Source organism: Notolabrus celidotus, chromosome 22 (genome assembly GCF_009762535.1).
Source record: "Notolabrus celidotus isolate fNotCel1 chromosome 22, fNotCel1.pri, whole genome shotgun sequence".
Taxonomy (NCBI): Eukaryota; Metazoa; Chordata; class Actinopteri; order Labriformes; family Labridae; genus Notolabrus; species Notolabrus celidotus.
The window spans coordinates 6947207-7008154 of NC_048293.1; the positions used below are offsets into that span (position 1 = coordinate 6947207).

Here is a 60948-nt window from a genome sequence, read left to right on the forward strand (position 1 = left end):
GGGAGTCATAGACAGCAAGACTCCCATAGAGACTCCAACTCTGCAGCTCATCAGAGACATCAAGGTTAGACACGCTAAAGACAAATCCTCATTTTCATACTCACCAACTAAAGCTCATCCTCATTCCTAAATTTGACCTAATTGTGCCCCCTCAGGAGAACAGTGTTAACCCAGATATTGTGGAGCAGATGTACAGGAGGAACCCTATCCTCAGATACACTCAGCATCCTCTACACTCCCCTCTGCTGCCCCTGCCCTACGGAGAGGTCACCAGCTGTGAGTAAAACCCAATTACACAAATACAGGAAGGAAAGACTTTGTCCTGAAATTCATGCTCGCAGTTTGAACGCCTGTTTAAGAATTCAAATGGCACCAGGTGATGGGCTAGTGTGCTCAGAACTTGTTTTTCTTTATAGGACTTCTTAATAGGAAGAATAATATTGCAAACCTGACACTGCACTGTAAACTGTACACTACACCTCCGCCTGCTCCCTCATTTTTTAAAGTGAAAGAGAGAGAAAACAGGGGGAAGAGTCTGTAGAGAGATGTTTGAAAGAGGACAGAGAAAGAACAAGAAGCCTGTTTGGGCTAATGCCAACACTTGCTTGGTTAGGCTGTACACTCTACCTCTCCCTACTCCCACAATTAAATGCCTATTTCATTTTAGTTACCAACATGCAGTATTTCTCCTCATACGTACTTAGCCAACGAGTCGCTCTTATGATATAAAAATATATTTCTTATATTACTTTGAATCTCACATTTGCATCATCCCTACTGTGTCATGGTTATAAATATTTTTTTCTCCATCCTTCCTCACATGTGTTTTGTCTTTGTTCATGTTCAGTACATAGGCAGCAGGGCTATGCAAGCCTGCAGGATGAGGCAGTGCGAGTTTTCAACTCACTGCAGGAGATGGAGACTCTGGCAGACACGGTACCCATCATTCAGGGGATCCTTCAGACCTGCCAGGACCTGCGCCCCCTCAGGGATGAGGTACATTACTTTACCTCAAGTACACTCAACACAGTAGGCCTTATTATAGCTTAGTTATTAGAAAAAAATGTTCCAGCCATACTTTTTTACATGCAGGGAAACATGAAAAAGGTTCAAATGTGTCTCTGGTAATTATAAGTATTTTCAGTATTTCTGAAATGTCCTCAATCCTAACATATTTAAAATCTTTAGATAGGTATTTCTGCGACTTTTCCACCCTCATGATCAAGACAAGACTATTCGTTTGCTCTCGAATGTTGAATAAAACCATCAATTAATCCCCTTCATATTTGTGTTTCCCAGGTATACTGTCAGGTGATCAAGCAGACCAATCATGTGCCTCAACCTAACAGCCCAGCCAATCGGGCACACTGGCATCTGCTCACCTGCATGAGCTGCACCTTTCTACCCAGTCGAGCCATTCTCAGATACCTCCGCTTCCACCTCAAGAGGTGTGTGTTCCTGTGATTCTATGTTTGATGCATAATTAATTAAATAAATGAATCATAAATGTTTAATGTGCTTTGATTCAGGGTACGTGAGCGCTTTCCTGGCACAGATATCGAGCGCTACGCTAGTTTCATCGGGGAGTCCCTGAAGAAGACCAAGACTCGTGAGTTTGTTCCCTCTCAGGAGGAGATCGCCGCCCTGCTGGTGAGACAAGAGATGAGCACCACTGTCTACTGCCATGGGGGAGGCTCCTGCAAGATCTCCATCAATTCACACACCACAGCTGGAGAGGTGATTGCAAATTATTCAAAGTGACACGTTATAGACAGCAAATGTTAATATTAAGAGCTGAACTGTAATGTGCCGTGATAAGTTGATCACTCTTTTATATGTTGCTGCTGCAGGTGGTAGAGAAGCTGATCAGAGGTTTGGCCATGGAGGAAAGCAAGAACCTGTTCTCTCTATTTGAGCACAACTCCTGCACAGATCGTGCTTTGGAGAGCAGAGTGATTGTGGCTGATGTTCTGGCCAAGTTTGAAAGGTATTCCCTTTACTTTATCATTTGTTCTTTTGCCTTGATTATTGAACACTCTGAATCAAGATTTTGATACATTTTAAATGCTTAGTTATGTTATTTTGTCACTGCCAACAGAGGCTGTAAAAAAAAGCTAATTATGTCCCAATCAACATCAAATTTAAGACCCTTACCTCTTTTTCCATTTGTGTTTCATTATTTCCTGTATTTTGTCGTACATTATGTAATGTTGCTGTCCTGTTTGTCTGGATGTTGTTTTTTTACACATCAACTTCCTAGTTAAATAAAGATTATAAATAACACTATATTGAGACTGTTCTGATGTATGTGTGCTCCATGTGTTTTTTCCAGACTGGCAGGCAGTGAAGAAGAAGAGGAGGAAGGAGAATGGAAACTCTACTTCAAGCTCTACTGCTTCCTGGACATGGAGAGCATGCCAAAAGAAGGAGTGGAGTTTGCATTCATGTTTGAGCAGGTAAGCTTTGCACGTCTGCAGGGGTAGTAATGCTCATGAAACTCTCCTGATGTGTGTGTGTGTGTGTGTGTGTGTGTGTGTGTGTGTGTGTGTGTGTGTGTGTGTGTGATTTGAAGTGGAATATTTTTGCTTTAATTATCTGATTTTGTAAGGCCATCATTTTTTGTCTATCCAGATTGATTATTAACTGTAGAGTATAAATACTGACTACAGGAACAAGCACATATTCTTATTTTATACACCTAGCCTACCTTCATATTTGGATTAAGTTTAATATATTTCAGAGAAAAGTCATTTTGAAAGTCTTCCGATCACAGATTTTCTGCCTCTCACTTTCACTTTTGATTGTCTCAGGCCCATGAGTCTCTGATAAGCGGTCACTTCCCGGCCTCAGAGGAAACTCTGCAGCACCTGGCCGCTTTACGTCTCCAGTATCTCCACATTGATGGAGCAGGTCGGGCTGGGTGGAGTCTGGGAACTGTTTATCCAATCAGCCGCCTCCGCAATCGCATCCTCCACTCCACAAAACCGGGCGTAGGGGCAGCAGGTGGAGCAGGAGGAGGAGGGGCAGGAGGAGCAGGTGAAGGGAAGGGTACAGTAGGGGGACAGGGAGGCATCCCAGTGGGGGTGGAGAAGCGAAAGACCCCAAGCTTCCTGGATGGCACCCTGAGGAGGAGCTTCAAGACTGGATCACTGAAGAAGCAGAAGGTTGGTGAAGTTTAGACAATAATGCACAACCTATAGTATTTATTTTGACTTTATCATGACTGTTCTTTGACACCTGGTCAAGGAGCTCTGTTCTTAGCTGTTTCAGATTGTTGTTATTGAGGGCACACATGATGGAGCTCTGAATCCGTCTGGATTCTTTAAACCTGTGTTGTAGTGTGTTTTACTAAAAAGACAGATTGACCATCAATCAAATAGTATCTCTGTCTGATTGGCTGACTGATTGATTGATTGAAAGCTTGACAGAGTGCTCCTCATTGATTGGCCTCTGTGTTGCTGCAGGTGGAGGAGGAGCAGATGCTGGAGATGTGGGTGAAGGAGGAGACGTCGGCCACACGGACCAGCGTTCTAGAGAAGTGGACCAGACTGCAGGGCATGCCTCAGCATCAGGCCATGCTGAAATATATGAGCATTATCAAAGAGTGGCCGGGATATGGATCCACTCTGTTTGATGTGGAGGTAACAAAAAAAAAAAGAAAGATAAAGGATCAGTGCAAAAAGAACAAAAGCTTCCCCATGTGAAAGCTGTGCTTCGTTCTCTGGTTTATATTGTCTCCTCTGTCTCTGCAGTGTAAAGAGGGAGGATTCCCTCACGATCTGTGGCTGAGTGTGAGTGCAGACAACTTGTCAGTGTACAAACGAGGTGAACCAAAGCCTCTGGAGACCTTCCAGTACGAACACATCACCTTTTTTGGTGCGTCACAGCCCTGCACCTACAAGATCAACGTGGATGAGAGGGAGATGTACTTTGAGACGCCACTGGTGAGGGCTCTAAAATCATTGTTCACCTTTTATTCCTTTTTTTCTTTAAGGATTTTGAAAATTAAGATAACTTTAACAAATTAGGTATCGTGACTCAAAGTGCAGCCATCACGATTTCAATACAAATTTGTAGAAAGTGTCCATTATCTTTTCCTTATTGCTTTTTTCTTTTTGTCTTCCTTTTCATGGTTAAAAGACACTTTGAATTTAAGATATTTTACAGATTAGGTAGGATATTAGGTGGCCTCCTTGTTGAAATGCATTTGTTCTTATAGGATTAATGTTGTTGAATTAAAGGGCAGCTCCGCCAATTTTACACATAAAGTTTAGGTCATTCATCAAATGCTGTGTTATCCTTTGAAGCCTGTTAAGACGGTTGTCAAATATATTTTGTTACTCTGGAGGGAGCTTTAAAAAGTTTGAGGAAAACTGTTGTCAGGGTTAAAAGATGGTGCTTTGTGCATTGTGGGAAATGTAGGAACCATAGCGGGTACTCTAGAAGTGCTTGCAAAATTGCTGAAAAGCCGTGGATAGCTTGAAAATGTCCATTAAGAAGGAGGGGGAGTGGTGAGAGCCAAAGTTTGAATTATTTCTTGCTTTTTCTAGCTTTTAAACACAAATATTACACAACTACTCCATCTTCCCAGGACAGACTTAAAATGATTATGCCCATATGAAAATGATAATGCACCCCCCCCCCCCTAAAATTATTTCTACAAACCTCCTCTTAAGTAAAAAAGACCCCAAGTCCAGACATTGTTACCTTTGATGGTTTCATTCTCTTTATCAAGTAACAACGGCTTGATTTTAAAAAAGCAGCCTTGCAGACACACTCAAATTCTAACTTCATCTCTGTCTTTAGGTTGGGGAGATCACAAAGATCATGAGGGCCTACATCAACATGATCGTGAAGAAGCGCTGCAGCATTATGTCAGTGACCAGTGTCGCCAGCGCCTGGGTCAGGTGATCGCCACCAACCGATCAGAGCCCTCAGTTAATCCGGCTATAACGGACACCTCAGCTCTCCTGCATCGGGTGGTTGGTTTGTTGGTATTGATGGAGGCAGCCACACCAACCAGCTAATCCTCAAGGCCGAATTGAAATGTGGTGGATGAGCGGAGATGGAAGTGAAAACAGAAGCCAACTGCACACTCTTCAGGCATGGGTTTCACTTCGGATAGGGGATCTATTTAAAAACAAGCATGAGAAAGAAAACTTGTATCTCTGGACGGTTCTTTCAAATACATACATAACCAGCTCTCCAGTTGTAGTCCTGCATGCAGATGTTCAAGCACACTCCAAACTTCTCTCTGCTTTCCTTTTCTGGACAAAACCGTGAAAACAAGCACAAAAAACGCCACCCAGTCCCGACCTATCCCCTCTTTTCAACCCAACGCACTGCCAAACAGAAGAAAGCCACACTCTCTCAGTTTAAATCTGTTTCTTTCTCACTCATCTAATCTCAGACTCTCTCTCTTTCTCTTCACATGTCCTCACTCCTGTTTGCATCTTAGTTTGGTATTAAGTTATAATGCTGAATTCTTGTTCTATGCTTGCTTTCTCTCGATCTCTCTGTCGTTGTTTATCTGTAACATCAGCTGTTTGTGACTGAGAAAAAGGACTCCTGATGATTCTTCTTCGGGGCTGACTGACTGGAAAAAGAAGATCAGTTGCCCGCTCGTCAGTGCCACTGTGTGGCCACAAGAAGAAAACACAGCCAAAGGAAGTGGCTTTAAATAATTCTGAAGAATATCAATTAGAATTTTTAAGTATAGTCTGTGCTTTGGAGACTCTTCTGTCATGTTTAGCTTGACGTGGAGAGTCTGTGCATGGCCTCAAAAGGAGAACTTTATCAACCAGAATAGTATAAAAAGAAAACATTTCCCTATATATGTCTACATGTAACACACACTACATATATCCACTGTATATTCACATACATGTACACTTGAACATGTATCGTTTTGTACTGTATATCACACATTATAAGAGTTATTACTGAACTTTTGGTGGCTATTGCACTGTACAGAATATAGATGCCAATGTGACACCTCTTGTGTAAAATACATTCAAGTGAATGGTGTTAATAATGTCTGAATATGATGCCAATATTGTACATCATCCACTGGCTGTGCCATCAGTGTGACTCACAGACAAATGAGGATTAATAGTAGAAACACACACCAGAATGAGACTGGATTTCACAGTGTTTTGATGGATTTATCATAGTTATGTGTGGGACTCACTCTGCAGGATTTATTGGAGCCACAAAAAACTCCCCATCTTTGTTTTCAAGCTATTCTTACTTTTTCTATTTATTTAAACTTGAACAATAAGTCATAAGAGCTCCATTTTGTCTGTGTTTCAATCCTGTTTAAGAACATGTGACTTTTAAAACTGATGATATTATAATAACTGTATGCCCCCTGCTATCTTAACCACCCTGAAGTGCTGTGTCAGGAATGCTGCTGTGTGTGTGTGTGTGTGTGTGTGTGTGTGTGTGTGTGTGTGTGTGTGTGTGTATGCGTATTAATGGTGTAACCTGCTGTTGGAAAAAGAAAAGGGAAATGAGAAAGAAGGGGTGATTTTAATGAGTGTATTCCTTGGAATTAAGACATATTTACATGACTAACCTTTGCAAAGAATGGTGTTGTGATCGTGTGATAAAGGGAAACGCATGGGATTTTAAAGGGGGGTTGTGGGTAATTTATTTCTCATTGTACTGTATGTATTGCAAGGCGGGTTCAGGAAGAAAAGATGTAAAATAATAATATACTGGATATTTTCAGTCTCAGTGTAAGAGGAACATATAAGACACTGTGAGGATATGGGCTCAGCAATGGTTTAATTGTGCACTGGGAATGCTGACAGTCATCACTGCTTTGTGTGTGTGTTTGTGTGTTTTTGAACTGAAAGTGAAGTCACTGTTATGCCAATATCACCAGAGTCTGTGGCACTGCAGGTAGATGGCAGCATCCCTCATGCATAAAACCTCAAGAGGATAAAAGACAAACAAAATGTTTCCCCACATCCACTAGCTGAAGGGGAAGACTAATAACTGAAACACTGTCTAACATGACAACACAGTCCAATTAATCTGAATGGTAGTACATTTTTATATCTTATTTTTTATTTTAGACAGTGGATACAGGAAGGATCTGGGACATAGTGTGGAATGATGTGGCAAAGGGCCAGTGGTTGGAATTAAACCAGCTGCCCACTTTGAGGACTATAGCCTTTGTATGTGGGGTGTGCTGTTTTAACCACTGAGATGATATGGCTAAGATACTTTAAATGAATGAATGCATTTTTTACCATTAACTACAGTTACATAAACGTTTCATATAGGCCATCATTAGGTAAGGGCCAGTGTCTAGTGACAAGGTGGTAATGCAAATTAGGATCATGACAGGGTGAGCAAGACTTCCAAACAAAGTTGACAGGTCTTGTCTCACCCTGAAGCCCTACAAATGTAGCATGCTAACACAAGCAAATGTTTTGCCACTGTGTCAATAGGCAATGGTGAAATGAGTCAGACTTCTTCCTGCATATTGACTTGATATGGTGTGTGTGATCTGGTTGAGTTGAGCATATTTTTTGTTTTTCAGGATAAAATACGATTCTTATGGGGTTTCAACCAATCAAAATCAAGTATTTAACACAGTCAGGTACTAAACCATCTTAAAGACTTACTACTGCCTTATTATAAATCATTATACTCTACAACTACTAGGCCATTTATCAAGACTTTTTTCCTAAATAGCTTCCAAAGTACTGTTTATTTATAGTAATAAGAAAATTGTACATTACTGTCTTAATATGCTTTGTTCGTGTAGTGGTAGTACTGCAACCTGAGTAAATACTAAACTATAATTCACTTACACATGCAACACACTCTTTCCTTTAAAAAGCAAAAACAATGGGTGTTATTTTAGGAAAACTTTGTCTAGTAGTTGTAGTTTAAAGTCATACCAGGAAAGCATTACTACATTCTTAGCCAATAATGGTTTATGTGTGTACCTCAACATAAAGTGTTCTGATTTCATTTGCTTTTTTAAAAGTTGCTAAACTGGTTTTGTGAACGTGACCAAAAACTATTGTGGTCTGCAGCGTTTCACACAAAGTATTCAAATGAAGTTGTTCTTCTTGAGGTCAAGTTGTCTGTTGTCTATCTGGAGTGCCACACACGGGGCCGCAGCACTGAATTTAGACAAACTGAGGTTGTGAGTCCAAGTGCATCTATGACACTCACATTTTTTTGTTTTAATTTGGACTTTTGTATGTTTTTTAGGAGTTGGGGAAAAGGCAGATTATTTATTTGCCTGGCCTACAACTATCAAAATGTAAACATGTATTTAGTCTAAAGTGCTGGATTCAGCCTGTATTTTCTCCATTATAGGAAGTACACTCTCTTTACTACCATTTATGAAATAACCAGACTTCCCAGAACATGACCTCAGTGTCTTCAGTGGTAGTTACGGCCCTGTCTGCATACACACAGCCCTCTGGGATCCTGCCTATAGAGTTAGAATAAGCAGAACTCACTCAGGTTCCAGTCTAAACTTTGTGTTGTATTATTTTGGCCAAAATGAGCGGAGAATGAAGGAAGTAACCCATAAGCCATAATTACCAAGGAACCCTGAGCTGTCTGTTCTGGTTATTCTACATCTACGGTTCTGTCTGTCACTGATATTACACTGAGTAGGAAGATGAAGTTACCCCATAGGAGCTGAAATGTGATCAATGTGATTGCAAAAGAGAGTAGTGAATTTAACTTCACTTTTGCAAAATCAGATCGCAAATCTGTTTCTAAGGGTAGCTTCATCACAAGGGGTCCTGTAATCAGCCGCAGGCGGCCGGAGTTGGGGCCCGTTCTTATCTTCTGTTATGCTTATTATTATCATCATTACACAGTAAACATAGTGCTTGTTTAAAAAAAGAGAAAGAGAGAGATATGTGTGTTGTTCTTTTTTATTTGTAACTGGCTTTACAAAATTATGCTTTAATAAATTATTGGAATTATTGTCCTCTATTTGATCTGTTTTTTATTATTGCTACAGACATTAGTTTATTTTGAGTTTGATTTATATTTCCGCTTCATATTACCCTTTGTTTCTTTGTCATTCATTTTTGGAGGGTGATATTACAGACATTGACAACTTTTAGTGATGTCAATTTTGGAGCTATACTATCTACTTTAAATATTTCCATTTTCAACATAGCCCAAATAGTTTATTTAACTTAAACACTGCTTCTGACAAGGCACATACTCAAGAATTGTTTGGGATTTTGCTGTGGCCAATCAGAGTTTAAGGGGGCATGGCCACCCCGAGCCAACCACTGGAAAAATGCCCCTGTAGAACATAACAAGGTTCATTGACTGTCCACAGTAGATAGCTATCCATAAAAACACTTCTCCAAGTTAAATTACATTCTTTACCGGTCTGATTTTTTTACTGGAGTGATATTGTTACCTGTAGAGTTTGTATTTCAAGATATATAAAAGTTTGGGATTTCTGCAATTGATTTTTTTTCTAGTCAACTCTTCTTGCAGATATCTCAAATTGAATCAAGAAGAAGGGGATTACATATATATGTTAAGGATGTCCAGTTTAGCTTTTTGACACTGTGTTTATACTTTTAAAGTTTAAAGGTTTAAAAATATTTATGAATTTTGACTAGTATAAATACAGTTTCAGATATATTTAAATACAGTTTCTACAAGCAATAATTTTATTGTGGATATTTCTGATTAAAGTTGAATTGATAGCCATAACGTCATGTAAGCAACAGACACTGTGAATTGGAGTATTTACTGTTAAGTTTTAAAATTAACTTTAGAGAATCCACAAAATTCTCATTAGAGGGGTTACTGTGACCTATTAATGATTTAGAAGTATATTTATATACCAGTCAGACTTTTTCTTTTAACTTTTTTACTTTACAGCTTTGCTTATGCTCCTGTTCATTTATAAGATCTGTTTTCGTTCAAGACATTTAAAGTAATTATTGCTGTATTGTTCTTTTAATCAGAGTAGTATTTTAAGAGTTGTTGCACCTCCGCCTTGCAGAAAACAATGCACTCAAACGCACAAACACGCCTTCCTCTCCTTTGTGTCTTTGGTGCGTAATGAGCGTGCGTCAGAACAACTCCGCGTTCAGTTCCCTCTAAGCAGGTTCACTTTTCGAGTTTCAGCTGTCGAGCAGCAAAGACGTTTCCTCTTTTTTCACACAGAGATTTCTCAAATCCATTCAGACAGAGAAAGTTTAACTAACAAACCTTGAATAGTCTGAGTGGTTGGACGATGGATTCTCGGATTTTACTCCCTGCGCTTCTGCTCGTCGTCGGTTTGGCGACAGTTTTGGCCCAGACGACTTCCGCACCTGAACCAGGTAGGAGCTGAAGTCAGCAGCTCTGTGGTGATGAGGAATTAATGGCAGCTAAAAGAAGCCTTTCCTTTCTGTTTACTGGGTTTAGCCACGCCATTTGCATCTTTAGTGGATCATTTTGGAAACTTTGAAAAGATCTCTTAAACCTGATTTATTGAGATTTTTTGACCTGAATTACATTTAGTGTTAATTTATCTAAGACAGTTCAGTTTGATCTCATGCAACTTATTTCAGTTTATTAATTGTAGAATAACATATAAGTTGACCAACACCACCTTGATACTTAATTTGATCCCTGTATGCCTTGATTTACCCTCTATATGTTTTGACTTTTTGGTTTAAGATTTGCTATCATTACAAAAACAATACATTTTTAGTTAAGGCTTTGTTTCAGCTCAAAGAACTACACTTTATATACAGGAAAAACAGAATTTTCTTGAAAACCTGCATGTCACCGTTAGCCTTCTTGGTCTTTTGTTGAAACTTCTCAACAGGAACAATGAGTCTTTTTTCAGATCTCAGCCCCCCACAGGTCCCCAATTGTTCCACAGAAAAGAAACAAGCAGGAGTAGCTAAAACAAACTTACTTGTGTACACTTTACTTTAACAGACATGTGTATACAGTTACACAAACCCAGCTGTTGTTCTGTGTAGTCTGCTGATGCTAGTATGACTACTCTTGTTCCTGTGTGTTTGCTGTGCTGTGTCTCCATGGAAAAAGGCCCAGGAGGATTAGGAGTAGTTACAAAAAACACAGTGAGAACCAACCTGCAGGCCTCATTAATCTGGCTCCTATGTGGCTAATCTTTCTAATGCTTCTCTCTTGTTGACCTCTGACCATGTTGGCTGAGTTTTTCCTCCATGTTTGTGGGCTGTTTTGATGTAAACTAACAGAAGTTTGTTTCCTCCACAGCATGTGAGACTAAGAATGGGACAAGCTGCGAGCTGTGTTTGAAAAATGTAAAGGTGAGTCCAGAGAATTTGAGAACTCCGATTTTTTTCTGGATATGCAAAACGTGTGTGTGCGTTTGTATGTGTGTACATGTTAGAAGAAAAAGTGGCATACTTGGAGGAACAGTCACTAGTTGCTCCTCCTCCTGCATCTCCACACCTGATAGACTGGTTTGAGGAGTAACTAATCCGTCATCCACTCCCCCTCATCTTCCTCCATGTTCTACTTTACTCATGCAGTGTATGCTAGATTTGCCCTGAATGTCTCATGGAGCCATTGTTTATTCAAATAATAAAGACGTCATTGACTGTCTTTGTATTTCTGCAGTGCTTGTGGTGCATCAAAACAAAGGCATGTGTAACATATCCAGTGAAGACCATCCTCCCTCCTCATGCCCTCTGTCCTCTGAATGAGGCGCGATGGGGGCTCTGCTGGAGTAAGAGAAAGCATGCACACATCACACTTACACTTTCATTTGATTTATTGTATTTGAATAACGACATGTGCCCCCAAATACATGAACCTCACCCACTTTATTATTAAGATACTCAATTAAAATAGTTTTTTAGGGAAGGGTAACTTAAAACTTGGAAAAAGCTGTGAGGCGCTTTCAGGTTGTGTTGATTCAGGCTCACACTGACGACAGCAACTATAAGTCTCCTTACTCATTTTGTCCTGTAAATCCATAGGCAACAGAAACCGTTAACCTCCTTTGTTCATGCAAATCACCATGAAAATCATACTGATGCCTCTTTGTGACCTATAAAGTAAGAGACCCCAAAATATCGGTCAGTTTCATAACAAAAAAAACCTCCTTACAGTAGCTTTGAAGGCAAAATAGATAGTATTAAATTAAATAATGATTGAATGAACTCATGATTTCATTGAACTTTCAGCTTAACTTAAATTTTTTTAACTTTAATTTGAGCATTTAGAATTTAAAACCTCTCTTATTTTATTTAAACACTGTACATTATAGTGAATAAAAATGAAAGAAATATCATTATATATCTTTGTTTAATCTCAGGCATTTAGTTGCATTTTATTCAATATCAGTACAAAGGTAATAAATCATATAACAGTAAATGAAACTGAGCACAGTTTTGAGGTACTGATCTGTTATTGAATTGTTCCCATTCTGATTATGTTAATCCTTTTATTTTTCTCAAGGGCTGCTAGGGGAGATTATTTCGAATATCCATTAATAACTCAATTGTTTGGTTTTCTAAAGGTCAGGATTGAGTAGACATTTTTATCACATCTGCTACTTTTCTTTAAATGTCCTCTTGAAAAATTACAGACTGCTCAGAGACCAAAGATTGAGAATATAACTTAAAAAGTTCTATTAGTTAAAGGTGCTGTGAGGAACTTTTGTTTTGTATCGATTCTGGCGCCCCCCTTGTGGACAAAGTGATACCTCTTATCTCTTGTCCTATACATGCAAAAGTAGTGTTTTCAACTAAAGCCTCATCCTGTTCTGTTCAACAGTCAACTTTATCAGGCAATGTGATTCTTTTCCATGAAAGCAGTCAAATAAAGGCTGTTTCTGAAGTGAGATGTCCTTCATCTGGTCTGACACCTACCCCCTCAGGGCGGTCTCAGGCATTAAAAATTACAACAGAGAAGGTGCCAGTGTTGCTGCTGATGGACTTGTTTGCTATTGAAGGTTATAAAGAGGCATCAGTATCATTTTCAGTCTGTTTCTCAGCCATTTCAAAACTCCTCACAGGGCCTTTAATGAACCAATCAAATAATATACCAATCATTTCAGCTTGAGGATTTAGAATATTTATGTACAAGCAGTTTACAGTGAGGCTCATGAGATGTACACCATGGTTACAGAAAATACTTGTCTCTGATTGGTTGGCTGGTGTCCGTTGCTCCATTCCATACTCCAGTTTAACTGCACTGGGTAACCATAGCAACAGCACTTCTCACTGCTAAATTAGACGTAATCATTGGTTAAACTGCTGACGCACTTTCAAGACAATAAATAACAGCGTGGTCACAGCTTGTGTTGGCACAAAGTGGTTAAAGTTAAACATAGTCTTTTTTTATTTAGTGTTTTATTGGGATATAAATCCAATGTTCATCCTATGTCATTTTATTTTTAAGTATATTAAGGTACATCATAGACGAAATCAAATGGGAGTGTAGATTTTAACTCAGTATAAAATGTATGACCACACCTCTTCATAGCTGGCAAAGTAACTCTTTCTTCATATATTGACATTACAATCCAACAACAATACAACTGGTTAATATTGTACTAGTTGACCTAAGCAGCCTGACAGAGTTGATACAAGGATTAGAGTGATTATGAACAGCTCATAGAATAAATATAATAGACTTTTTTTAATCATGAAATGTACATTTGTCCCTGTGTTTTTTGTCTGTAGTGAACTTCCAGACGTTGATAATCACCTTGGCGGTGTTAGGTGGAGTCATCATTATCGCCTTCCTTATCTGCCTGTTCTGTTGCTGCAAGTGTGAGAACTTTGGGTAAGTGTGCAGAGAGCTGTGGCTGACAAAATTACTAGCTGAGAAGTAACTTCAAACACTTCAAAGAGGGCCATTTCTGCCATGCACAAAGTATTATGCTGCCGTTCTTTATGGCAGCTGCATTCAATAAGAACTGGTTGTATGAACTTGTATATGAAAAATCTCTGATATTGTTACTGATTTTGGCTTGTTGATTAACTTTACTGTTTGCAATTTCCAAGTTTTTCTTCTAAGCCGTCAAGCTTTAAAAAGTAACAATATACACCCCCACTTCTTATTTGTAATGGGCTGGATTTCATTAAATATATCTGCATGAAGTTGTTCCCATAGAAGAAGAAACTACACAAACAAATAAAATCCCCTTAGAACAGCACACAGATACTTTAGTTTGTAAGAAAGAGGGCAAGATGTGTCAAGTTAAGTGTAAAAATGCCCACAGTTATGTTTTTTGTTTGACAGGTTATGTCACTGTGTCATGTGACTTTCTCTCTGGCTTTGTTTAACATATCAGCCTGGAGCTAAATATGCTAGAGTTAACGTCATGTGCTCATGTTCAGAGTGTTCTATGTTGGGAATTTTTTGTCTAATCATGTGAAGATAATCGGCCCACATACTTTTACATTTGTTGCAGCTTTTGAGTGGTTACTAGCACTTAGTGTACTTTCACATGATCTTTCTTACTCCAGTCTAACCTTTTATACTTTGAATTTTGCGACAGATCCAGAAGATTTGATGCCAAGATGGAGAGGCAGGCTAACAAGACAAGAACCAAGCAGGAAGAAAGGTAAGAAATTACTTTACCAGACAAATTGACCTGGTGTGTTGAATAAATCTGTATCTATCGTTTGTATGGGAGAGCAGATTGATATCTTAAGAGACAGTTCAGTCTCCACATCTGTATCCTCAAATGCAAAAAATAGACTTTAACGAGGACTGGGTCTGAAGGTTATTCATGCTGGTGTTGTACCCTTGAGTTACTGCTCATATCTCTACATTTTACAACAATTGAAATAAAAAAGTAAGGAAAACAGCTTTTAGTTTGATTATCAGGCTGTGACTGAACTCAAACTAGGCAGCAGTACAGCGATGCACAAACTAAACCGCAGCAACACAGCCTACTGCTGCCACATATTCCAACGTTCCCAACATGGAGGACTTACAGGTTTATCAACTTGAGAGCTAAATGTACCAGAACAATGTCTTCCCCTACAGCTTTCTGTGTCACGAACAAGAGACTCGCACTTCCTCATCCATATTGTTCTGTCAGGATCTGTTTTTCCTGCTAAAACTGCACATTTTCTTCATAATTACTGGGTCCCATATCAATCTGTCTGTGCGTCATTTTTCTCATGGTCCTTGGGGCTATCAGCTGCTGTGAGCTATCAGCAATGAACTGTAATCACTGACTCTACATAAGTAGACTGTGATTTTGCAGTGTGTAAATAACTTTTCCCAACTATCTATTATGTACAGATACACAGTAAATTCAATATTATAGAGACATTACCAGGAGAAACTGAGAATTAATTATTGCCCCATTTGTGTTAGATCACTGAATGTTTCTACTGGTATCTCAATTTTTTGTCTCTTAAGAGCTTTAATATATATGTATAGTAAACTTAAATGTTCTCTGGCATACAAGTTGTACAACATGTGAATAACAGCTCAGATGGGTGTGTTTTTATCTCTACAAGGGTTTCTTGTTTCAGTGGGTTTAGTTGTTTATAATCTATAGGACAGAGAATGTACTAGCTCCCCCTGTTGCATGGTTGTGGATGATCCATATCCTCATCATGAAAGCATAACAATGGGGGAAATGTGTAGATGTCAAACTATTATCCGCCCAAACTGGTTTATGGGAATGTTTTGAAAGTGGCCATGTTGCTCAGAGCAGATTGTTTATTTTTGTCCTTACAGGAAAGCAGAAATGAACCAGCGACATGATGAAATCAGGAAGAAATATGGTGAGCACTCTTACACACTTTCTCTCTCACTTTTCCTTATACTTTTCAAGGTAAAGAAAAGATTTAAAAAATTAGATTCTTATGGGGAAAAAGGAACATTTTGGCTTCTGTACGTATTATTAGAGGAGAAACCTAAAACTAAATATTAATAGGATGTTTTCTGTTTTAGTTGTTTTGAAATCGGCAGAGGTTTTTCAAGAGGTACAGTAGATAGTGTCAGAAATGTGCACAGTTGCATTCTTGCTAAGTTTGTGGAGAAAAATGTTCAAGTTTGAACAATATGCTACTGTCCTTAGCAGGTTAGCTAAACTAAGCACAAAGACTAGAACAATCTGTTACAAGCTATCCTGGTTCTGTCTAGATTGATCAGATTTGAGCTTTCATCACTGCTAAAGCTAAAAAAATAAGACATCATATCTTCATTTAACTGATAGAAAAACTTGTTTTTGCATATTGGTGAACAAAACTACATTTAAGTCAGGCGCTGTAACACTGCCTGACTGTTCAGACCATTGACTGTATATTAATATGAACAGCGTGCCTCCACCCCCCCCCCCCCCCCCCCCCCCCCCCCATTAAGAGATGTAAAGCCATAATACTGCCTTGAAAGACGCTAACATATTATGTAACTCACTCACAGTCAGGCTAACTGGGTCCTCATGGTTTCAGTCTCGAAACTAGGCTAACCAGCTGCTAGTTGAGGCGTCATATTAACCTTATGGAAATGATAATGACATCGAACCTTTCATCTTACTCTTAACAAAAAAATATCTGAAGATCTCAGAAATTGTTTTTTGTGTTTACTGCCTGTTTTATGTTTCTCCAGGTCTGAGTGGACAAAATCCCTATTCCAAATTTGCATGAGAGGATCTGTGAATTGAGTTTTCAACCACAGGGTTCATGTTTTCTCTGAGCACTGACCTCTCACACAATCAAAACTGACAACCTACGTATGTTGTGGCTGAGAGTGTAGACGAAACCTAAGGATTTATGTGAACTCTAAGAACAATAGACATTAGTTTTGCACAGCCAGTCATTGGTCTCATCCAGCCTATGTAAAGGAATATGTTCATTGTGATCATCCAAGAGGCTGTAAATAAAGGTAGAATAGAAACATGTAGCAGCAGTGTTCTTCAGAATCAAATACTCTCTGGTAACTATTTATTGTATTAAGTCAAATGATTTATTGTGCAAAACAGAAAGACTCAAGTCGACTACCTTAGCTCCAGAATCTGGATTTTTTTCCCCTGGATTTTATCTGTTTTCTTCCTGTGTTGCTGCTGATTAAGAGTTTTACAAACAAATATTCAACCTATTTTTGTACTTGATTTAATTCACTTAAAATAGACTCAATCCTAGCATATACTGTGTGTACTTGCTGGAGTCATTTTTATATTGTTAGTGCTCCACTTACAGGTTTTCTTTTTTTTTCTTGGGCTGTCAGGTTTGGAAAATCCCTAAATAAATCTTAATCAGTGCAGTCTAAATTTATAAAGTGATTGGAACTTTTGAATATTTACTTTGAAGTCTGCCTTATTCTGCATTTGCCTGAATACCCTGTAAATACAAGTAGGCCTAATAAAAGATGCTGAACTCATACTTAATTTCTTGTGTTTGGACTTTTTTCATATTTTGTCAATGAGCTCCAGAAAAGGAGAGGTGACTGAAATTGAGGTGATTGTTTCACACAGTTCATTACTTGGAGTAGTTTAAATGCACTGAATAGGTAACTTATCTTAAGAGGCTGAATGCTGACATCAGTTGTTTAAGTTTATCCACAGTAGATTTTTATATTTTATGACAAAGAGTAACTAACTGTTTTTTCCCCTATTGTGAATAACATGGGATATTACACAAAAAATATATTGAAATAGGTTAACTCACCAGGGAACAATGTTTTATTAAATTCAATAAATATTTAACATGAATGCTGACATTTATTTGAACATTTTGAAGGAAATAAACAGGTGACTGACATAAATCTTTTGGCATGAGGTTACCATTAACACTTCTCAAGGCAATACAATGTACCTTAATATTGTTAAACACAAATAATAGTCAAGGGTTCAGAAAGGGTAAACAAAATTCAATAGGAGAATAAAAGCAGGGCATATTTAACATTTTCTCAGTTTGGAAAACATGAGACTGCTATGCTTATTAGCATATGGCCAAAACCAAGGTTGTCCAATCGGCCTAAAATGCCTTCATACTCTGCTTTTTTTTTTATAGCCCACAGCTTTAACTTCAAAAAAATAAAAACACAGCACAAGTGTCGCCTAAATGTTAAGAAATAAGACCAAGATTTAGCACACAATGAAAAGCACATTTGATTAGAACTCAAGCAGTCGTCAAAACTTTAAGAGCAAATAAAGTTCTGAAGAATAGTCGCAAGTATAAACTTTAAATGTATTCTAGCCTATCAGTGAATACAATTTATGGTTTATGGGGGTTTAATGTTGTAGGCCTGCTGTACTTGTGGAAGCAATGAGGAAAGTTGAAATTCTGAAAAATGTAGGCCTATTGTACTAACAGGTTTTGGCTACCTTCTGCCTTACACATGCTTGTGTGGTTTGAATAAATGTTGTTTTTGTGCAAACATCTCGAATAATAATGTCAAAAGATAGTTTGTAGCAGCAAGTTCTTGGAGGTTTTAATAGTTTAACCGTTAAACTATCAAAACCTCCAAGTACTTGATACTACAAACCATCTTTGTAATGTGCTTTGCATCTCAACCACCAACCTTACTCCAGACCTGCCAGCTATCCTACAGTCCAAGTGCAATAATATTCCCATCCCCGGTGAGTTAAAAATATGACACAGCATTTATGTGTTAATAAGGCTGAATATTTAAATGAAATCAATTAAACTCATTAACATTTTTGAAAAATATTAGGAGCCAATCTGAATTATGAATCAGCCCTTTTTATTTGCATAGACTGCATTACAGGCTTGTAACACACCCCTGCCCCTTTTCTTTACTCCCACCTCTATACAGTGCTGTGAAAGGGGATCAGCATGGTTCTGTTCTGATAAAGAAGTATCCTGAGGACTGCTGTTCTATGAAAGAGCTGCCAGAATACTACAAAGGGTTCAAGCTACAATTTGAGGCTATAATTTTGTAGTCATGGACCACCAAACCAACCTGCGCTTGTTACTTTTGTCTTTCTAAGATGTTCATATTCCATCCCTTTTTGTGAAAAATAAATGAAAAGTACAGCTGGAAAGCCGTGATGCAGGCTGTTTTTTCTCTACGTTTATTCAAGTACAATACCTACAAATCAAATCCAGTCCACATAAAAACCAAACTATATAACACTAAACCCGTTCTGTAAGAATTTCCTGAAATGTACCCAAACAGACTCCACCCTCTATGTATTTACTCTTCTTTTGCTTCTCCCTCACTCAACCTCTATTTTTCCTCTTCTTCTTTTCAATTGAGTTATAATAATTCAATTTTCTTCATCCCCTTTGTTCTTAGAGTTATTTTACTTATTGATTACTCTTGTTATACTATACTGACATATTACTACTCTTATTGATTGCAAATACTATTTTTTTTCTATTTCTTGTACTATTTTTTGGGGGGGGTTCCTTTTATCCCTCTGTCTTCTCTTCTGTCTTGTCTCTCTTCACAAGTGTATAAATACGTCCTTACGTGTTTTGTAATGTTTGTACTTGTTAGTATCGACTACATGTATATACACTAATTGGTGAACAAAAAAGTAAAAAAAATTTTTTTAAATTACAATACCTACAGTGGCCCAGCCTCCCTTATATTTTTCTTTATGTGGCCCTCAGTGAAAAAAGTTTGGACACCCCTTGTTTAACCCCTTCACCTAAACCTCGCGTGATCGAGTATTTTGCATTGGTGCGCGCCCCCGTGTCCGCGCTCCCGCGATTTAGTGGTCACGTGGTCCTGTGACATCCAATCACTCGTTTGTAACAGCGATCCGAAGCGCGCACCCGTCAGCGGCGAAGAGGAGAGGACAGAAGGCGGCAGAAAGACAAATAAAGCCCAATTAACCGATTTTCCCGAGACCTGCTCACAAAATACAGCCAAGATGTCAGAGGAGAAGCCAAAGGTAAGAAATGCAGTTTAAATGATCTGTTGATTTATAATAATAATATAATAATAATAATGGCTCAGTAAAGCTCTTGCCGAACCATTTCTCTGATGTGCAATCTAAAATGGCCTGGTTTGCACGTTTCTCTGAATCGGCGCAGTGTTTGTTTCGCAAATGAATGGGCATCCGCACATCCGTTTTTATTCTTGAAAGGCACATTTTCAATGGTCTTTGGATTTAAATTGATTAGGTTATGTCTATTTGACTAGAATCTCACAGATGGAAACATACATGCCACTTAGACTACGATTCTCCTTTGCGGATTTTTTGTCTTTGTCGAAACTGGACCACGTTATGTCCGCAATGCTGAAAATGCCGCAACTGCTGTAGCAACAAAAACGCGCAAATGGGGGTGACGCAGTCTATAAAAGGCTGGTTATAGCTGTCTTATTATCGGTACTTTCTCACTGTGTCAATGTTTTTTGTCCACAGTACAACACAACAGAACAGCTAGCAGCGTTAGCCGGGAGCTAAACTCAGCATTGGTTTGAGAGGGATGGCGTGCTACCAGTTAGCCCACAGCTAACCACGCTAACGTTAGCATATCTGACTGCCTTGAATAGTTTTGCTCATGTAAGCTGCTCTTGTTTAAATAAAACACCTTGGTGTTATCGTACACCCTCTGTGCTCGCGGGACGTTTTGAAACATATTTTAGAATTGCCGGCTCTGCTGTAGTTCGTTCATGTAACTTACCTTAGTGTTACACTTCTGACAGCAGTGCCCTCTTCTGTAGTGAAATCTTAACTTTGACTCTACATGAACTCCTGGTCCTGACTGTAATGTTGTTTTATGTTAACCTGCTTGTTTATCTGATACTTCTGTCTCTGCAGGAGGGAGTTAAAACAGAGAACGACCACATCAACCTCAAGGTTGCAGGGCAGGATGGATCGGTGGTCCAGTTTAAAATCAAAAGACACACACCCCTCAGCAAACTAATGAAGGCGTACTGTGAACGACAGGTGAGCTGAAAGCCTAAATGACTGCTTTTAAATCACTCCCTTTCAGTAACATACAATTACTTGGGATTTGATGTAAATACCTCATCCAACTTCCCCAGTATTTACTCACGTCAGCATGCTATTTCGCACCTTAAACATGGATGCATCTTGATTCTGTTGTGTGGCTCTTGCAGGGTCTTGCAATAAGGCAGATCAGGTTCAGGTTTGATGGCCAGCCTATAAATGAGACGGATACACCTGCACAGGTAAGATCTTCTTTATTCACTGTTATACATTCTGCATAACTATCACTTAAACAATCTTCAGAAATGATAAATACACACCAGATTTGATTGATTGATTTCAGCATTGGGGCATAGTTTGAAATCATTCACTCTTCTGCATTGTGCCAAGGCATCTTTTATTTCCACTAAATAGAACCTTTTTCTCTCTGCTTTTGTCAGCTGGAGATGGAGGATGAAGACACCATAGATGTATTCCAGCAGCAGACAGGCGGGCACTGCTAGGCCCTCCCCACCTCATTGAAGGCCACCCTCAGACCACGCTCACTACCACCTTCACTGTCCCTCCCCTCTCCTTCCCTCCTCTTCAGCCTATTATTATTATTATTATTGTAATTATTATTATTATTGTTATTATTATTATTATTATTCTTTTTCCCTTTAAAGATGTCTATCATGGTTTCCGTCAGGTGTGGGGGGGTTGGGGGGGCAGGATGGGAGGGGCTTCTCAGCTGATTATATACTGTCTCAGCAAGGACTGAACTTTTGCGAGCTTCTACAGTCTCTCTGCTGGCCGATCAGGACATCATTTTCTCCCTGTGCCGCTGCAGGGCTCTGATTGAACCACCATTGCTTCTCATTCACTCTCCAGTGAAAGCTTACAGTCATGGCCAAAAGTTTTGAGAATGACACAAATATTACATTTTCACAGAGTCTGCTGCTTCAGGGTTTTTAGGTGTTTTTCTCAGATGTTTCTATGGTATAATGAAATACAATTAGAAGCATTTCATAAGTATCAAAAGCTTTTATTGATAATTACACAGAATTCATGCAATAAGTCAATATTTGCAGTGTTGACCCTTCTTTTTCAAGACCTCTGCAATTCTCCCTGGCATGCTGTCAATCAACTTCTGGACCAAATCCTGACTGATGGCAGTCCATTCTTGCATAATCAATGCTTGGAGTTTGTCAGAATTTGTGGGTTTTTGATTGTCCACCCGCCTCTTGAGGATTGACCACAAGTTCTCAATGGGATTAAGATCTGGGGAGTTTCCTCGCCAAGGGCCCAAAATCTTGATGTTTTGTTCCCCCAGCCATTTTGTTATGACTTTTGCTTTATGGCAAGGTGCTCCATCATGCTGGAAAAGGCATTCTTCATCACCAAACTGCCCTTGGATGGTTGGGAGAAGTTGCTCTCGGAGGACGTTCTGGTACCATTCTTTATTCATGGCTGTGTTTTTAGGCAAGACTGTGAGAGAGCCCACTCCCTTAACCGAAAAGCAACCCCACACATGAATGGTCTCAGGATGCTTCACTGTTGGCAAGAGACAGGACTGATGGTAGCGCTCACCTCGTCTTCTCCGAACAAGCCTTCCTCCAGATGCCCCAAACAATCGGAAAGGGGATTCATCAGAGAAAATGACTACCCCTGTCCTCAGCAGTCCAGTCCCTCTACCTTCTGCAGAATATCAGTCTGTCCCTGATGTTTTTACTGGAGAGAAGTGGCTTCTTTGCTGCCCTCCTTGACACCAGGCCTTCCTCCAAATGTCTTCGCCTCACTGTGCGTGCAGATGCACTCACACCTGCCTGCTGCCATTCCTGAGCAAGCTCTGCACTGGTGGTGGCCCGATCCCGCAGCTGTAACACCTTCAGGAGACGGTCCTGGTGCTTGCTGGACTTTCTTGGGCACCCTGGAGCCTGTTTGGCAACAATTGAAGGCAAAGAGTGACTTTGCAATTAATTGCAGTTGAGCTGATCACTCCTCATAACATTCTGGAGTATATGCAAATTGCCATTATAAAAACTGAAGCAGCAGACTTTGTGAAAATGTAATATTTGTGTCATTCTCAAAAATTTTGGCCATGACTGTAGTTTCCAGTAGTTTGTCAAGGGTTGTCATCCATCAGTGTCAAATGCTGCGCCCTGCAAGATTTTGTCCAGAGGGGGGGGGGGGGGCACAGTTGGCAAGAAATGTTTTGAAATGAAAGCACTTTTTGAACTTAATACACACCCGCCTTCCATTTCACCTCGCTTTCTTGTGTGTTTATTGTTTTGTCTGAGCGGTGAGCCCTGCTCTGTCAAAATGTATTTTAATTCTCTCTGCATTTTAGGTGCTTTTGCTGAAGAGTTCTGCAATGTTTTTGTATTGTTTTGATTCTTTAAAGAATTAACATCCAGGGGGCTTGTTGCCTTTTGTTTTCCTGTACAGAAGTATCAGAGTGGATGTTAGATAAATGTCGTGGGACTTGGACCAATACTCCAAAGACAGAACTTCTGTTTAATATTTCATGATGGATCACTTTGAAAACAAACTGGTCAGGTCACATTTTAAGGGAGTTTGTATTTCATTAAGGTTTTTGCTTCCTTTTTTGACTTTATATTGATACAAGTTCATTGTGGGTATCTGGTACATACTATTCACTCATTCAGACAGCCTTTTTTTGGGAAGGGGAAATGTAATTACACCATTCAGCTGCATCCTTTTTACTGGAGTTGGTTTGAGTCTAGCGCTGGAAAGAGTCTCTTGTCACAGAAATCATGATTATTTTTCCCCCCCTTATTTTCTGATGAAGCCAGTACTCTTTGGTCCCTCTGCTATTCTTACAAGCTGCTCTGCTTGTGGGTTTTTCATCTGGGGATGAAAGCACTGGGTGGCCTGTGGGTGGGCATAATGGAAGGCTGTGTCTTGATGCCGTTTTAGGGTCAGCTGTCTCACTTTTGTATTGTCCTTGCAAACGTAGGCTAACAGGACAGCTGACTCTTGGCGTGTTTTGGAGAGGGAACTGCTTCCAGTTTGGGTGAGGATATCCAACAAAAGTCAATATGTTTTTAACGCGTTTTGAAGACACTTTTCACTGCTGTATATCAACTGTCCGAGCTCTTTCCTTGTGTGTAAAAGGTTGCTGGCCATTTGTTTGGAAACAGTGGTGATATCCAAAGTGGTCACAAGTGTCTCCGATATTTTACAATTTCAGAGAAGGATGCATGCAGTTTGTTGCATATCGGGAGGGCAGGGAGGCCAACCAATGGAGTTTGGGAGCTAAGTGTTCTGTACCCACAGGGCCCTGTTCTTTGTATGTTCATAACTGAGTTTGCTTGATTTGATTGTTAGCCAGGCGTGAGCTTGTATTTTTCACTTCAGTCAGGATTAAAATGTATCTGTCGTAGAAGCAAGTAGTGCTTTCATTTAAACCTGCAGAAGCGCAAGCTTACCAAGCATGGTTAAGAAACAATTTTAACTTATTTTCTAATAAAACACCTTTCTAGCAGCTTTGTCTTAACAGAACAGGTTTTGGGTTGAGTATTCATGCATGTTATAAGGTGACCAAAATAAAAACAATGCAGAAATTTCAAATCAAAATATTTTGGTGCATTTAAAACCGCAGTTGTTCAGACATTTGCAATTCCGACTCAGTCCTAACATTATGAGGTATTAAAATGATGCAGTATGGGCTGCATTTGATATTAGCCATGTGATTTCACCCCACTTAAGATATGTTCCCATAGCCCTTCCTGTAGTTTGCTCCATCACATTAGAAAGGTGCTGCCCTCATTAAGTAGTGATTAAGTTGTAGTCCACATGTTTTCAGCTGTATTTTGTATGATGAAACAGTCAAAGCTAGGAAACCTCTCTAATCCTCCCAGAGTCCTCTTTCCTGGTTACGAAATAAGAGCACAGTTATCAAGACAGCCTTCCACTTGCATTTTAAGAACTGAGTCTGCAAATGTACAAGCTTAACTTTTTAATGTACAAAGAACAGGGTCCAGGTCTTGTCATGTTATTTGTTTCTCTACTGATTTGTACATTATTTGTGGTCTTTTACTACTGTATACAATAAATATAGTTTGGTACTCAGATTTGCTCTCATGTGCATCATTGTGTTGAATTTGTTAGGTTACCAGCTTCACTGTAATGTTGATTTAAGTACTTAAGAATGGATATGGAAGAAAATACAAATGTTTATTTTTATGATGCAAAATATATGTCCCCAACCAGTGCTATAGAATCTCCTGATGTGCTTTTACACATTTTTAAGGCACTGCCTAACCTCTCGGCTGCCTGGTGTACTGTACGTTCTCTCAGCTTTAAATTCTCAGTTGTCAAATAAATATATGTACCACAGTTGGGGTGTGATACATTGCGCAACCCAAGGTTTCAGTTCACACTGGGTCCCTCCTGTTAAATCTGTGTAAAAGTGCTGTGGGCAGAAGCAGCATGTGTTGCATGAAGAACACAGACAACTAGGTGGTGCCAGTGAGCTATGCTAATGCACGTCTATGTCTGGTCTGGTTTTATGTCATGAAAGAACCATAGCACTTCTGAAAATATTCACACTCAAAACAAACAGATGCAAAAATTCTGATTAAATCCAGCATGAGGCCTGAAACACAAAACTTGAGTATAAAAGTAACGAAGCAAAAGTGTGCATAAGTAAAAGCATGTCACTGGAAAGTTAAAATAACTCAATATCTTCATGCACACTTAAAATAGACCCCAGGTACGTGAGTTGGATTTGGTAGTTAGATAAAAATTGATATCTTGATATATAAAACTCAGTCTGATAATTACTTCAAAGGATGTATTTATGTCTCGACCGTCTTTTATCACAAGGCCACATTTAGAGCCTCAAATCTCATCTGATACACCGTTTGCATGGCTACAGTCTGCACCACTGCAACAATGATAAGACTAATAGCAGCAGTTGATGAATCAAACCAGGAATAAGGAAAACTATGAGCCCTGTCTCCTTTTCTGCATCCAACTGGTCCTACCTAAAAAAAAATAGAGCGTAACATCCACTCCACCATGCCTGGAAGGAAGAAAGATAAGGGAAAGGAAGAGACACATATCTCGCACCCTGATCTATGTCCGGTCTATGATCTTAATTTAAACGAGGAGAAGACAGACAAAGCACATTTGCCTTGTAAATGTGCTGGTCAGTGGATGTGAGGATTCAGAGAGATCAGACACAGGCAGAGATAGCGGCGTCTCAAACACAGTCTGTTTATTTTAATGTGTACCTTGTAACCAACACACTGGGGCTGAACAGGTTTTGTAAAACTATTATATCAAGTAATCTGCTGTTGCATTACATTTTTGATGGCCACAGATAATCAAAAACTATTCTAGAGACTGCCTGAGGGGATTTGAAAGTCAAATTATCCAATTCAAGCAGCATAAACTGAATTCAGCAAAAGTATCACCTGAAATTTCCACTTGAATGCCCTGTTAGGATGTCACTGTTGCAGTGTCAGAGCCTAATTTCAATTCCCTGAGACTTCATCATATTTCCAACAAGTAATAATCCAGGTTTGAGACTTTAATACCACAGCTGGGTTCATGCACATACCTCTGTTTGTCAGGTAATAAACTACAGGATATACTGTAAGATAATAGCTCAGCTCATATCCATCCATTCACTATTGGACAAAAGGTCACAGATGTCTGTTGTTCTTTTCAGTTAACTTTTAATTAAAAAAATCAACTTTGTCTGATTCAACCCCTTTCAGGTAGGGATTTTTTTGAGTACTTTGACAGAAGTTGTACCTATCTGTACATAACAACGTTCTGTCAGTCTCTTCTTCTGTCAGTAAGTCACACACACATTTATTGGAGTAGCAGCTAACCCCTCCGGCATCTCTGTGTGATCAGAGGCGGTGGAGGGAGGATGATTGACAGGCTGGTTAGTGATTTGCATGGCTGTGGTGTTTAAAAGGAGCTGCAGGTGCAGGATTCTCCACACTGATGAATGGACTCTTCTCTAAACACAGATGCTCAGGGACTGTCTGCTTCTACTATCCCGGTACAAGTTACTTTTAGGTCATCGGGGTGCTGCTTTGACATTTTCTTGCAGTTAGAAGATAAAAAAAAATGATTTCTTGTTTCAGAAAGTAAAAATGCAAAGTTGTCTTGTGTCTCTTGTCACTTAAAAGTAGCAGTGCACACAGATTTACCTTTAACATGGAGACATTTGTACCAGCTGGAAACTGATCTCAACAGGATTTTTTGTGATGTCATCCCTCATTTTGGCGCTGTTCTTCCTCCTGGGGTTAAAGGTCATTGCCACCACCACGGACACATGGAGACACTGTGCAGGTAAGTTTGCATGTTATTCTTTTTTATCCATCTGAACCTCAGCTCTTACAGTTTAATTCATCAACTCACAGCAGCACATGTGATGTTCAGTTAATGATTATTCTGTGAATGGTTTACGGTGTCATCTGAAAACCTGGGAAACCCCTCCAGCTAAAATTCTTTTGGATAATTCCAACTGTCTGTGTCTGCTTAAAGTGCAGTGGGAGTGTTTATGCGTGCAGTATTGCGTGCAGTATTAACTTAAATTGACTTCCACAAACAAGTACAGACATTGAATGTGGTTCGAGTTTCACAACATTTCTATACACATCAGAATATCAGAGTGAACCGGGTGCATATTAATTTAATGTCTCATCATTTTTGGAGTTAGCAGTATTTCAATTCCATAAATTTAAAAAGGGTGTCTTTCTTTATAACAACCCCTCCTTAAAACCCCTATAGCTCAAACTCCACCCTGGGCCTTCTTCTCACACAGCAGGGGGGGCAGGGCTACAGCATTTATTGATTTATTTGTTTATAGCTGCTGTTGCCAACCGTATAAACTTGTGTGCTCCCAAAACCAAAACTATGCTTCTTTAACCCCTTGGTTTTAGATGTTACACGTTAACCTGTAAGCAGTGTTAACGTGTGTGTTTCGGTTCCTTAATTGAGGAAATACTCTTTCCACACATTAAAGTACTCCATTGTGAGTATGAGTCCTATGTTGTGTTCAAAATGTTTTCTGTGAGTAAAAGTATGCAAGCGTGGCCAATACTTTCAGTGGGCTATGAAATGTAAAAGAGGGGGTATGCAGGGTCAGAAAAGTGTCCTCTTCACTGTTCATCTATAGGTTCAGAACAATAATTAGGTAATTAATACTGTTGCATCGGTTTGGAGGCTGCCTTTTACTTTTGTTGTCGTTTGAGAAATTGGTAAGAAATTCCTATCAAACTACTTGATTCATCTAAATCTTAAATTTGTACAAATACATTCAAATAAAATAAGATAAATAAAACAAAATGTCATTAAATTTAATTTAATGCAATGTAATGTGATTCAATTTAATTTAATTTAATTTAATTTAATTTATAAAATGTGCAGAATTTCAAAGATGACGACAAGAAGTAGACATTTACGCATTATACAAGCTGGAACCTTAACCCAGCAACCATACTCCAATTCCTTTCCTCTGTATTGACTTCAATCTGCAAAAAAAGCATCATATCGAATTATCTGCTACAGATACAGATTTGCAACAACATTTATTTGTGCAGTGAATATAACTAAAGCTGTCATATTGCTCTATTGAAGCAAAAAGCACAATATTTGACAATGTAATGTAACAGTGTGAAAGTAAAGAAGAATCATTTGAACCCCAAAATGTGCAGAACTACCAGACTTTGTATCATTATTTGATTCCAAGACCTCATGTGACAGTACTGATAATGGCAATGTTGTAGGTTCAATCCCATATAGGACATTCTATGTCAGAGGGTGGCAGTGCACCTATAGCTCAGCCCAGAAGGACTTATCTTGGGAACCAGAGGATTGACGATTCAGTCCAGATGCAGATCTAGAAGAACTAGGACTGGTTGCTGTAGGGGTGCCAGTGCACTTCTTGGGCAAAATGTGCTCTGGATCAAGGCACCAAACCCCAGTCTGTATGGGGTGCTCGTCCTTGTGCGGCCTTACTTTGACATCCTTCTATTATTACATGTTCATAGGACCTTGTTTGTTAAGGTGTTTTTTTCTGACCTATATGTGTAGCATGATCAATGTAAGAGTGTAAAACTGAATTTCTCCTCCGGGGTTTGAGAAAGTATGTCTTCTTCTTCTGATTACGGAAAACTGCAGAAAGAAGCAGAAGTGTTTTGTATATTATCTTTAATCAAGTGATCTCAGGCCTCCAGGGATTTCTTTTGAGACCACTCTTGGTTTGGAGCCACTGGTTCATAGTGTCTGAACATCTGAATTAAAAACAGCTGAACAGCCACCCTGTATTTTATGTTGCCTGCAGATCTGCTCCCCCTGGATCTTCTTTCCTTTGTCCTGGAGAGGGACCCCTCCCGGCTGGTACCCGGGGTGCACCTGAAGCAGGCTGAAGGGGTGAGGGGAGTGCAACTCTCAAGCCCTCATCCCTCCATGAGCTTTCCCTCCTCTCAGCTGCTGGTTGACTGTGACCTCTTCCCCAAAGAGTTCTCCTTTGTGGTGACACTAAAAGTCCCTCGCATTGCTACCAAGGTGAGCGTCTGTATTTGTCAAAAACCTTTTACACTGAATCCCACTGATAGAGGAAACACTCAGAATTATAACTTGAGTAAAGATTACAAATATGACAGTCATAAAACTCTGTTTCAAGCAGAGGATTAATTGATTCTATTAGTACAGAAATAATGATGACTATTTACTCAACATTGAAGAAAAGTTGTCAGTGTGGCAAATTGATCTGATGATTTACAAAATCTTGATTGTACTTTATTACAACTCTTAATTCAATGTTTTTCATTTCTTTCATTCTTTGCCAAATACAAAGTATGTAAGAGTGTTTCATGTTTGCTTTTCAGGGAAATGAATACATCTTTTCCCTGATTGAGTCAAAAAGAGTCAAGAAACAAGAGGTGACAAACGACAAAGCAAATATTTCAGAAAGGCATGAAGACAGCCAGCAGTATGGAGAGGAGAACAAGCGGCCAGAGAAGAGTAATGAGGAACGCGGACAGATCATCCTGGGACTGAGGTTCTCGAGGAAACGTCTGCACTTTGTTTACAAAGGTCATGGAGGGGTCACAGAGCACTCAGTGTTTGGAGGAGCCCGACTGGCGGATAACCAGTGGCACACTATGGTTTTAGCCGTTAGTAGCCAACACGTGAGGCTCACCGTGGACTGTAACTCACCTCTAGAAATGTAAGTGCATACATTCCTGTTTTTGTTCTTTCTGTGTTCGCTTGGGTGGAAACACAGTCTGCCTCGTTCAATCCTCTCTTCCTGTTCAAGCTGTGTCCCCTTGAGGGGTAGTAGATCCGTCACCACAATACAATGGCACTGCTCCAAATCTGCTCACACCCTGCAGCCATATTAGAGTGTCCTGACAGTATGTGATAGATGGTTTTTAGTGGAAACTCCCTCTGGCACACAGAAGGGAGAAATATCAGCCCTTTATAATAGAATTCCTACCTCAGTCCTACGAACAGGAGCATGGAGGAGACTACTTTAATTACAGATACTTTAATTCATTCATTGATGGAAAATAACCCATCTCTGCTATTAGCAATAATTATGTCTTTTATTGCAAACAGTGCTCCCTCAAGGCCTTTCCCCTCAGCCCTCAACATTCAGGGAGCCAGATTCCACATTGGCAGTCGAGGGAGATGGAAAGGCTTGTATTCAGTAAGATTTTTACTTGCTTGTCTCTAATTATTCTTAAAAGAATGAACTCCTTATCAGGGATCTCTTTTTAACCTTCAGTCTTTTTCTTCTCTGAGTACAGGGTCTTCTGAGACAGCTGGTTTTGGTACCAGGCTCAGATGCCACACACTATGTCTGCCCTTCTTCTGACCCTCAACTAGCAGAGCTGTCGGTGCCACCACTTCTCTTAGACCTGCCTGTAATAGAGAGTAAAGGTGACAACCATGTGACTTCCTATGGTAACTTGAAGACAAGTACTTTAATTTCATTCAACATGAAGCACAACATAACATCAGCTTTTATATATGTGTGTCATTCTGCTTCCTTTTGTCTTTGATCATCTTCTTGTCTGTGTTGTGATCAGAAACAGAAGAACGAGTGTCTGTGGGGCTGCAGCGGTCGTGCTCAGAGCAGTTACAAGGTCAGCTGTGGTTCAATCCACTCAAGAAAGGCCTCTACCTCTGTGATGGATCAGTGTGGATTGCAGTGCTAGAGGGTAAGAATCGAACTTCCAGTCATCTCCTTGTTGCAAGTTGATCAGAAGTTTAGGTTTGACATTGACAGAATCCTCATTTCTCTACTCAGATCATAAACGACTGGACTATGTGTTGGAACACCAGGTCCTCACCACCAGCTCAGAGACACATGACATAGAGGTATCCCCTAACCTTGTTTAAAAATACACATTCATTGGTATTAAAACCCATCAAGGGGTTACAAAATAATAGCAATACAGTAAAAAGGAGAAATTCAGCTGGACAAGTGGTCATACTGTACTGAAAAGGCCAGTGTGGCAGCAACCACTGGTTGGCGTTCTAGTTTGGAAATTTGGCTGCCATCTTGGTCTTTTAGAGGCAGAAGGGTGTGGGTTGGTTATCTACTCACAGACGTCTATACCGCTGTACTTCTTTTTTCAACAAAAGACTGTATAAAAGATGAATGGCATGACAGCTCCTCAGAAGCAAAGCCAAAATATTTAAAGCCCCTGGTGATTGGCTGAAATTAAGGTTATTAAGCCTGCCACCACCATTCTAACAGATGGGACATGGGCCAAACAAACTTTTTTCGTACACACTTTCTTTCATGACAGTTAGTTCTTATCAATCTTATTGACGATCAAATGTTGAAATTATTTTTTAATTAGTTAATTGATGCCAGAAAGAGGGGAAGTGATCTTTTGATTGACAGCTCTATTTACAGATCTGGCTTCAGCGGCGTTCTCTCCTGGATTAGCAGAATAAATGTTCCTTACGTTCGTACAATGTTGTATGAGATCTTGTGCTGCTCAACATCCTGTTGTTACCTTTTCTAACCAATATAGCTGTCCATAAGGGGGCAATGTTTAATAGTTTTTGGTTCTCTATCTCGCTCCAGGTGTTCCAGGTACCTGGCACAGGCCTGATGGCTGCTATGGCTCATCGGTCACCAGCCTCCGGATCTGCTGTGTATCTGTGGACTCACACAGGTTTCCAGCTCTACCAGAACATTAGCACGTATGAAGCTCTGGCGTGGAGACAATTCAGCATTGGAAAAAAGGTATGACAGAAAGGAAGAGATGGAGTATAATAAATGATCTGGTCTTAACAGTTTGAAGCACTGATGTTACATGTGTTTTGCAACTTAGATATACCTAGTGGTGTCTAACTCTGGAGGAGGGCCGGACAAGCATTTTAACAAAGAATCAGAGACTGACTTCTCTGTGATTTACAAGTGGAGCAAAAGAAGAAAGAAGTTTGTGCAGTTTCTGACTCTGCAGACCCACTGTGCTCGGGACTGGGAGGCCTTTAACATCAACCAGCAAACTTATCTTGCTGTGGCCAATCACAGAAAAGGTAATAACTAAACATCAATGAAATAACTGCCGATCAACGTCATAAATTCCTGGCATGAAATCAGAAAAATATTAAAACGTCCTGTTGACTCCCGCTCCACCTGGTTTGTCTCCTAGGTGATAACAATCACACTATAGACAGCGTGATTTACAAATGGAACAAGTTGACAAAGTCCTTTGGGGTTCACCAGATGCTGCCGACCTCAGGAGCGTACGACTGGGAGTTTTTCACAGTGGGACCGTACCATTTTCTGGTGGTTGCAAATGCCTTTGATGGAGTGACCACATCTGTCGACTCTGTCATCTACGTTTGGGTCAACGGGAGCTTTCAGGTGTTCCAGACAGTTAAGGTATCTGTTGAACACAAAAAGAACATTTAATTGTGAAGGGAATGTCATGTCAGTCATGTAAAAAAACATACTTACCTGAACGCAGAGTAAACCTGAGAGATGTTTGAGCATGGGTGGAAATTTGGCCTTGAGCACTTACATGTTGCATTTTCTGCATGATTTCCCTGCCATTCATCATCTCCCTAGCTCGAGTTTGATTTCCTCTGATGAGATCTATATCTCTGCAGTGAGTATGAAAAAAACATTTAGTCTGCACACACAGAAGGAAGGGGATACAAACCAGAAAGATAAAGGGGTAATGAAAGAGAAATGGGACGTAAGGAACATTGAAGATAGGGCCAAAAATAGAGCTTGTGGTTTGCCATGATTTACTCGAGCGATAGCAATGCTCTGACACGTAACTGATAGTGAACCGTATATTTGAATGTAGACACAGTTGAGGCAGGAGTGTTGACACATTGATAGTCACATGAGAAACCATAAGAAGATTTAGGGGAACTCCACAGCTGGATGTGAGGATTTTTTTCACAACACCTGGGGGCAGTTTGGAATTAATCATATAAAATAAGCCAGAAAGGAGAGAAGAAACACAAGCTGGGCTCTTTTTTCTACAAAAAAACTCTTTGCTTGTTACTTTGAGCAAGAAATGGTCGAAGAAGTAATTAGACACAAACCTCACACCAATAAAACAATGTCCAGTGTCATTAAACCTACTGAAGACACAGAAGGAACTAAGTATACACAAAAATACCCAAAAGTAGGAGTCCCCTTAACAAAAAATGTCCCTTTCAGCTGATTTTAGATCCACATGGAGCAACATGTAAGCAGCTTTTACTGTTTTAATGTGGCTGCTCAACATGGAGCTAACATAAACAACAGCATTTATTACAATTAAAATGCATAATTGACCACTTATCACCTAAGGGCAATTCAGAGTAACAAATTAACCTGACAAGTGTGTCTCTGGAGGGTGGGAAGAAGCTAGAGTAGCTCAAAATTGTATTTAAGGACTTGATACACTTTATACTCCCACCCACCTTAAGGATGGTTCCTCTCTCACTGTCATTCTAGACGTTCTGTGCCACAGACTGGGAAATGTTTCAGATTGGCAGTCGAGTCTTCTTGGTTGTTGCAAACGGACACAGACTCCAAGGAAACGGCCCAAGCCAGTATGCCATCAACTCCACCATCTACGAACTGGACATGAATGGGCAGGTGTTTATCCGCTTCCAGGATATTGTCACCTATAGGTACAGATGTGCATAATAACACTATAGAATATACCAGGTGCACATTCATACACTCATGTTATAAGAATGCTTCCTGTGTAATCACCTGTCATTGTCATCACCACATACATATTTTTGTCTATGCAGTGCAGTGGACTGGGAGTTCTTTAGCCTCGGGGAGGAATATTTTCTGGTTGTCGCTAACTCCTTCAATGGAGAATCCTACTCTCTCAACAGCATTCTGTACAGGTACTCATATTTTCAACAACACTCCTCCCAGCGTCAAATAACTCATGCATTCTGATTGATAACTTAGAGCTTAAACCCCCTGAGAGACATACATGTACACTGTTGTAATATAGATTTATTTTCCTGACAGGTGAAAGCAAACCAGCACTTATAACATGTGTAGATAAACTAAGAAATTAGGACACAGGAAAGAGCTGTCAGCTAATTTTGGAACCTATGTTGAGCATATGCAAATAACTCTGATTTGGTTCCTTTTCTCTGTTTGATTTCAGGTGGCAGGGATATGAAGGCTTTGTTCCTGTCCATTGGCTCCCAACGATTGGTTGCAGTGACTGGGAATTTTTCAGTTCCAAAGGAGAATCATATCTGATCTACTCTAGTGCCAAAGCTCCTCTCTCCAAAGTGTTCAAGCTGAAAACCTACTAGGCAACAATAAGAGAATGCCTTTGGCTTTGTGTACTGTATTTATTTGTGCATTTAAGTGTCAGAAAATATTTGAAATAACAGAGTTGAAAATGTGTGAGTGTGTCCAAGTGTTTTTTCAAATTGTGTTTGCAGTTAGAATACAGTCAGAGTGTTTGTAGGAATTTGATGGTTTTCAAAACTAGAGGAGGGTCTCCACAATTACAAGAATATTTTAAGTTTACAATTCTAGCCCAGATATAGCAATATTAGCTTACTGGAACTGCATTTGAATTACAATTTTTTTTCAAAAATTTGAACACATTTTCATACAAAATGTAACAGTTAAGTTGTGTAATGAAGAAAACATTTAATTGTCTTAAGTTATTGGCTGTAATCTCATATTAACATTAGCACCACATGCAGCTAACCCACAGTTTCAAGCAGCAGTGCTATGTTGAACACAATGTACCTCAAATTTCAGCTAAAATTGCATGCATTTTTTTCGGAATACATCTTCAACTATTTATGTGCACCGTGTGACAGAATTGAAGAAAGACTGTGAGATTTCTGAACATTTTAAAAACGGTTAAGCATTTCATTTATCCAATGTGTTCTCAAATTCTGCTTGTTCATTTTTTTGCCTCTGACTGTATGAATTAGGTCACAAAGTAGTGATAGTAAATTATTGAATTGTCAATAAACCAGACTTATTTTTGTTTGTAAATTGGTGAACCTTCAGCTATGTTCATTTACAGATTTTTTTGTAACAACACTAGTTGCAGATATACCCAGGAGGAAAATAATACACAAGTTTCCATTCCAAATCTTTTTTTGGCTTATCAACACCATAGACCAGGGGTTCCCAAACATTTCAGGCCACAACCCCCAAAATTTAGGTGCAAAAGACTTGTGACCCCCACTATCTCTCCAAGTGATTTAATGTGGCTTCATTTTCATTTTAGAAAGAAAGGTACTTTATTAATCCCCAGGGGGGAAATTCAATTTTTTCACTCATGCTATTTTTGGACATGCTACAAATACAGTTTTTTTTTTGGTATATACATACAAATGCACACACATGCAGTGAACATGCTTAGGGAGAGATGTCAGAGTGAGGATACTGCCGTCAAACAGCGCACCCTGAGCAGTTGGGGGTTCGGTGCCTTGCTCAAGGGCACCTCGGCAGTGCCCAGGCAAGTGAATTTAGCTGGTCTGCAGAAATTAGCCTACCAATATGAGCAAGTGGCTGTGTTTCCTGTGCTATTATGAATTAACCTACTGCTACTGATGCTTTTGATAATTAACTGCTCACTAACTCTAATGAGTTAGTGAGTTAGTGAACTCTTCAGAAGGCAGACTCATCACATTTTCTATTTTCAAGGTTTTATTTCAAATTTAGCTACTATTTTTGCCAAAATTTTTTAATATAATGTGTAAAATGTACTATTTTTAGATAACTTATAAAAAACATTCTGGGAGACATCTCAAGACCCCCCCCCCATTTGTGTATCGCACTTTGGGAACCCCTGCCATAGACTGTATAAGATCAACACTCATGGCAGTGCAACATGTTGGTACTTGAAGACTACAGGTCCCATGACTTCTAGCCTAGACTTGTCGGAAATGTAGTTCTATATTTGCAATTCTGTAAGTATACTTGTACTGATATTTCGTATACCTGTTTCATAATGTGCTAGAAAACTATTTAAATATAAATAAGCGACACAAACGAAATACCGGCCGAATAATGAAAATATGTAAAGTAATTTTAGTTTCGAGGGTGTGTGTTAAACGAATAGGATACTACAAGTACCACAATGCACCGCTCACTTTTTCCTGCCATCAAGAAACATGGCTGCCCACTGTTCCCCGACGGTATTTTTATTTACGTTTCGGTTTTTTGCCGTTTTGAGACAGTCCGACGAAGAAAGAGCTGGTTCCTGGGGCTACTTCGAGTAAAAAATAAATCCAAACATTGGTTGGTTGGCGCCATTTTCTCCATTCACTGTGTCAATATCGTTATTGTTAACAACAGCCTGATTTCTCTCTCTCATTTTCGCTGAGCTGTCAAGCTGCTTATTGGTGTCGGGCTGTCTTTGGTTTCCTTTTGTTAGCGTGCCGAGCTAGCTAAACAACATTGGTGCGAGTCAATCGCATACGTTTTAGGTAATTGTCGCTATGTTCAGCCCTGTGAAGTCATCTTATTTCAGAGTCAGCCCTGCCATTGTCAATAGAGAACTTGGGAAGACCAAGATGAGATAGCAAGAGGGCACATCGGTCTTGCTAACCCCCGCTTATTTACCACGAGAGAGAGTCCCAGCCAAACTGAGATAGCACGGAGTAAATAACTCTTACGACATGTTTGGGAATCTTTTCGAGGAAGAGGAGGAGGAAGACTTCTCTGCGAATCCCTCCAGGGGGAGAGTTACAAAGGTGGGAGATGAGCCACCTCCACCCAGGGGTCGAAGCAATCTGTGCGGCATCAAGAACCAGGGGGGCACCTGTTACCTCAACTCCCTCCTTCAGACCCTGCTGTTCACCCCAGAGTTCAGAGGTGAGCTCAGCTTACTCTGCCTTAGATTTGCATGAGAATTATGTTTTACACAACGTTTTCCTATGATTTTCATGTCCGTATTTATTGTGTGTCTTTGCAGAAGAGCTGTTCAGTTTGGGATCTGAAGAATTAGGATGCCTGGAAGACAAAGAGAAACCAGAGGCCAAAGTAAGTGCCAGCACTGCAGCTCTAATCACAGATAAAGTTAGATATTTATGTTTCTATAATGTGTAATGAGCTTCTTTCGTATTTTCCTCAGGTCAGAGTGATCCCACTGGAGCTGCAGAGACTTTTTGCCAGTCTGCTGCTGGTGGACCAGCAAAGTGCCTCCACAGCCAACCTTACTGACAGCTTTGGCTGGAACAGCAGCGAGGTCTGTGTCCACTATCTCTATGAAGGCAGGGCAAAGGCTCGTGTTACACTTCTCATTCCAGTGATTGATTTATCTTCCAGTCATATCCGTAAAAGCATTCTAGCATTTTCAAACATGATTTCTAACTGTGGTCAGGTCAGGCCTAAGTAACTCAACTGGAATTACATTTCATCTGGAAGCATGCCAGCTGCTGTCATGCAAAATAAACACAAGAAGAAGGAGAACAGGAAGAGAAAGTCATAGAATTGGCCTAAGGGCATCCATAGCCACCTTTTCCAGGTCAAGGCTGCACTTACAGTAAAGCAATCAAACTTGAACCAGATTCACAAAAGTATCACAATGGACTGAGTTACTGAAGTCCAAACCAGGCAAGATCAAATTGACAGACAAGTGTTGAAAACATACGCAGCATATGTGTGATTGTGATTATTAAGTGACTCTTTAAAGTCTCATTAAAAATCCACTTGAATTCAGGAGTGGTGACACTTTAGTCCCACAATACATTGCCCTGCAGAAGTTAGGAGGTTGCAAAAGCTGGAAAAAGAATAAAAACATGCAGACAATGTTGAAAAAAATCATAGAAATGTTCATAGAACAATTTTCACGAACTGTTTCGTTCTTTCAGTCAAGTTTATAGACATACATTTGTGCACGTCGTGTTTAATTCTGCATTAGGTCATGGAAGTATCTATAATAATGACATAAGCAGTACGCTATTCAATATGTCGTAAAGGTTGTATCAAATTCTATTTGTACATACAGTGGGGCAAGCTTTGTGTGTAACTTGATCCATTCTGTTGTATTTCAGGGAACAAACCAGCATGATGTGCAGGAGTTGAACAGGATTCTGTTCAGTGCATTGGAGCACTCTCTTGTGGGCACCTCTGGAAGTACACTTATCCACCGTCTGTACCATGGGACGATCGTCAACAGCATTGACTGCAAAGAGTGTGGCAACGTCAGCCAGAGACAGGTGTGTCCATGTGTGCAGTGTTTTTCTGACCTGCTTTTCCTGTTAAGTTGTGAATTATTTTCATTAAACAAAGGCAGAGATACATGGTTGCCTTTGTTGCGATAAGATTCAGTTAGACTGTCTCTTAAAGCCACTATGTGTAGCAAGTACAAAAAACATTGTATGTACAGTTGGTAAATTAAGATGTTAACTTGGAGGCTTATGACCTGCCTCAGTTCCACTTCTTTGTCTGACTGAAAGTTAGATTGAGTGAGCATTTCCAATATGGCCACAACCATTGTTTGGCCTCAAAACCGCAATTCAGAAACTGACGAGTGAAGTCACTGAGACTACCTCCATGTTTTATATAGTCTATGAGTATCCCCCCAAATGCAGCAAAACTCCCTGGCTCATCTTGCTTGTAAAATAGCAAGCTGCTGGTATACTTTGTGAGCTAAAATCACCAAAAGTCAATGTCAGGACTATGGAGCACAGCTAAATTAGAGCTGGCAAGCTTACTTTGGCTGATGATAGCTCAAGGGAAAAAAAAGCATATATAACTATAACTAATCTGATGCAGGTAAGTTAGGTTCAGTCAGATTCTGACTACAGCTTACTTCACATCCACAGCTATCATTAATTGAAACAACTTCCTCATTGACCTTTTGAGAAGTTATTTCAATAAGACCAATGACATCTTTTTATATGTCTCTCTTTCAGGAGGATTTCTTGGACCTGACGGTGTGTGTTTGTGGCGTGTCCAGCCTGGAGGAGGCTTTATGGAACATGTTTGTGGAGGAGGAGCTGTTTGAGGGCAATAACCTGTACCGCTGTGCAGGTTGCGACAGGCTGGTCACTGCTGCTAAGGTGAGTGCCAGCTGTCAGACACAATAACAAAAAGGCTTTAAACCAGTAAGCTTTTCATTTGTGACCCTTTTTGAATCCTACATTAAAACTAGACATGTAACAAAAAATCTCATTAACATTAAAGATGAACTCCACTGATCTTGCTTTATTCAGTCTGCCAAGCTGAAGAAACTCCCTCCGTTCATGACCATGTCTCTGCTGAGATTCAGCTTTGACTTCACCAAATGTGAGCGGTACAAGGAGACGGGGCGCTACGGTTTCCCTCTGACCATCAACCTACGGCCATTTTGTGAACAGGTACCTGAACGTCTGACTGTTTTGATTTTCTTTATCTAGGACATTTTTGTTGCAAAAGGATGTCTTGCACACTTGAACTTATTTGTGCTTCTCTCTTACAGGGTGATGGGGATGACTCTGATTTCACCTATGAGCTGTTCTCTGTTATTATCCACAAAGGTGGCTGTTATGGAGGCCACTACCATGCTTACATCAGGGACATTGACCAGCTTGGCCAATGGGAGCCGTCGGTGAGTAAAGAGACAATTTTAATTTCATATTTTCAGCTGTGACCTAGCTTTTGAAGTTGTGTATTATGATAGACATCATCACTTGTGTGTCTTCATCAGGAGGACGAATGCAAACCCAAGACTCAGAAGAAAGCCAAGGAGAAGGTGAAGGAAGCGTGTGAGCCAAAACTACAAGAGGATGACCCTTTATCTGTCCTCACTGCTATTATTGCACAGGTATTTGCAGCATACTTAAGAGCCTCTTGAAACTTGATCCAGTTTCTATCTTGTTTTTTCTACCCCAGTGGACAATAAAGATTTATTCTATTTCATTGCTGAGTCAGTGTTTGAATTCTAGTAAAGTGCTGTTCCCTCTCTGTACACTAGGAGCCATCCAAGAGTGTCCTGTTGGACCAGCTGGGACAGAAACTCATGGATAAGATCGGTTCATCCTGGAGCAAGAAATTCAGAAAACACTATGGTCCCATAGGAAAGGTATTTCTGGAGTCCTTATGTCTTTTTTCGCTCTTATGATTAAAAGGAAATTTGCCTTTTGCCTTGTTTGTTACATTAATAATTGTCATCTACTTTTTCTCTTTCGGTTTAGTTCCTTCAGTCCCACAATGATGTTTTCATGTTGGTGTCTGGCGGTACTCGAGTGGCACTAAAAGCAAACCCACCAAGTCCTGTGACTGAGCCCTGCAGCCCAGCAGAGCAGATCGTGAACTCTGACCCTTCACTGGCCTCAGACTCTGAGCAGCCAGGACTAGACGAGAGGCCCGAGCCTGAACTAGAGGTATTTAAACAACAATCGTATTTAATAATAGTTAAACTCTAAAACATTTTTTAAGGCAAAATACGCCAACTCACTATTTCTTCAGCATGGATTCTGGAGCATATGTTGTAATTACTTTGCTGTCTTTTTTTCTCACGGTGTATCCTTCTTGTGTGTCAGCAGGGTAGCCACTGGTTTGACCTCAACGACTCCTCGGTCACCTCCATCAGGGAGTCTGACATAGAGAAGCAGTTCCAGGGCAAAGAGAGCGCGTACATGCTGTTCTACAGAAAAACACAGCTGCACAGGCCCTGTGAAGGTAACAGACACCATGTTTTGTATTTCTAATGGAAAAGAGAAAGAAATTAGGAAGAAAACTGAAGAATGTAAATTGCACACTGGTTCAATAAATCAGTTTGACTTTGTCATTAATGAGTTATTTTAAGTTCAGCAGTTGGTTAGACTTGTATATCAATTAAAATGTCTTCTTTGTTTCTACATTTCTAGCTCTGAATAACCCTCAATACAAAGTTCCTCTTCACCTCATCCAAATGGCTCAGGAGGAAAACAGAAAACTGCAGCAGGCACGGTACAGAAATTATATTTTTTATGTTTAGTAAGGTCTGACTCACATATTACAATAAGCATCTAAAGAGTCCTACATCATCAAGGATGTCACATACATTGGTTAACATGCAGCATTAACACCAGTCAACCTCTTTTCTTCTACAGTGAGGAGTTTGACGCCACCAATAACACAATAGAACTCCGTCTCCACTTAGCACACAGTTACAGACTTGAAAATGGAGCCCTGCAACCAATCAAACAAGAGCAGAATGGAAGCACAACTCTGAGTTTCGATCGAAGAAAAACTGTGGGAGATCTTCGGTTGACTATTTATCAGGTAAATTAGCATCAACAGCTCATGTTTTTGTAACTAATGAGTGGTCAAGACAAGCTGCTTTGTATTACATACCTGTATGTGCCTTTTTGTTTTTATAGATGCAGGAACTCTGGGAAGGGGATATGGCTCTGACTGTGGCCAAGAGTCTCCCTGCTGGTCTGCACCTCTACAACACTATTACAGGTGGGTCACAAGAATGTAAAATATTCTAAGAGGATAGAAGTATTCCAATTTAGTAACTACATTCTTGTTGTGCTTCTCTTTGCAGATGACAGTGTCTCCTTGTACAGTGCAGGCATTACTTCAAACTCTGATCTGTTTGTGTGGAACGGCAGAGAGGTGAGAGGTTTACCAGTTTGTTTTTCAAGTATTTAAGTATTTTAAGTATTCCTATCCTAAATCTCTTGCATTTTTTTCTGGGAAAAGTTCTAGAACAAGCATTTCACATCAGATAATCCAAACCGTTTTAACTGGACAAACTTTTCATGTTTAGCCTTTTTGAGAACATACCACCACAAAGCTTCCAGTCAGCAAATCCAAGGGAGAAAGACACAGATGAAGGAGACAAATTACTGAAATTTAGGGCTGCGAAATGATTCTTATTTTTAACTGCTATTAAAAATAAAGATTTATCGTGGTTAATCGCTGAATTTCAGTTGTTATTCGCGATTAATCACATTTTTCATTATGTTTAATATTCGATTATTTTACATATTTAAATAGTTTTCCAGTCCGTATTAACAAAGTAAAGCAATTCTTATCAGTGTCTTGATTTAGGAATCAAATTAATTCATGAAGTGTACTTCACAATCTTGATTGTTTATTCAAATATATGCTGCACTGCTTCACTGGTGCGGTCTGAAACCATGACTCAGAGTTAGGAGACAGCTTCAAAGTACTTAGCTCATAGGTGGTAGCTCAGACTCAAAGTACTTTGATGATGTTTTAATTGTGTGTGGCACAAAGGGCATATTACTTTTGATTTGTAAACTGAGCCCTCTTGGAGTTTTATTAAAAGTGAATTGGCTGTTCAAAAGCGCCATGGTGTTGTTACTTTCCATCACAGCGGCAGAAGGAAGCAGGAGGACTCAGCAGTTGTTTAAGTACGGTGCGCTGAAAGGGACAAAATAGCAAATGATTAATCGAATAACCCATTATCTTTGACCGTAATCACATCGCAATTAACATGTTGATGCTGGAAACCCTAGTAGAAATGCAAATTAAATACATTTCCTGAAATAATAACCTTTTTTTTTTATTATACATGACACTACATAGCATGAACAACTAATACTGTGGAAAAATATACTGACACAATTCTTTTCTCCATGTAGTGTTTTTAGAACGTCAGTAGTCACTTGTTTTGCTTGCAAGTCTCCATTAAAATTAGGAAAATATGAATGTTGTACTGGCGCTGTAAGGCCTGTTTTGCTTCCTCCATGAGGGCATTTTTCTGCCATTCTTTGTAACCTGGTCTACCCGCTAAATCTCAAATGGCTGACTTGTGTACTCCTCAGGTGTGTGGTGCGACTATCCTAACGGGAGCAGAGTGGGAGCCAGTCCTGCTAACTGTAGTCCGTCCCTTTTTGGGGGAAGACGGGGATCTACAGGTAGAGGACGGGGTCGAGTGTGAGGAGCCAACAGGAGGCTTTGAAAACGGAGGGCCAGGACTGAAAAGGGAGGCGAGAGGGTTTGCAGGTGCTGTGACTCTCGGGGAGGTGAAAGAGGCTCTTGGGGAGCCAAAGGAGAGTGTTCTGTGTCAGGAGCATAAGGGAACCAAGAAAGGAGAACAGGGGTCAGGAGAGGGAGGAGGGGCAAGTGGTTGGAGGGTGTTCCCCCCTGATGACATGCAACGAACACTGAAGGAGCTATCGCTGAAGGATGGAGACGCGCTGTTGGTGCTGGAGCCACAGTCCTTTGACTGCAGGTAAAAATCCTCCTTAATGTTTGTACATGTTATTTTCTTAAGGTGTGTGTTTTACTCGTGTCTTCTTATTTAGCATGTTCACTCTGAACGGAGACGTCGTCACTGTGACTACACCGTCTGACTGCCGCTGGCTCCAGGTAGAGTTTCGACCACTTGAAGGAGATGGAGATGGAGATGGAGAGAAAGAGGAGGAGAGGCGGAAGATCAAGGTTCCTGCTACAGGAAACATGGTTGGTAGTTATTGTTCCCTTGTGTTTGTTTGTCTGATATACTTTCTTTTTTCATCGCAACTCCATTTAAGCATCTCTGTAACCCTATTGTGTCTTTTTCAGCTGCTATCAGAGGTGAAACAGAGGGCCATAGAAGAGCTTCAGCTACAGCCAGGCAAGCTACTCAGTGTTTAACATACTGTATGTCTTCAAATGATTTCCTTTGGCAGCCATCTTTACCACAGGAACCCTAACAGTGCTGAAACCCACCCAGTATTAGATAAACAGGTTTGATGGCTTCACTTTAATCAGGTCAGGTTCCTTTATAAAGGAAGTAATTGAAAACGTGAGGAGGATCAGACCCATCTGTGAGAATAAATTAAACATTACCTCACAGATACATCTGGTTTTAACACTACTACTACAACTTAAAGGATAGTTTAAAACATTTGAAAAGACAGTAATATCCTTATACCTGACGCTGAAATGGGCTCCTTACACACCTAAGTAATATTTTTGATCTGTGCAAATGTTCAGATAACCATATTATATGCTCATATCTGTATACTATATGCAAGGTTTACAAGGTTTTTTTCATAAAACACACATCTTTAAATCTGCTGTTTTTTTCTGGCTGACCAGGTGCAGAGTACTGTCTGAGACAGGTGGACTGCACAGGGAAACTCCTCTCTCCAGGTAATGTGTCATTTTCTATCTGCAGGTGATTTTAATGGTGCTGGAATTCCCCCTCATTTTACCTAAATATTAAGCATTCCTTCATGCTGCCCCCTCATAAATGTTTAAAAGGTAATCCTCCTTGCCTGTAATGTTTCTTCTCATCATTTAACTTTGAAGTTAGAGAGCACCTTTACAAAATCCATTTGTGTTGTTTCACCTCGGTTTACCTGACAGTGTGTGAGGAAGTGAGTGTTCGGGATGCAGGGGTGCGACTCATGACCACGCTGACTCTGTGTCCGGGAAAAGCCCCCAAGGCATCACAGGTGTGTCTTTTTATTTGAAAGCTTCAATCCTTTGTACTTGCAGCTGCAAAGGTGAATGGTACAGAACCTTGAAGCACCTTTTCTGTCCTGCATTGAAAAACAACTAGACTTGTGAGAGTTGGAGATTCTTGATTGATGTCTCGGTTTTCTCTCTGCTTCACAGCTTTTCTTGCACTTCTCTGTGGGTGCAGCGCCCTCTGCTGGCATGGAGATGGACATAATTGTAGAGAATACCTGTACTGTCAAAGAGGTAAGGAAGTCAGTTCTCATGTACTTATTGTGTGAACCACTTCAAACTAGTGCGAAAAATACACATGTATACTTTTGTAATTATTGTCATTTGCAGTGTCTGAAGGCAATGCTGGATGCTGTTGGACTTGATGGTAAACCTTCTGTTTCATATGTTTTCCTATAGAAACTTCCATCAAGTGTTACTCTACCCAAAAAATATTTTTGCTTCAGGCAGCATAAAATCCAACAGATTTTTTTTTAACTGTTGTAAAATATCTTGTCATTACTGTTAATATTTTTTTTTGCAGGTACTTTTTGGCACTTGAGGAGGCTGGATTGGTGTGAGGAGGTTGGCGAGCCACTTATGGATGAGGTAAACGACTGACTGTGGTGTGAAAAATATCTCATACTTCAATCAAACAGGAGAGGCATTTTCTTGTTGGCATCCCATAATTGGTTGTGCTTTATTTGTTCTTTATTTTTTAAATGAAAGTGATAGAAACATTTTTTATCTTCCATTTCAATCAGGCAATTATAAACATTTGTCTTCCATAGTGGATGTGTTTGCAAATGAGGTTGTCTTTGCAAAGCATTTACATTCTGAATTATATATGTTGGGGCGCTGGAGGCCTAGTGGTTTAAGCGCCTCACATCTAGAGGCTACAGTCCTTGTCGCAAAAGTCGCCGGTCCGACTCCCGGCCGGTTGACCATTTGCTACATGTCTTCCCCCACTCTCTACTCCCCACATTTTCTGTCTCTCTTCAGCTGTCCTGTCATTAAAGGCAAAAATGCCCCAAAAACTTTAAAAATGGAAATCTTGATGGGTCCATTTCCATTTTTCTTTTAGTTGATATCTTTGATGCACATGCTAACAATAACCTTCTGCTCTCAGGAGGCTTCTCTGTCAGAAGTGAAGCTCAGCAATGGAGACACATTAGTCGTCACAGAAGGACAGCTGCCTCCGAAGGTAATTCAGTGTTTTGATTTTTCTGGAAATCTATCATAATCAGGCTACCCATGCGTCCTGGAAAACCTGGAAAACAGTTGACCAGTCCTGGAAAATTATTTCAACATGGCTGCGTTTGACCTGACCCTATTAACAAAACACATCCCCATTCATTGAAAGTTAAGTGCACGCTGTGCTGGAAAAGAGAGCGACACTGCAGAACTTTTTTCACATCTTTTCTCCTTCACTTCATAATCATGCAGTCACAGAAAACGGGCGTATATTGTCTAGTTTTATGGTTGTAGAGTGCTCTTTTGATTCAAAGAGTCTTATATTTATGTTATAGTGTGACCAGTGGAGTCGGGCAGAGAGCTTGGGGGTCTGTGCCTCACAACTTTCTCTGCAGGCTGAGAGCTCAATTACCGTACTCTAGCTCAGTTGTTCTCAAAGTGGGGTCCTGGGACCCCTGGGGGTCCACGAACCATAGCGTGGGGGTCCGTGAAATAATTTGAATACATTTCTAATAAATTATAAAATTGTGCTGTGTCATTACAAAACAGCATATACACCATTGTTATGATACCATTTGGTGGCTCAAAGGGATATGCGAGTCTTGCTACTGTTAATTTTCTGAAAGCGTTTAAGATGAATTACTTGAAAAGTATAAATGTTGTCATGTTGAGTCCACAAGGAATGAAATGACCCTCTGTTTTAAAGTATACAAGTGGGATTTACTTGATTCAAATTGAAGTGTTATCTGTTAATCACTATGGTACAGGTCTGAAGTTTTCATTGATACGTTTTACAATGCAAATAGTTCAAAGGGCAACTAAGAGTGCAAATGGTAGTAAGCATGTGCTTTGGTGATGGGTCTTTTCAGAAAGTCGTCTCTTTTAACAGCTCCCAAAGAAGACTCCTGAACGGCTCTTAATTTAGGATCTTTTTTAGCCGTATATTTTACCTTAACTTTGCAAAAACTAATGGTTTGTGTTGAAAACCCTTTTACGTACTGTGTTTTTATGAGAAGCCTTATAATTGACCAATTTTGTGCATTTATTGTTTTACAAAACCATTCTCACCCTGATCCCTAGGGTTAGGGTTCTGATTAGGGTTAGGGTTGTGATTAGGGTTAGGGTTGTGATTAGGTTTAGGATTAGGGTTAGGGTTAGGATTAGGGTTAGGGTTAGGGTTGTGATTAGGGTTAGGGTTATGATTAGGGTTAGGGTTAGGGTTGTGATTAGGGTTAGGATTAGGGTTAGGGTTAGGGTTGTGATTAGGGTTATGATTAGGGTTAGGGTTAGGGTTGTGATTAGGGTTAGGATTAGGGTTAGGGTTAGGGTTGTGATTAGGGTTAGGGTTGTGATTAGGGTTAGGATTAGGGTTAGGGTTAGGGTTGTGATTAGGGTTAGGGTTATGATTAGGGTTAGGGTTAGGGTTGTGATTAGGGTTAGGATTAGGGTTAGGGTTAGGGTTATGATTAGGGTTAGGGTTGCGGTTAGGGTTAGGATTAGGGTTAGGGTTAGGGTTAGGGTTGTGATTAGGGTTATGATTAGGGTTAGGGTTAGGATTGTGATTAGGGGTAGGATTAGGGTTAGGGTTAGGGTTATGATAAGGGTTAGGGTTGTGATTAGGGTTAGGATTAGGGTTAGGGTTAGGGTTGTGATTAGGGTTAGGGTTATGATAAGGGTTAGGGTTAGGGTTAGGGTTATGATTAGGGTTAGGATTAGGGTTAGGGTTAGGGTTGTGATTAGGGTTAGGGTTGTGATTAGGGTTAGGATTAGGGTTAGGGTTAGGGTTGTGATTAGGGTTAGGGTTGTGATTAGGGTTAGGGTTATGATTAGGGTTGTGATTAGGGTTAGGATTAGGGTTAGGGTTAGGGTTATGATTAGGGTTAGGGTTAGGGTTGTGGTTAGGGTTAGGATTAGGGTTAGGGTTGTGATTAGGGTTATGATTAGGGTTAGGGTTAGGATTGTGATTAGGGGTAGGATTAGGGTTAGGGTTAGGGTTATGATAAGGGTTAGGGTTAGGGTTGTGATTAGGGTTAGGATTAGGGTTAGGGTTAGGGTTGTGATTAGGGTTAGGGTTGTGATTAGGGTTAGGATTAGGGTTAGGGTTAGGGTTGTGATTAGGGTTAGGATTAGGGTTAGGGTTAGGGTTGTCATTAGGGTTAGGGTTGTGATTAGGGTTAGGGTTGTGATTAGGGTTTGGGTTGTGATTATGGTTAGGGTTGTGATTAGGGTTAGGGTTGGGGTTGTGATTAGGGTTAGGGTTGTGATTAGGGTTAGGATTAGGGTTAGGATTAGGGTTAGGGTTAGGGTTAGGATTAGGGTTAGGGTTACGGTTAGGGTTATGATTAGGTACCGAACCAAATTAGAACTATACTAGAACCGAACCAGAACCATACCAGAACCACACCAGAACAGAACTGAACCCGGTACCAGAACCTTACCAGAACTGTACCAGAACCGAACTCAAGCAAACAGAACCAGAACCAAACTCGAGCAAACAGAACCAGAACCAAACTCAAGCAAACACATTCAGAACCAACTCAAGTACACAGAAACAGAAACAACTCAAGAAAACAGAACAAGAACCAGAACCAAACTCATTCAAACAGAACCAGAACCAAACCCAAGCAAACCAAACCAGTCCCGAACCAGTCCCGAACCAGAACCGAACCAGAACCGTCAAGAACTGAACTAGAACCGAACCAGAACCAAACCAGAACCATACAAGAAACGCACCGGAACCGGCCCCGGAACAGAACCAGAACTGAACCGAACCAGAACTGAACTCAAGCAAACAGAACAAGAACCAAACTCATTATAACAGAACCAGAACCAAACCCAAATAAACCCAACCAGAACCGAACCAGAACCGTTCCAGAACTGAACCCGAAACGAACCAGAACCGAACCGAACTGAGTCAGAACCATACCAGAACCGTACCAGAACAGTACCAGAACAGAACCAGAACCTTACCAAACCAAATACCAGAACCTTACCAGAACTGTTCCAGAACTGAACCAGAACCGTACCAGAACAGACCCAGAACAGAACTGAACCAGGTACCAGAACCTTACCAGAACTGTACCAGAACCGAACCAGAACCGAACCAGAACCAAACTCAAGCAAACAGAACCAGAACCAACTGAAGTAAACAGAAACAACTCAAGCAAACAGAACCAGAACAAGAAATAAACTCATTCTAACAGAACCAAACCAAAGCAAACCCAACCATAACCGAACCAGAACCTGCATCCTATATCCTCACTTGTGATTGGCCGCATGGCCGCCATGCTGACCAATCAAAACAAAGTTCTGCTGTGAGCAGAGCTGGGGTTGAGCACTGTGAGAGCTAAGCAGCGAAAGGGAAAAACTGGGAGTCATCTCTCTCTTGATGCGAGCCGGCTCTTCTGATTCACTATAAAGCATCGGCTCTCAGAGCCACAGCTTTTGATCATGACACATCACTAATGTGCTTAATCTGTGTTACAATTATGAGGGGGCCATGGACAATTTTCTCACCTGTAAGGGGTCCCTGGCTCCAAAAAGTTTGAGAACCCCTGCTGTAGCTAGTAGGAGTGCAAACTCCCGATAGTGAAAACAAATGGATCAAAAAGAGCGACACAGCTGAACAGAAACTCCACGTTGTAGACATCGCTGATCATAAATAGACATCGCCATGCAGGAAGACAGTTTACATTTTTTTAAACCTCTGAGAGATCTTCAAATACAGAGTGCGTCTTCACACCGGTGTGATTTTTTCAGAGTTTACGGTATCTCAAATAAAAAAACGGGACATTGCTTTGTTTTATATCGACCACTTAGCAGGATGAATATCAAGATTAAGCAGGTATATTTTGAATTTGAGTTGAGTTGAGAAACATTTGAGGCCATTTTTGTCATTCAGTTCTATTTATGTCATTAATGCACTGATCCTGTGATCATTATTATTATTATTTATTTATTTCAGTAAGGCAGCTTCCTGATTCCTTTGCTGGCTCTTTTGTTTTTTTCTTAACTCATTTTATATTTTTTGAGAAAAGAGAAAGCTGAGATGTTGCCCATCATTGATACTTGGTTGCACTAATAGTGAAGTGCTGTGCATCTGTGGTTGCATTATTCTATTATCAATTTGCCATCATTTTTAAGAATGTAAGAGATGATTTCATTGATAGCCATAGACTACATGTCTTTCAATGTAGACTTCCACTGAGAGGAACATATTAGACTATTTAGGAACTAAATTAGGAACTAAATTTAGACGGCCATACCAGCTTGATCATCAATGAAAATGTCCTGGAAAATGATCTCTGGAAAAGAGTGGGAACCCTGATGAAGTACAAGTAGTAGTCGTTTATTTTTTTCAATGTGTTTTGCATCAGAGTGGTGCCCAGCCCAGCACTCAGAAACTCTAGAAAACAAAACAAAAAAGAGCAACAGCATAAGGAGGAAAAGAAAGAACATTTGCATAAAGTACATGTCAAACCATGACCAAAAAGTTATCCAATGTTACACCTCACCACACCACACTTTGACCTGCCATGTTGCAGAAAAGCTAGCATCTCAGAGTTATAGTGGGCAATAGATTGAAATGCATTACATTTTCAACCTCTCCCAGATCAATGAGAACACTTTCTATCCTCCTCTGGTATCGAGTAGAAGCGACTTGTTTCAAATGCCAGAGGAAGGATACCACTTCTCAGCTGTGCACAGACAGACCTTTGGTTAGGTTAAGGCTGACATAGAGCTGTAGAATCCATACTAAGTTCTTTCTAAAAGTGTACGTAACATTTATGAGACCCCTGGACTGTATGTAATTTTGAACAGACTATGTTTTAGTTTTGGCTAACACATGATTCCTTCATGTACTCTAACTGTACCTTTTGTTGTTAGCTCCTTGTTGTCTGTGTTTTTTTTCCTGTCAGGGCTTTCTCAAGCTGAATGTGTGGCTGTACCTGGATCCCAGAAACAACTCGGCAGATTCTAAACTCACCAACAATGGCCACGCTGAGGAAGAAATGCTGGAAGTTGCAACTCCAGGTGATTCACACTCATCTCTTCTGAAGAGTGTTGGAGAGGTTGAGATATCAGATGAGGCCACTCTTGAGGATCTGAAGACTCAGGTAGTGTACCCAGGTTATTTGTAAATCAAAGCAGGAGTTGAGGGTTGTCTGTAGTTGTTAAATCATCATCTAAAACTCCTCTTTCCTTCTGTAGAGGAACTTCAATCAGGTGATTTGGGATGTTTCATGCTTAAACCAACATTGCCCTACTTTTTTTTCTGCATCAGGTGTTGACTCTGTCTGCACTTCAGGATGTGTGTATACCAACCACTGGGTTCATGCGTGTGTGGCAGCTTGATGGACAGAGGCTGGCACGTATCCTCAGAGGGCAACAACAAACACTCAGGTATAAACACTTTGAAGGCCACCAGTGGGGTGTACCACAAAGCGAAATTAGAGGGCAAAGCCGTGTCTGTGGGGCCTAAACCCAGTGTCTGTCTCACAAAGCTGACTGTTTTCTGACCTGGCTAAATCACAGTACAGAAAGAGCTTCAAACAATGCTCTAAATGCACCCTCTCGTGAGTGTGCACAGAGCCTTCAGCAGAAAGCCTGAGTTAACAGTGAAAGTTCATAACCAGCTTCATTACACTTGATACCTCTACCTTGAGTTTTAGACTATGTTGATCCAGCTTACTCAAAATAAACACAGGTACTGTATGTTGTATGATCGCTTCATGGTGTACCCTTCAGATCATGTTCATTATTAATAAATAAAGAGTCTCTGCTTATTTATGCATTTCCTTCTAATCAGGAAATTGAAGCTATCCAGTGGCGCAGACCTTTGTATACAACAGCTTCTAAAGGAAGAAGATCTTGGGTAAGGTTTATCAGTCTTCTGATTGATGCATAATCTTTAACACCCCTCCATGTTATTTTTCTCATTTTATTTTCCAGTGAAGTTAATTTTGTTCTTCTCTTCCCAAGCTCTAAAGAAGTCTTGTTGAACATTAAAATGGGAGTACCAGGGGAGAGGTGTTACTACCCTCCAGAGGAGCTAGTTTGGGATGCATCCCGGGATTCTTCACCGCGCTGTCTACGCACATGTTTGGCTGCACACTACGGCCTCTCCCCCGACTCTCTGCTGCTGGCTAAATACCAGCCAGACAAACACACCTGGGAAGAAATCTCCAACTGGGTAAAAAGAAGAAAGAACGGTCTTAGTTGATGAAGGGACTTCTTTGTATTCTGTGCTAACTCACTGCCACATTACAAGTTATTAATATGTTGTACGCCTGTTTTATTCTTAGAGCCAGCAGGTTTCAAAGAAGAAGAAGAAGAAGAAGGCTGAATCATTACTTGGGGCCCCATTTCATCTCAAAGATGGCGACACAGTCGGCATTAAGGTATTATTTGACTTTGTTTGTTTAAGATTTAAGCTGTTTTGTTTTGTTTGATTAATTCCAGAAGTGTTAAATCTGTTATTTCTATTCCACCAGAATCTACTGGTTGACAATAACAGAGACTTTGTCACCCTGGAGGACGAGCAGGGCCAGCAGATGCTCAGAGAGCAGGCAGAGGAACACAGGAAAGGGTGGGACTTCTTTACTTTGACACACACAGCTGCAGGGAAAATATAGTTGCCAATCATGTTGTAACCACACTGAATATTACTTCTGTACTGTACTACATCAACACTGTGTCAGTTAGTGCTTATGTTGAAATGGTCTATATTTTCAGAGGAGAGGCTGCAGGCTCTGACAGTGCTGGATCACAGAAGAAGTGTGGGTCGACCAAATCCAGGAAACCAGAGGTGGCACTGTCAATCAATGTTGGGGTCTTCAGATAGCACCCTGTTCTTATGGGTGTGTGGACAAATCAGACCTACCTAATAAACCACCCCCACACACACACACACACACGCACACACATGCACACACATGTCATGCAATACAGACAATCCACTTAATGTTAATCTCATGTCATTTATTTTTTAAAACTCTATCTCTCCATAGATATTGCAAATTGCATTTGAATCAAACTCTTAATTCTTCAGAAGCTTCTCATCTGCCTTTGTCGACAAAAAGAGAAGCAACTTATTTTTTTAGTACAAATTAAATGTAATTGCATTTCTCCTTTGTGCAATATAAGTACATGTATTATTGCCAGATTGCTTTCTCCTTCTAGAAGCTTGAAAAGTTTTGTATTCTTAGAGAATATTTGAAGACATTTTGACCCTCTGACTGCATTTATTGGTAGCTAATTTGTAACCTTAAACTGAAAGTGTCAGCCCAGAGAACACAATTTCTACTCCAAGTACTTTTTTTTAATTTATAGACTGACCCCTCTTCTTATCAGGAGTCTCTATCTCACATACTGTTCTGTAGCAATCAACCTGTAACTCATCACCGGCGGCTTTTAAACTCTGACTTTTTCAACAAATCAGCAGATACAGCAATCAACCATTGTTCAAAAGCACCCATTACTTGAGCATGTTGTTGCTCCTATAGTAACTTGTCTTCAGTGTTGTTTATTGTAAGATTAACTCGTCATAGGTTATCTTGATCATGGCTGTGTATAAGGGTTGATAAAGGAGAGGAGAGTTTGGCCTTAATGTGGGAAAGCTTCAGTGCTGCTCTGTCCTCTCTACCTCACTCTCTACCTCTCGGATTCTACCTCTGCTGCCTGGCCACATTTCACCCCCCGACAAGCTCTTTCTCCATGATTTTTATTTCAAACTTTTCAAATCCTCCTCTGTTATTATGTCAGTTACTGTTAAAAAGTGCCACAGTGTGACTACTTGGTCAAAATCTGCCTTTACTTCCAATTATATTCTACTAACGGTTAAGTAACTTAATTATCCTGTTTTGCATAAGGAGTGGAAAAACAAAGCAGACTGTCTTCAGTTACACCTCAGTCTGTCATTTCTTTATTTGGAGGAAGGACTGTACGAGTTATTCTCCTTCATCCTAAACGTTATGATCCCTGCTACATGTTTTCATTAAATGTTTTAAATGCATGCACTATATCTGAACTTCAGGGAAGTAAAAGTTATTCTTGTAGATAATTTATTTGAAGCAAAGTGCAAAATATATTACTTTGCTATATGAAATGTGATATTTTTGTTCTGGGAGGGTAATTGAATATTTCTGACATGGCTCTGAGTTTACGTTCATTACTCTAATCTGGCCTTGATCAGTGCCAAGAATTTGCAAGTTGTATTTGTTTTTAAACCGAAAGCAGATTTTTTTTGACAATGTACTCAGCGATAGTGAACTTTAATTTTGTATCATATTGTATTATTTGCTAGTGTTATTGATTACAACTTTTGTGTTACTGGTAAGGAACTGATTTACTGTATTATGACAGAAGAAATCTGTTTGTAACCATGTCAGATTGTTTCGACAGGAAGAATTTTATCAATATTAAAGGTATTAAGTGGTAATAGTTGAAATTCTGTACTTTGTTTCCCAAGAGAAAATCAAATACAGATCTAGCTGTATCTAAAATATTAATAAACAGAACTTCCCTCCACAAAAACAATTAAGAAATTTACAAATGTGTACATTAGTAATAAATAACTTATAATTTAATTATTATTTTGTAATTAAACCCCTTGCATCCTGGGTATTTTTGTGATTTGTATTCAAGGGGTGAAGATTCAACTTGGATAACTTTGTTAGTCTACACTCTACACAGGGGGTTCCCAAACTTTTCAGCCCGCAACCCCCAAAATATAGGGGCCAAAGACTCATGACCACCACTGTCCCTCAAAGTGGTTTAATGTGGCTTCATTTAGCTGGTCTTCAGAAAATAAGCCTACCTACTTGAGCATGTGGCTGTGTTTCCTGTGCTGTTATGAATTAACCTACTGCTCCTGATGCTTTTGATAATTAACTGTGCACTAACCCTAAACTTAGGAGTCATCTGACAGAAAGAAAGGCAGAAAACTCATTACAGTTTCTATTTTCAAGGTTTTATTTCAAGTTTTGCTACTATGTTTGTTGATATTTTTTTACTATAAATGAGTAAAATGTACTATTTTTAGATGATTTTTGTCATTCCAATTTTTTATTGCATTTTTTCAGTATTTCTTTGTTGACCACAAGTTAACAAATTATATAAACAGTGAGTAATACAAAACCAACAAAGGGAATAAAAATAAATAAATACAAACAAAAAGGAAGATTAACATAAGAAACAAAGATAAATAAAATAAAAATACAAGTAATAATAATACATATTTTTAGATGACTTGAATTAAAAACATTCTGGAAGACTTCTCACGAGCCCCCATTTGTGGCTCACTACCCCCCAGGGGGTCCCGACCAACACTTTGGTGGCACCTCCACGATCAGTTTCATTAGCATACTAGCGTCAGAATGTACCGTAGACTAATAATGCTTTATGCAAGAACAATAACCGCCTTAGATATTCAGATGACACATAGATTTAATTTGTGTTTTTTTAAAGTATAAACTTAACTCTAGTTTCTATATGTGAGTCTTTCTCTCGTAAGTAGTATTTGAGACCATCATTATTCATACTCGATCTCTTCAAAGTACATTTTGTGATGACCAATCGAGGCGAACTACGCGACTGGAACAACCAATCAGATTTGACGCTGCAGCTCGAGTCCCCGCCCTCTGTACAGTATTAATTTGGCAGGCTGGGCACGCTCACAGACGCTGTAAGGTTTACTGCAGGAGAACAGAAGCTGTGACATTTTCATACTGAACCGGACCATCTAAAAACGCAACAATGGTTGATGCTTTCTGCGCTACATGGAAACTGATCGAAAGCCAGAACTTTGATGAATATATGAAGGCACTAGGTAAGGTAATCATTTATCTATTTGCAGCGTGGGGAAAGTACTCGAAGTATGTTAGAATGATTGCATAGTTTGGCTTTTTGTTAAGTTTTAATTTGTAAAATGAATGCACAGAAAATATTCGAATTTGATACATTTCATTTCTTGTGTCCAGCATTATGCATTATTAAAAGTACTGTGTTATTTTGACAGGCGTTGGGTTTGCCACGAGACAGGTGGGCAATGTCACTAAACCAACCGTAGTGATCAGCCAGGATGGGGACAAAGTGGTGGTGAAAACCCTGAGCACCTTTAAGAACACCGAGATCTCCTCCAAACTGGGAGACGAGTTTGATGAGACCACACCTGATGACCGACATGTCAAAGTGAGTAAACTTGGCGTGAGTCAGAGCTTTAATTTCGCCATCCAATGGTGAAATACATCATACTTTAATTTGTGCTTGTGCTTGCAGACTACCTTCACCATGGAGGGAGACAACTTTGTGCAGGTTCAGAAGTGGGATGGCAAGGAGACCAAATTTGTCAGAGAGATCAAGGATGGCAAGATGGTGATGGTAAGTTGAATTTACACATTTAACTCCTTGCAGAGAGAAGTGAGTAGAAATCTTTCAGATCCTGTCATTGTGGTTACATTTATCATTCGCTGCATAAACAGCATTTCAAAGCGCTTATGAAAAGCACATTGAACTGCTTTGTTGTTGAAACATGCTATGCAAATAAACTTGCCTCATCTCGCCTCATCTTGTGTAGAAGGAAAAACCAAATGAGCTAAATGAGCAGAGGCAAACTCACTCTTCACACAGAAAGCAGACATTGTACTGAAATCACTGCTAATTTTTAGTTTCAATCATGTAACATACTCTTTTGCTTTCTCTTGTCTCTTTTTTTGCAGACTGTGTCTTTTGAAGGAGTCCAGGCAGTCCGCACTTATGAAAAAGCCTAACTTACCCATGACTGAGCAAAAACACTGCACTACAAACAATCAACAAATTGTTCCTTCCCTTTTTTTTAACAAAAACCTTTTTGCAGTGATTTGCACTCCATTTGTTGTTGTGACATGTGATGAATATTTTGGGAATTCTTTTGTAAGACCTCTTGTTTGAAATCCAGAATGTGAAAGGCCAAAACTGTTTCATTCTGCATATCATGTGAAAAAAATAAACTGCGTCACTAAACTTTCCGAATGGCTCAGACTTTTCAGTTTTCAGTCACAAGAGTTCCATCAGCACCACTTTGACTTCCTGTCCTCTTGTCAGGGAGCTTTTTTTCCCATGCAACTTTGAATGCAGGCCTACATTTCTTTTCAAATATGTCACCCTGGACTGTGGGAACAGTACTCTCCCTGTGACGGGTCAGATCCAGGTGACAGCTGCAGGGTGACTGTGCAGGCCAGAGCCGGCCGTGCAGCGGCAGCAGCAGCTAGTGTGACCATTGCACTCATTGGAGTGAATGTCCTGTAGTAACCCCCAGATGGTCAGAGACGGTTAGGAGCTGGAGGGGGGGGGGGGGGGGGGGGGGGGGGGGGGGGGGGGGGGGGGGGGGGTTAGGGTTATGATGTCACTGGCCTCGGGTAATCCGGTTTTAGTTGTGGTGTCATTACGTAGAGGCATCATTCGATGGTGTGGACCAACCGTGATTGAATGCTGCCGCTTGCATGACAGATGACAGACAAGAAGGGATAAGACAAGACTGCAGGATGTGACAGTTTGTATCAATCCAATAAGTCAGGGCTGGTTGTTCAAGGTTTTAATATAGTATCTCACACTGTTTGTCTCAACATCTTTGATATACAAATGTTCAATCTTTCCCACATTTAAAGAAACTAAGCTAAATCCTCCCTGCCCTGCCCTGCGAGCTGTGTCCAGCCTACTGAACACTGCAAATACAAATGGCCATTCTTCTCATCTCAACACACACTCTGCCAAGTTTCTGCTCACCTCTGAATAGCATGGGACACAAAGAAACCATGGTAACTGGAGTGGAACTCATTTGGCTGTTGCCCACTGAATTAATTTCAATTAAAAATCTATCTTTATGCTTTGTGTGAGTGCCAAGAAATAAGTCCAGCCTGATTAATTTGCATAAATATTTAGGGTGAAAACAGTTAATAGAAAAGTTCAAGCGAGTTAATGTCACGATATTCACAGCAGCACAGCCACGCTGAAAAGGGAGCTTATCGCATTCCATGTTGGAGACTCAGCAGGAGATAATACTTTAGTGTAGCTTCTTCTGTCCCCAGTGCACCCCCCAACCCCCCAAGAGAGCGGAGGGAATCTCTTCTTTGTGTGGAATCTGTGTCAGAGGTGTGGACTGACCTGTAGTAACCGCTCTCTGGCCTCCGTGGCCTCACAATGGGAATAGCCACTGCATCTTCTCAAGTCTCCTATTCAAATTGCTACTCATAAATACTACAGAGGAAACAATCATAATTTCAAAATCAAAAGAAATGTGCTGGAATACTTCTTTTTGTGTTGGATATTCTGTTGTTGGCATCTTTAAAGTTTTATTTTTTGGGGGACATTTTGCCTTTATTAATAGGACAGCTGAAGAAAGACAGGAAACGTGGGGAGTAGAGAGTGGCAGTAAATGTTCACGGCTGGGACTCAAACAGGCGACCTCTGCACATGGGGTGCACTTAGACCGCTAGGCCATTGGTGCCCAAGTTGTCAGCATTTTTAGAGACAGACTAAACAGAAACATTTGCTTTGCTATGTTTTATTGTCAAATTGCTTCTATTCACAAGCATGAAGAAGATGTAAATGGCAAATGATAGACTATCAGATTTCAGTATGAGGGTTCAGGGATTAAACTCCTTTATCCTTATATTTGTCTATTTACAAAAAAATATATATTAATATTCAAAATATGACTTGTAAGGTATCATGTTAGAAACAGCATTTCAGACAAATGCCAATTGGTATCAAATACCTTGATTTAAAAGTTAAAGTCTTTTTGCTGCCATTTTGAAAATTGGGGAACAATCTCCGAAAGGAGCGTTAAACAAAAGCACACATACACACATCATGCACATTTCATTCAATATTTGACAAACATACAGTGCTTTGATCAATGGCATATTAAAAATAAGGATTGCACATTTTAACCTGGTAAAAGTGAGTAGATACAACTCAGGAAAATAAATAAATAAATTGTGTATCTTTTTTCACAATGAACAAAAAAATTGTAATAACCTAAAAATCTCCCTAACTCAAAAAAAGTAAAAATATACTAAAAGTTTTTTTATAATTCCTTCTTTCATTTTGGAAACATCTAACCTTCTTGAACAGTAACAGTGTAGAATCATCCCTACATCTCCAGCTGTTTCAGTACAGAGTCTGGAGCAGGGGCTCACTGTGAGCTGCAGAGGGTCTTGTGCTCCAATCATGTTCTAATGAAAGAGTGTTGCTTTTACTGAAATAAAAAGATAAGTGGATTTACTTTTCAGTAAACAGGGGATTAGTGCCATCAGCTGTGCTGCAATAACTGCCCTTTATGCGTCACATGTACTAAACTATAAAGAGCCATGTGAAACAACAGCTGCTATAAGCTGAACTTGCATGATGTGCAGTCTTAATCACAATGTTCTGTTTCTATTTAATGAGCTTCAACATAAGCACATTAATGAAAACATTCAGGTAGTCAAAAGTGTACTGGAGCTGAGTCTTGCAGCTCTCTTCTCAGAGATTTCAGATACCTGAATCTGTCTGATTTCAGGATTTAAAATCAATCTGAGATCATGTCACCCACATCGACCAATCAACATCCCATATACAGGATATTCAAAAACTGTAAAAACCGCTCTTATCTTTCATAATAGCACCATGAATAAGAACACATTTTGTGTTTTAAATGCTAAAAAACATGAAAAGATGACACTGTTAATGCCTATCATTTAAAGTTGCAATATATGTATATATACATACTGACGTGTCTATGTTGTGCACACTAGCTAACAGCCGCTGACCAAAGTGAACATCAGCTTTTGGTCTGTCAGGGATCTGCTGTTCACACAACAATCATCCTGTGTGACTGACATGAAAAATATCACCATATGTGCCCTACTTCAGAGTTTAACGGTTGGAAATTATCTCTGTCCCTCTTATTAAATACAACAAGTAGCATCATATGGGCAGCATGGTGCTGTTTAATAAGACTTTAAAGGTAGTGTTGTTAAATCTGCATGATTGGGAGCTCTCATATACAGTGCATGGTCATTCCTTCTGATATATAACAAGTAGACAGAAACAAAGAAACAGAAAATGTAACCTTGTTTGTTCCATGTAGGGAAGAAATATAAGGCTATTTTAACAACAGCAAAAAAAAGTTAGCATAAAGGTGGCTGAAAATGTCAAGAATGATGGAATTATGCTAACATTGTGTCATTTGAATGTTAATTCAAGGGCCTCAAAAGCAGAAAATGTAGCATTAAAGTTATCCTTTTACAATGCAATGAAGATAAAAGTAATTAAACAGATGAAGTTTTAAAATGCATGTACCAACACTGTACAAATATCTTTTCAAGTACATGTGGGCTTAAAGACGTAACCCATATCCACCGTTTAATAGCACTTGTGGCTATTTTTGTACCCTGTTTACAAGTTGAACATATTCTACATCATGTGATCTCTGTAAATATGCACATTTTATTCATTGGCATTTGTTGCAGTCGGGATCTAAATGAGTGATCCACAAAAGTTATTATAATACATTGTTCCTTTTAAAGATTCATGATATTCACATCTCGAATGAAGTGAAAGCAAAAGTAAGAATAAATAAAACACAGAAAGGAATGACACTAGATGCATGTATTTGGTATGAGAGCTCAACCAAATCTGGAAATATATATAAAATCGGTCCATCGCATGAAAATCACCCATCACCCCCTGCTGTCCAAGGGATACTGTTGAATACCAGCAATTACCAGCAGGCTGCGTTTCAGCAGCGCCGGGCGGCATGCAACAGCATCACAAAGTTGATGAGTTTGTAAACTTCAGACTGGATTCAGACTGAAGCTTCAAATCTGCAGAGGGGAGAATGCGTAGAACGGAAATTGGGCCTCGTCCTCGTCCACAAAGAAACACTGGAAGTAGGGCATCTCGTCTGTGGAGGGGGACACAGGGCAGAACAGCAACTGTTAAGGCTAATGTGGTGCTCGTCCTTCTCTGGAGTGCAAGACGCTAACTTGAGTGATGTTTCAGTTATGAGAGAGGAATTTCTACTTACCATCCATGGGGATGCTGTCTGATACAGAAGACTCTGCTA

General features: G+C 39.9%; 6 protein-coding genes and 1 long non-coding RNA gene across 10 annotated transcripts in view; 6 read left to right on the forward strand and 1 right to left on the reverse strand.

The window, feature by feature from the left end:
* The window catches only part of myo10l1 (myosin X, like 1), a 48255-nt gene extending 41873 nt beyond the window's left edge, over positions 1–6382 (forward strand). Inside the window, exons 33-43 of the mRNA XM_034675360.1 lie at positions 1–64; positions 156–276; positions 848–996; positions 1300–1448; positions 1530–1737; positions 1851–1987; positions 2333–2456; positions 2811–3164; positions 3465–3641; positions 3753–3944; positions 4807–6382. The exon at positions 1–64 is cut by the window's left edge and continues 94 nt beyond it. Coding sequence (XP_034531251.1) covers positions 1–64; positions 156–276; positions 848–996; positions 1300–1448; positions 1530–1737; positions 1851–1987; positions 2333–2456; positions 2811–3164; positions 3465–3641; positions 3753–3944; positions 4807–4911 — 1780 coding nt within the window. The 3' untranslated portion in view covers positions 4912–6382. The remainder of the gene's footprint in view (positions 65–155; positions 277–847; positions 997–1299; positions 1449–1529; positions 1738–1850; positions 1988–2332; positions 2457–2810; positions 3165–3464; positions 3642–3752; positions 3945–4806) is intronic.
* Positions 6383–10046: 3664 nt separating this feature from the next.
* Positions 10047–17352, forward strand: pttg1ipa (PTTG1 interacting protein a). Its single transcript, XM_034675357.1, has 7 exons — positions 10047–10337; positions 11248–11300; positions 11614–11722; positions 13686–13788; positions 14507–14572; positions 15706–15752; positions 16579–17352. Exons 1-7 carry the CDS (start codon positions 10250–10252, stop codon positions 16614–16616), a joined length of 504 nt encoding a protein of 167 aa, XP_034531248.1. The 5' UTR covers positions 10047–10249; the 3' UTR covers positions 16617–17352.
* Positions 17353–19702: 2350 nt separating this feature from the next.
* On the forward strand, positions 19703–21807 carry sumo3a (small ubiquitin like modifier 3a). The gene is made up of 4 exons (XM_034675358.1): positions 19703–19834; positions 20708–20836; positions 21010–21081; positions 21280–21807. Exons 1-4 carry the CDS (start codon positions 19814–19816, stop codon positions 21340–21342), a joined length of 285 nt encoding a protein of 94 aa, XP_034531249.1. The 5' UTR covers positions 19703–19813; the 3' UTR covers positions 21343–21807.
* Positions 21808–26783: 4976 nt separating this feature from the next.
* Positions 26784–34716, forward strand: LOC117806415 (thrombospondin-type laminin G domain and EAR repeat-containing protein-like). Of its 3 annotated transcripts, none has more exons than XM_034675354.1 (14): positions 26784–26861; positions 27115–27154; positions 29151–29374; positions 29698–30038; positions 30431–30521; positions 30622–30778; positions 30904–31035; positions 31125–31195; positions 31914–32075; positions 32164–32371; positions 32488–32720; positions 33792–33970; positions 34097–34198; positions 34471–34716. In XM_034675354.1, the coding sequence occupies exons 1-14, from the start codon at positions 26808–26810 to the stop codon at positions 34622–34624; spliced, it is 2148 nt and encodes a 715-aa protein (XP_034531245.1). In that variant the 5' UTR covers positions 26784–26807; the 3' UTR covers positions 34625–34716. The 3 variants fall into 3 exon arrangements, with proteins under 3 accessions (XP_034531245.1, XP_034531247.1, XP_034531246.1); XM_034675356.1 differs by having other exon boundaries at positions 30622–30754; XM_034675355.1 differs by having other exon boundaries at positions 26816–26861; positions 27059–27154.
* Positions 30672–37112, reverse strand: LOC117806420. Its single transcript, XR_004629666.1, has 4 exons — positions 36959–37112; positions 33758–33917; positions 32860–32941; positions 30672–32724 (listed from the first exon to the last, which is right to left on the reverse strand). It is a non-coding gene; the product is annotated as an uncharacterized LOC117806420 (long non-coding RNA).
* usp40 (ubiquitin specific peptidase 40) lies at positions 36351–54300 on the forward strand. Of its 2 annotated transcripts, none has more exons than XM_034675353.1 (31): positions 36351–37157; positions 37258–37325; positions 37417–37530; positions 38339–38503; positions 39203–39349; positions 39503–39646; positions 39748–39876; positions 39976–40092; positions 40243–40350; positions 40463–40651; positions 40814–40949; positions 41138–41219; positions 41363–41534; positions 41633–41717; positions 41803–41873; positions 43052–43461; positions 43535–43691; positions 43794–43845; positions 44313–44366; positions 44583–44671; positions 44835–44921; positions 45018–45054; positions 45211–45275; positions 45796–45870; positions 50780–50977; positions 51145–51263; positions 51670–51735; positions 51843–52053; positions 52166–52261; positions 52355–52449; positions 52596–54300. In XM_034675353.1, exons 1-31 carry the CDS (start codon positions 36962–36964, stop codon positions 52702–52704), a joined length of 3843 nt encoding a protein of 1280 aa, XP_034531244.1. In that variant the 5' UTR covers positions 36351–36961; the 3' UTR covers positions 52705–54300. The 2 variants fall into 2 exon arrangements, with proteins under 2 accessions (XP_034531244.1, XP_034531243.1); XM_034675352.1 differs by having other exon boundaries at positions 36425–37157; positions 40811–40949.
* Positions 54301–55528: 1228 nt separating this feature from the next.
* fabp7a (fatty acid binding protein 7, brain, a) lies at positions 55529–56866 on the forward strand. Its single transcript, XM_034674246.1, has 4 exons — positions 55529–55689; positions 55879–56051; positions 56139–56240; positions 56579–56866. Exons 1-4 carry the CDS (start codon positions 55617–55619, stop codon positions 56627–56629), a joined length of 399 nt encoding a protein of 132 aa, XP_034530137.1. The 5' UTR covers positions 55529–55616; the 3' UTR covers positions 56630–56866.
* Positions 56867–60948: the final 4082 nt, after the last annotated feature.

Coding starts and splice junctions, on each gene's coding strand:
- pttg1ipa (XM_034675357.1), top strand. CDS start 10,250: ATGGATTCTCGGATTTTACTCCCTGCGCTTCTGCTCGTCGTCGGTTTG. Junction 10,338..11,247: donor GACTTCCGCACCTGAACCAG/GTAGGAGCTGAA, acceptor TTTCCTCCACAG/CATGTGAGACTAAGAATGGG. Junction 13,789..14,506: donor TGCAAGTGTGAGAACTTTGG/GTAAGTGTGCAG, acceptor ATTTTGCGACAG/ATCCAGAAGATTTGATGCCA.
- sumo3a (XM_034675358.1), top strand. CDS start 19,814: ATGTCAGAGGAGAAGCCAAAG. Junction 20,837..21,009: donor AGGCGTACTGTGAACGACAG/GTGAGCTGAAAG, acceptor TGGCTCTTGCAG/GGTCTTGCAATAAGGCAGAT. Junction 21,082..21,279: donor AGACGGATACACCTGCACAG/GTAAGATCTTCT, acceptor TGCTTTTGTCAG/CTGGAGATGGAGGATGAAGA.
- LOC117806415 (XM_034675354.1), top strand. CDS start 26,808: ATGGACTCTTCTCTAAACACAGATGCTCAGGGACTGTCTGCTTCTACT. Junction 26,862..27,114: donor TGTCTGCTTCTACTATCCCG/GTACAAGTTACT, acceptor CTGGGGTTAAAG/GTCATTGCCACCACCACGGA. Junction 30,779..30,903: donor CAACCATGTGACTTCCTATG/GTAACTTGAAGA, acceptor TGTTGTGATCAG/AAACAGAAGAACGAGTGTCT.
- usp40 (XM_034675352.1), top strand. CDS start 36,962: ATGTTTGGGAATCTTTTCGAGGAAGAGGAGGAGGAAGACTTCTCTGCG. Junction 44,367..44,582: donor AGGGAAACTCCTCTCTCCAG/GTAATGTGTCAT, acceptor TTTACCTGACAG/TGTGTGAGGAAGTGAGTGTT. Junction 52,262..52,354: donor GCGACACAGTCGGCATTAAG/GTATTATTTGAC, acceptor CTATTCCACCAG/AATCTACTGGTTGACAATAA.
- fabp7a (XM_034674246.1), top strand. CDS start 55,617: ATGGTTGATGCTTTCTGCGCTACATGGAAACTGATCGAAAGCCAGAAC. Junction 55,690..55,878: donor TGAATATATGAAGGCACTAG/GTAAGGTAATCA, acceptor TTATTTTGACAG/GCGTTGGGTTTGCCACGAGA. Junction 56,241..56,578: donor AGGATGGCAAGATGGTGATG/GTAAGTTGAATT, acceptor CTTTTTTTGCAG/ACTGTGTCTTTTGAAGGAGT.